This window comes from Porites lutea, chromosome 12 (assembly GCF_958299795.1).
Source record: "Porites lutea chromosome 12, jaPorLute2.1, whole genome shotgun sequence".
In the NCBI taxonomy this organism is placed as follows: Eukaryota; Metazoa; Cnidaria; class Anthozoa; order Scleractinia; family Poritidae; genus Porites; species Porites lutea.
The window spans coordinates 8292194-8364282 of record NC_133212.1 but is presented as its reverse complement, the minus strand read 5'-3'; the positions used below and the strand labels follow the sequence as shown (position 1 = coordinate 8364282).

The following is a 72089-nucleotide window of genomic DNA, read 5'->3' as shown; positions in this document are numbered from 1 at the left end:
ACTATATATGACGCGTGATGCGGCTCCCTAGCACAATATCTAGTTTGATATACCTCATTGAAAAAACGTTGGCGCTCAAAAAGTATAAACCATCAACGATGCGGCTCCAAGGATGTGCGTATTAGCAAAGCAAATTTAAAGTTCTTTCAACAAACGTTTACATTGTCCCGAGCTGCTCGTGCGGATGCAAATCCCTACAGTACTTTGTTTAAGGCAAGCCGTTGTCTTTCCACTTTATATAATTTTCAAGTGTACGTTAGCGATATGGCTACGCTCTGTAACTGTAGAGATCTCTGACGAGCCGTGCACAAATGAAGTTGTGAGCTTATCGCCAAGAAAGCTGGAAACCGCTTGACCTTTTTTGGAACGCATTGTCACGAAAGCTTCGTTAATGTAAACTTTTCTGAAAAGAAATTTAAATTTGCAGTTCTAATAAAGTTCTACCCATAAATCCACTAGGTCTCATCTTTCATGGTTTATAATTTTCAAGCGGTAACATTTTTACAATCAGAACAAAGCCGCCAGAAGCGGTCCGCATAGCAAGCAGTTAGATTTACCTCTTAACCAACTGAAGTTGTGAACAATAAAATGACTGTTAACATCACACAAATGAAAAAGATGAAATCAGTGGGAAGTGGGGGACTACACAATTTCTTCTTTCTATAGTGGTACACGCAAATCAAAGCAGGGTGTCTCCGAAGCCTGCAAAGTAAGGTCCAAAATTCTACCAGAATACACTTATATACCAAAACTTAAATTTTTAAGTGGAATTCACCAAGTCTCGACAAAAACGCAAGTATCAGAAAAATTCATCACTTCAGCATATTATACACAGAGTTAGCTGAGCTCCACTTACCCTCTTGAGAAAACGGAACAGCAATTAACAACAATAGTAGTCTTTTAACACTCATTGTGATACCCGTAGTGCTAATACTTTCTTTCCTTCATAAAAACACAGAAGTGTTGGGCTTGTAGCTAGCTAGAAGTTTTAATAGACGTATAGCTAAAGGAAAGAATGGAACAATTTTCTTGTAGGCGGCATGGGAAGTGTTACGAAATGATACTCAAGCTACACCAAGAATGTGGATACTAGAACACCGTAACCGGTAGCTCAAATGTACGTGAATACCTTCCGGGAACGTGACGAAAAATATTCCTCGATTTTTCTGCCTCGGCCACGATATGGGCCTGTGTCTCAAGTGCAACTATTGCGTAAATCAATTTAAGCCTAGTTATCAGCGTCAAATCTCAGTTCTCCTATCGTGGTAGCAATGCATGATCATATACTGATCACAAAGAAAGAAATGAACTGGGGAAAAGAGGGAAAATTGCATTATAGAGCTAACCACTACAAATCTTTCCCAGGGCTATGCATATTCGATATTGTTGCAACAGTTTTACAAACAAGCCATCCAATCGACCTTCTAGTACACACAAAATCTATTTTCTTTAGCTAGTATATTCACTCAAACAAGAGTCCACAATCCAATAAGCGCCCTCCCCTGAATGAGGGGCCACCCTCAATCAAACCAGCTGAAACAGGCAACCCAACCCGAAAAACCCTCCCCCCCCCGCTACCCCACCCCCATCCCCCTCACTTCCAAAAATAGTAAGGTAGTCACTAAGAAAATGATGCTTTGTTCTCACTATATAATTGTTTGTGACTACAATGGAATCAATGAAGGGAAACAGTTTAGCCTATGGCTGTCACTGTCCCTATGTTTTTGTGGAGTACAGTACTGTGCATTGTTCAGACGATAGACATAAACTTTTTATTCTTTGTTGGAAGCTACTTTGTAGCACCAACTCGATAAAGCGCCCTCCTTTGAATGAGTGCCTAGTGTCTGGGCGTTTCTTGGAGGAAATGTAGCAATTGAAAATTTACATATAGAGCGGTTTTCACTTGACTGTCGAAAGGGATTGGTTTTGGTTTTGGTTTTGGTTTTACTACGCCCTTTGGTTGGCTAGTGTATTTACTTTGGTTTTGGTTTTACGACAGTCAAGTGAAAACCGCTCTATGATATCGGTGATCAATATGTCAATACTGAGGCTTTTGTAATATACATACAGCGTTTTCACCGGTAAGCCACAATGACATTCCACGCGCATCACAAAATGGATTGACAACGTAACAGCTCAGGATTACGGCTCCATTCGTTCATTAAAACGCAACCCATACAATAGCATTATAAAAGCAAAATTAAGCAAGCCCTTCGACAGAATTAAAACACGGCACCTCTGAGATTGCGAAGTAATGTTCCTAAAACCAAAAAATTGATTAGAGAACCCGTATATTATGCGGCCCTTGTAACATAGAAAAGGGTAACACTAGTAAAAAGACTGGTGTTAGAAAGCTAGCTACTTTTTAAAAAGCGAAATTGAATAAAATTAGCTGATTATAGTATAAAGGAATCAGTATGCATTCCTTCTTTGGTGTCTTTTTTCAAAGGATCAGATCGAACTTTTCTTGAGAGAGAATATGAAACCCCAAAAATGCGAAACAAATAATAGATAGTAATAAACTAAGCGATAAATAAAGTAGCCACTGTTTAGCAAGTTAAGAATACGTGTTGATTTTTAAAATGTATTTCACGCAGCTACCCAAGCTTGACTTTATGACTTCACTGGCTAATGAGTAAAGTGTGAAGAGAATTTATCGGTGTTTTTTTGGTTTTACGTACAATATGTAGAAGTTCACAGTTGAAAAACGGTCTCATGGTCAATTGGATAATATGAGGCCAAAAACTGAAGAAACTCACTCAAGGTTTTGCTCTAAGTGCCTCTAAAGATGTGAGCAATCTTTGGTCCTGCTCTAACAGGTCTAAGACGTAGCCTGTTTAAATTTCATTTGCGCGTAAGAAATCGATTTGAAACTCAAATGGACAAACCAAAAGTTAACAGTTTTACCCCACGCCCTTAATTCTGAGAGTTTTCAAAAGCTTGAAGCTCAACCGGAAACGGTGAGCAAAGTTATTTAAAGGACAATCTCTCCACTGAGTAAATATTCATTGTTGACGCCTTTAAATCTACTTTTATGGTAAATAAAACAGCTGATGTAGTGCGGTCATATTTGGCCCATGACGTGCGACCAGTACCCAACTGACACTAACATTAGTGGCAAGAAGCGCTTTGAGAGGATTTAAATGAACGCTAGTATTGTTCGATGATTGCAAATAATGCTGAAATTTGTCCGAAATTGCAGACCTACATAACTACGTAACTGCGTAGGAAAAAATGCAGCATACGGGTTCTCTCATAGACGAAACATTCCTATGGACCCCGGAAGTTTTTTAAAAAAACTGTTAATCTTTGCAGCGCTCGAAGCAAATCAAATAACTTTACCCTATAATTCAGCTGATAATATTGTGATTGATTCATTTAAACAGGAAAAATATCGTTATCGTGAAAGAAATCGTAAATTTAGAAACTAGCATGTACTGGGTTTGACTCCCTCCGGCTGTCAATCTCAAAACATACAACAAAGCACTTACAAAATGCAGCTTACCTGAAGCCTTTATAAACGGTAAAGCGGTTAGTAAAAGCAGCAAACGCTTAAAGACCATCTTTTCATGCTAAAGGACAGATTTCGTCTCTCAAATGCTAAAAGGTTTTTCAACAAATTATCGTGATTGAAGAACGGAAACAAAAAGTGATTAATTTGAAACAGTGCATGAAATTCATGCAATTCAAATTCGGACATTTTCGGCAACCAATGATAAAAGGGTACAAAAGAAAGGTCAAGCATAAACTAAAGAAAATTATACCAACAGAAGACGTCATTTGTCGGTTCTTCATCCGTAGTACAAACTATCAAATAAGTTTAAACAGCAGAGAACAGAGGACACACTGACCGGGTTTTCGATGGATTTTAACACTGATGATAGATTTCAGGGGCACCCAACGACAATTTTCGGAAGAATATCTGTTCGGAAGACGATTTGAGATCTAGAATTTTCGAAACATCTGTTGTAAAATTTCTTGCTTGCCTGCTTCTCCTAGGATTTTCGAGCATCCAAAAAATGGTATATTTGCCTATTTTTAACGGATTTTTACCCTAAAAAGGTCATCTAGAATTTTCGGAAGCCTTTTTTCTGGCTGAAATTTTTGAAAAGGTAAAAAGTTTTGATCCCTATAATTTTCGGATCACTAAACTTTCAGCTAGGAAATCCGAACAGATGAAAAATTTTTAGGGGATAAAAATATGCCTATATCTACGGTTTAAATACTAAATACGTTTAACAATGCAATGTTTAAGTGGTTTTAGACTATATTTTCGTTGGGTGCCCCTGAGATTTACCATGTAGTATGTAGTTTGCGCAAGCTCAAAAGAGAAGCTTGAGTTTAAAAGCAAGGAGTTAAGAGCATTGAAACAGATCATAGAAGAAAGAGTCATGCAAACTGCAGTTTATAATGCTTATAAACTGTTATTAAATCCTTCTATGCTGTAAGATAAACCATAATAGACAAACTAAAAGGGAATTTTGAGAATAATACATTGACATCTTTATTTCAATTTGTTTATCTTGTTAAACGCTTAGTGAGGAAGCTATTTGAATGCACAATACCTTTCAGTTTTCAAAACAAAAATAGTAAAATATAAAAGACATAATTTATTTTTTGGTAAACTTTAGTACGAACATCCTGTTTTAGTTAATCCTCCAACACAACTCTAATTAACAGGAGCTCCGGTCATTTGCATTTACATGGCACAACGAGTAAGTCCTCTACTAAGAAAAAAGGGTAGCTTCACGCGTGGCAAAATTATTTGTTAATCAAAATATGAATAGAATTTTAATAAAACATTTAGGATGACAATTGTATTTGTCTTGCATTGCCAGCGAAAAGGATGGCCCTACATTTTACATGTTCGGCTGATGTGAAGTATGGCTTTTGATCCATACCTTACGTACTTTAGTCTTGTCTTTTTTCTTTATTGCAAACGTTCTCGATAACATGATACTTACAAAAGCGCTCTTTCCTCAAAAAAACGTCCTCGAGTAATTCGCCTCGATAATCACGACGAATGATCACCTTCCGCTCCACCCCTCCCCCTACCCCCCCCCCCCCCCTCCCCATCCCTTCAAAAAAAACGGAAGCAGGCGTGACAAATAAAGCCCAAGCCATGACGTGTTATCGATACTTTCGGGTAAGTTAAGTCGTTGTCGACAAACAAGGAAGTGGAGTAAGAATTCCCTTTTTTGTTCGAATGTTGAACAGTTGGCGATATCCACAAAAAATGAGTTCCTTTCTCAATAAAACCCCGACATGAATCCTTCACCAAAAATGGGAAAATCTTTCTGAAGGAGCCAAAATATGTCGAAAGGGACTGCGTCACGGCACTCAAGGAGATTACTTTATTACATTTTCATCAGTGAATAGAAAATAATATATTAAATGGCTCATATTTAGTCGGTCACTCGCTATGAAATGTAGCCTGCGAACAGCAGACGCATTTCCGGTCGTCGCTTCTCTCCCTCCAAAAAAAATAGCTACTTTTCGGAGGGAGAGAAGCGACGACCGGAAATGCGTCTGCTGTTCACAGGCTATATGAAATGTAACGCTGCCGAAAAAAAAAATTCTAAAAGAAAATACCATTTCATGACCCGAACATATTTGTCCCGATTTTAAAATGTAAAAATGATTAATTTCACAGACTTTTGAATCAAGCTCTTGGTTAACAACAACATAATTATATAATTTGCAATAATTCGCTTGCCATCACTCCAGGATTATTTTTCATGGACTTTCTAGCCAACGAGCCAGCTCTCCATAAGATCGGGTGAGCTAAACGAACCTTACCCGTGGACTAGTGCCTCTTCTAACTTTATAGACTGAAAGACTAGCAGTCTGAAGTAGGCTGAATTTTCATGCATTTTGAATAATATGAACCTTGGACTTGGTGTAAGAGTCCGGGAGTGGATTCTCCGTAGCAGTTAACACATAGATGCCGGTACAAAAAATGCTTTGATGGCACAGCACCTCAAAAAACGACGTGAGACTTGTGCAAAACTGCATCATTAGAAATACAACTATTATTTTAGTCAAAAACTTGCATTTGACTTTGCGAAAGTCCAAAATGATTTGTAGAGAATCAAGACATGTTAACAAGAAGAACAATCCTGACTCGGCAGCTTTTTAAACTTTTGCAACTAAATTAGGAAAGAAAGTGTACTTGCTTCGAAACTGGTCGTTCGAATTATCATTCGAAAGTGTATTCCACTCTGTTTACTAACATCACATGCAGAACTCCTTCCTTCAGGAGACAAAAAATGAAGGGTGACAAAGAGATGCAGCCAAGTGTCAGTATGACAGCGGATTTCCTATTATCACTGATAGAAGTTGTAAGGCTTTTGATATCTGTGGGACTTGCAAGGTTGTTCGTAAGAGGTTATAAAAGTAGAAAGAACCATGGCATGGAAGTGTCAGTATTTAATATGGGGCTATCGCAGGTATCGAAAGCGACCTTGTACGAAGTAAAAGCGTTGTGCCCACTGTGTGTTGGTGGCATGCAGTGCGGGGTTAAACCACTCTTTAGTATTAGGGAAGACTCATTCTCCCTTGCCTGCTATATACGATTTTCACGATCTTTGTTGTTTGGAAAAATTCATGCTTGATCAAATGAGACCTTATCAAAACAGAAGGTCAAAGGTATCTATTTACTCGTTACTAGTAAGGTTTGGCAATGAATTTTGCTCCAATGTTTTAGACAACGACATTGATTACTATGGCAAAGAATTTCAAACGTTTTTACTTTGATTACGAAATCCGTAAAAAATGCGAATGACAAATCGCTAATAGTTTCCGTGATGGCTAATCTAAGGTGTAGTCGCAGACTATGAGCCACAAGTTCCTTCCCCGAGGACCGCATGTAGTAGTTTCACAGCCAGGGACATCTGATTGTTTGAAAGGACCATTTTCTCATTGCATGATTGGTGTTCCATTTTTTGTTGTTATTTGAGCGATCGATTTTAAAACAACGCAAATAATAAGAATGCTTTAACTACAATAAGTACTATTTGCGAAACACTTACCCTGACACGAGACGCTGAATATACAAACAAAACAGAAGACAAGGAGGTGCTGCACAGACGACATAATTCACAGGGTGTATACAGTGCTATCGACACCAGTCTTTCTTGTTTAACAGTGTCTCATCGTCACTTTCTTGATATAAAATTAGTAAAATTTCACGCGAGCGATATGTTCGTTCGTCTCGACCTTCCGTTCAATGAATTGTAATCTGATGACAGGCCAAAAATCGTTTTTAGATGGTGTGCATGACGTATGCTGGTAAACATTGACTAAACATCAAGTCACGCACACGTAAGTGTGGTTCTAGCAAATCCTTAGAATGCAGCACTTATCTGTGGATTGTGGTTCATGAAATGAAAATATCAGCGTTGTAAAATGTTTACTGAAGTATGACTTACAGCTGAGCAGCTGCTTAAGGAACCAGGATTGTTTCACAAAACCGTAACGTTTTTCACAAAGATTAAAGGAGCTCTATACGACCGGGAAACTGATCATCCTTTCTGAATTTTCCCTTTTTTATCGTATTAATTGTAGTTGCAAAGAAATTTTAGAAAGTAATCTTAAACCGGTTGTATATAAATATTAAACTAATATGAAAAAAAAGTTCCTACTATTTTACTTACAGTGTACTGTTAACGTAGCTATCAAGGATGTCACGTTGTCAACTTTGTTGCTAGCTACGCATCTGTATTCTCCTCTGTCCGTCCTCTTCACATTTGTTACGGTCAGTTGTTGGCCGTCTGCTGTTGAACAGATTCTAGGATTGGCGGTCGAATTTATAGCAGTTCCATTCATGGTCCATGAGAGACTGGGCTCAGGAACACCACTTGCAATACACGAAAAGGTCACATTAGATCCTTCATTCGTCGTTTGACTCTTTGGATTTTTCAATAACTCAGGAGCATCTACGATAAGAAAAACTTACACTCTTTAGCCAAATATATCATTATTTAGGGGCTAGTAAAATATCATGCTGTACAGCTGTAGTTATGTTCTTTAGGTGTGTGTGTTTCTAAAGGAGTAATTGTTTTCATCGTAAGTTCTGTTTTAAATGTGTTGCGTTTAAGTAGATGGACCATTTGTTAGTATCCTTACATTGTACAGTTAACTTAACTGCCATGGACGTCACGTTGCCAACTTTGTTGCTAGCCACGCATCTGTATTCTCCACTGTCCGTCCTGTTCACATTTGTTACGGTCAGTTGCTGGCCGTCTCCTGTTAAATTGATTCTCGGATTGGTAGTCACATTTATAGCGGTCCCATTTATGGTCCATGAGATCCTGGGCACAGGAACACCACTTGCAACACACAAAAAGGTCACATTAGATCCTTCAATCGTCGTTTGATTCTTTGGATATTCCATTAACCCAGGGGCAACTGTGATATGAAAAAAAGTACACTCTTTAGCCAAATGATTATTTATTGCCGCTAGTAAAATGTGATATGCTGTTCAGTAGATTTCCTAGTTTCCTTGCATGTAAAACTGCTGTGGATGTCACGTTGTCAACGTTGTGTTGGCCACACATCTCCGGTATTCTCCACTGTCTCGACACTGTCCTTCATGTTCACTTGGATTCAAAGATGCAGTTAGGAGGTTTATTACGCGATTAGTAAGCTAGAGTCGCTCTCAGCTATCGACTCGAGCTACTTTTGCACTTCGCCAAGCTTAGCAGCCTTCCGGTGCAATTATAATTCGTTCAAAGTTTCAGAGTCACCGCTTTACTTGAGAGTGTTAAATGACCCAACGGTTATATTAACTTACCATCTTCATCGGTAATTACAACAATAGGCTTGCTAACATTTCCTTCTCCCTTCACAGTAGAGGCAAACACTTCAATGCTGTAGTTTGTGTATTCATTGAGTCCTGTCAGAGTTGCAAAAGTTGTTGGAGCATGCACTATCTTGGTCAGTGGACTGCCATCAGGAAGCGCTCGGTAGGTAACTGTGTAACTCCGTATAATGCCATTTTGAGCAGCTGCGGGAACATCACCCCACTGAACCAAAATAATAGTAGAACTTGTGTTGTGTCCTCGGACATTAGATGGAGGAGCATTTGGCCCTGTATAAAAGAAAGAAGAGAGAAAACGGAAAAAAATATGTTTAAGGATTCAAATTGATAGAGAGATTTAGAGTCCCGTTTACGGCAAACGGCAAACGTCAGATTCAAGTTTAGAATTTCTCGAAATAGAAAATAAGCAGGTAAAAACTGTCCACAACAATTCTTATGGATAAAACCGACGTGTAAATACTAATTTTGTTGTAGAAGAAATTACCAGTAAACGACAATTAAGGGTATGTCCCCATCGAGGGCAGTATCAATTACCACGTTCCAGACCCTAGTAACCATCATTGCGCAACAATTCAAAAAAATTATTGCAGGGCAACGTTAGGCATTTTTACCCGTTTAGTTTTTCCACCTTACATTTTTGCCCTGGGTGGTTTCTTCCAGAGTCAGTGCAAACCGTGTGGAGGTTTACTGGTTAGTCTCTGCTTCCTGGGAATCTCCGGTTATTAACGAATCTTTCTGACTGTGGAGTTTTTCTTTGACTGTAGCAGCCTCTCTACCACTGGTTTAAATAATGAAAGCTATATAAGCCCAAACCTTTGCCACTTGCTTTTGCCCTCTACGTCACTTCAAGAACTAAGAACTAAGATGTGTCACTTACTATCTTCATCAGTTCTAACAACAATAATAGAAGGCGGTCCATCTCCTTTCACTGTAGCTGCAACCACTGAAATATTGTAGTTAACAAACTCCTTCAGCCCTGTTAAGATGGCCTGACGATCATTAGGACCAGCTAGTACAAATCCATTGTCATTCTCTGTCTGTGACTTGTACGTTATATTGTAGCCAGTAATGATACCATTCCGCAGCTCAGCTTGCACTGCTTCCCACGATACTGAAACGCTGGTTGAACTGGTGTTTTGTCCTCTCACATTTTGTGGTGCACCATCTGGCTCTGATGAAAAAATTACGAGGTACTTATACTTATAATCAGTGATGTTCAACAAGTAAGCAAAGTTTTTCGTGGCTACAAACGATGCCTCTTGCGCATTCCTTGGATCTCATTTTGGTTCTATAAATTACAGTAAGTACCTCATTTTGCTGTTTTTTCCCTAAATACGATATGGCATTATCGTTCTAGCCTGCGAGCAAGCTCTCCTATTTGGGCAAGCCAAGCGAGCCTCGCGAGAACGCGCGAGCCGCTTCGCCGCTCGCTCGCGCGTTCTCGCGAGACTCGCTTGGCTTGCCCAAATAGGAGAGCTTGCTCGCAGGCTATTATCGTTCTTCCTGTTAGCCCAGCTGTTTTCCCGGGTTAGGAGTCATTCTGGTCACTCAGAATCATTAAAGAGAACCTTTGGCGATAAAGAAATAGGAACTAAGCTGACTAAAACGCTTCATGTTTTTACCTACACCTGTGGGCTAGTAACAGTCAACCAGTTTTGTGTCATACAGCCATCTATTTAGCGTGGTCTTGTTTTACGGGTTTGGAGCGGTATTCGGATATCATACCTCAACTGAAAAATGGCCCGTTGCTTCGCCTACGAGTCGCTTGTCCCGTTGGTTAAGAAACCAAACGAGCGCTTCACTGCATGTACATGCCTCGTTAGTCTTTCAGTCGCAGATCAGACACTGTACACAGCTACTTTGTTCTCCTACTTAAGTAAACGTCAAGGTAAATGCCTTATAGTGTGAAATAAAGCCAGATTGGAAAGATTGGATTGGAAATGACTTAAGACGTAAATGAACAGGACGTTGGCGAAAAAACTCGGAGAAGAAACGACCGTAAATGAAATGAAAGACTCCATTGCTTAACGCCAGATTAATTTTACCATCAATAGATGAATTTTTTTTCTCTCCATGTCTGTTTCAATTTGGGTAATTTTGCATTTCATAACTAATTAGCTGCGGCAGTAACCTGTGCAATGGTATACTTACTGTCTTCGTCCGTTTTTACAGTGACAGGTTCGCTCTCACTTCCTCCTCCTTTTGAGGTATTAGCAAACAGCGTAATTTTATATTCTGTATTTTTATCGAGTCCTGTCAGCGTTACTTCCCTTGTTGAAGCATTCACTACCTGGCTTTGTTGTAGACTGACTTCAGGATTTGCTTCGTAATTAACAGTGTAACTCAGTATAATGCCGTTTTTATCAGCATCCGGCACTTCACCCCATTGTACCAAAATGCTGGTAGAACTCAGGTTGCGTGCCCGAACGTTGATTGGAGCAGCGCTTGGCTCTGAAAAAGTTTTTTAAAAAATAATAAAGGAATAATTTGCATCACTGAGACAACCACTGAACTGTCTTTGACTGAAAGATCTTGGGACAAAGACAACCTGGCATCCCCCAGATTTTGCATAGAAATGAGGTCAAAGACTTTGACCAATTTCAAGTTGACCTCATTTTAATTGATCGGTACTACCGGGTGAAAAATTGTCAGTGACTAGTCTAGAGCAAACAAAGTGAACTTTAATGAGGTCGCGAAGCGAGCCAAGAAGACGACGCAGTCGTTTGGTACATGAAAAAACAAAAAACAAAACTAGCCTCCGCTACCAAGACTTTGTGAAAGTCTGTTAAAATCGTGGCAAACTTGCCAAAGGATTATTGAAATAGTTTGTTATGCAATACATACAATTGAGCTAAAACATTTCAGTCCTGTGGAGTAAGAACTGAGTAGAAGAAGCTTTCAGGCCTCAGTTGTAGGAAAGCTAAATAGCGCTATCCTCCAAAAATATCACCAACCAGTGGATACATGTTACAAGTGCAGTTGGGGAAACCAATTGCGCTATCCAGTAGATAGAGATTTATCCGGTGAATACCGTTAACAACCATTTGAACAACTAGGGACAGGTCTAAAATCGGCAATTGTCAGCTTATTATAGAATGAGCAATAATACTAAAACGAAGCATCCCACAAAAAAGGGTAAGAAGAATCGATATGACTAAAAGCCCCTTAGTAATAGATAAGTGGGAGTTGAAAGATGATCAGGTCTCTAGCTAGTGTACCAAGTAATTAACTATGTAAGTACTGTGAAAGTAGTATTTTAGAGGACAGGTTTCTTCTAACGTAACTAGTTGAATGGGACAGACAAAAGGCAAACATCCCAAACTGGTATTGCAGGTCTACCAGTTTTGCATGTCATTGTACAGGTTTGGGAGACTAGTGTTATCCACTTCAAGATAAAGTGTTTCCCACCTCATAATTTAAAAGAACTTTTAATGCCGATAAAATATGTAAAATAAGGAAGCTATATACAGTACAAATTAATGACGACCAGAATTGTACTTACTATCTTCGTCTGTAATGACAATAGTGGGATCACTTCTGCTGCCACCTCCTTCAGCAGTAGATGCAAACACTGTGATGCTGTAGTTGGTAAATTTTTTCAATCCTGTCAATGTCGCATTTCTTTTTGGAGCAATTACCACCTCAGCTGTTGGACTACCATTAGGTAACTCTGTGTAGGTGACTGTATAGCTCACTATAGTGCCATTTTGATTGTGTGTTGGAACTTCATCCCACTGAACAAAAATGCTGGTAGAGGTTACATTTTTTCCTATGACATTAGGTGGTGGAGCATTCGGTACTACAACAACAAAAACACCAATAAAACTTCGCAAAAAAAAATCATAGCAAATACACTGAAATGGAAAAGAATGTGTAAGTAAAGAGAAAGTCCCTGTATATAACCCACGGGAAGTGTCCATACAGTTAAGTGGGGCTACATGTACAATTAGGGACAAGTGTAGTTGGCACACTTTTTACCTGTCTAACACGCCCGCTTTTATCAACCATTTCATTCATTTATCATTTAGTTCTGTTTAAACGCCGTAAACTAAATCCCACCATCTCCCACTCAATGTTGTTTGTTCTTAGCAAAAGAAAGACTTAAAGGTCTAAATACAACATTGATTCTGGGGGAGGGCGGGGATACACAAGGGGAGGGGATAGGTATGTCCACTGTGGAAAAAAAGGAGACGAGCCATTTTATTGAAGTGTCTCAACACTATAATTTGTCCCTTATTTGTAGCTGCTGAAATGGTTTTGTAAGAGGAGAAGCCTCGATATGGCGAACCAAGAACATATTTTGTAAGTCGCCATGCTCTTCGTTATATCTAGATTCCACTGTATCGCAGTTTTTTGTTCATCGTAATTGTGTTGATACATGCCAAAAACAGTTTTTATGCAGTTATTAGGGAACCGAAACAAAAGGAGGGAATCGTTTTATACTCCCCTAAGGTCACGCTGTTTCCGATTACAAACCGAGCGCCACTGGTTCTAATTTATTTGGACGATGACTCATTTCTATAACTGAGTAAAGCAAGAGAAAATGTATTTCTAGTTACTTGCTTGCCAGTGACCGAAGGTCTCAGTTAAAGATGCATTCGAGCAATTAGACTGAGTCCTTAAAAATGCGGAAGTTAAATTTTATTCAAAAATGAATAGATTAAATAAGTGTTATCTAGCTAATGGTTCCTATTTCAGTACTGCTGATCATTAACATACTTGACAGAAATTCAAAATTATGATGTAAAACTACTCTATTATACCCCTTTACATTATACACTTAATTATTATTTATTTCGAGAATTTGATGGTAGGTTAAGACCTTATCAAAACATCCGAAAAGCCTCTCCTGAATTCTGAAGCAACAATTAACTGCACAAAATGCGCAAAAAGTCAACAATTCCCTCTGTAAAAATGCCCAAAAGAGCTACAGAATAAACCGAAATTAAAGGAACGTTACGTTTTAGTAGCGATAATGATATAGATGATATGAAGGAGGAAACAGACGTCATGTTGGCGTAAAGACTATACTTATCCCAAATTCTCGGCCTTCCAAATATTTTCACAAGCACGCCCGTTTGGCTAAGCCGACAATTTCAATGAGTTATTAGTTTCGTTATTGACGCATGCATGTTGATGCTTTAACAATATACAACGAAAAAGAGTAAATTAGGAGCTTATTTTGGAGAAAGCATGATTTTGCAGTTCTTACCTTGACATGATGGGGTGAATAAACATACAATAATAAGAAGAAAGAATTTCTGTACATTTGACATTACTCAAAGCGTATTTGGTAAACTTTCCGTACAAGTGGTCCTTGCTTAACACTGCTTCATCCCCGGTTTTTGACTATAAAACGACTGAACTTGAGAACAAATGTGCGACATGATTCTAGACACCCTAGTTCATTCCAATGTAATTTGATGAGTAAGAAATGAATACTGGTTATTTAAGTCACACTCAGGAAATACCGAGCCTGAATATTTCAGAAAACCACTTGTAGAAAACCGGAGGGTACTCCTAAAATAAGGGTGGGGTGCTAGAAATTTAACAACGAAATTTATTCCAGGCAGGATCTAAAAAGCAATTCAAGTCAACTGGTCAATAATCATATTATGTTCAATTCTCTGGCTTATGATGGGCTCCCAAACTACAAAATCTATCTGCTTAATCTATGATCGAAGTATTCATTTGTTTTCGAAGCAATAAATACCGCTGCAACCAAGCAAAACTATCTTGCACTAGCCTGCGAGCAAGCTCACCATTTGTCTCCCCTCGCGCGCTACTTGCGTGTGTACTTTTCACGATAACACCTAAATGTAGAGCTTGCTCGCAGGCTAATCTTGACCTGGAGTTGTCGTAGGCTATCACTTGCTACAAGCTACAATCAGACATAGTTCAGAAAAAAATGCCAGCAGTTATTTTTCGGTATTATTTAGGAAGAGCTGGGCTTAAAATTACTCACAAATCCTACGGGGAGAAGCATTTGTTGTTACAATACAACGCACTAAGTTACAGTCTTTTTTGACTCCCGTATAGTTTTGAAGGGATCCCCCAAGCCTTCCTCCATTGCTGAGACGAACTCAGTGATAAGTGCTCCGGAAGTCCTTGGCTCGAAACCTTTTCGGCCTCGTGTCGAGTCGTAACTCGCGAAAAAAGCAACGTAACTGAATACCTCTTCTCGCACCTGAGGGGTTGTAACCATTTATATTGTTTTATATTTTTCATTGAAAAATGGGGAGCTCGCTGCTGTGTAACTCTTGTTTACAGTAGTCTCTTAGATGTTTAGACGTTTGCTAATCGATGCGTCGACGTCTTCTTGCCAGACTTTAGAACGGATACTTCAAGTAAAATGAATCAATGCGATACGCACTGTTTACTTTAAGAACATTAATTAACTTTTTTATTGGGGACTGAGACTGAGGGGACTAACTGTTCTCATTTTCGCGTTGGTTTGAATGAATGGTCCCCAACTGACGTCCAAAAATAACAGATGACTTCCCCCCGCCCCCCTTTCGAATAGTAATTTCTTTAATCCTCACTGGCACCGCGCGTGATCATTTGACTATCGCCTTGACACGTGTAGTCGGTTAACCATTTCCTGTCAGGAGCCCATAAGCCCGCACCCGGAGCGAGCAACTCCCGTACTAGGCCTATGTCACCGCGTTTTTAGGGACCAGTTTATTTTTAGACTCACTTTTTCCCGCGAACATAGAATCTCCACCATGTCTATGAGTGCATTCGAAGAATAGGATATCAAAGAGGAAAACTAAACGTTGTTAAAAGGAAAAAAATATATATCATTTTAAGTCTGAAGATTTTGATGACTGGTTTGTGATATTTAAAAGATATTCAAAATTCGCTCTAAAAAATTAAAACCGTTCTAAAAGTAAACTGCTCTGTAAAAACACCGTGACACGAGCGCATGGAAGTTGCTCGCTCCGGGTTATGGGCTCCTGTTGCTGTCTTTTTGTTATTTTCTCTTCGCAGCCTCAACGTGCTTATAAAACAACACTATAAGCCAAATCAATCACCAGTTCTTTTATTTGGAAAAAAAAAAAGTTTTTAAAGTGCCATAAATGTGTGAATTAATTATAGTGAAATCGAACAATTCAGATCATTTAAATCACAATTAATATCATGAAGTTTTATCATTAAAATGTTTGCTGTATGCTAGGCTTTATTTATTATTATTATTATTATTATTATTATTATTATTATTATTATTTCATACATTAAGCGTCCTTTCTTTATCGCGACGTTTCGACTGTGCAAGAGATGATCCCTCTGCGGTCGGCTGTTGTCCTCAGTTGGGACCTTACGATCCGACAACGGCGACGTCCATGAAAACGTCGCTGAAAAGTGGACTTCGCATCCTTTTAGACGTTTTCGCAATTATCCGAATTCGCCCTGTTACTTAAAAGAAGGGAATTTTGGTTGGAGCTGAAGAGTGGGGGCCGCACCTGAGTTCAGACAGAGATGGTAGAAATTATCGCCTTGTCGTTCCCGTACTCAAGTAAACTTAAAGTGTGGTCATTTCACATCGTTGTTGTGCAGGGACAGCAAAGAAATGTACAAAAAAGCGTGATGCACGTGCAGAGTTGTTGTTTTGCTCATTAATTTAAACCTATTGTTTTTTTGACGTTCTCCCTGCCGTCGCCGTCGTAGTTTCGTAAGGTCCCTAATGATTCACTGCATGCTCCCTGCTGTGTTGTCTGACCCCATATGGAAATGGCACAAGCGATAGAAAGGCTCATGCAAGGATAAACAGATCGTCACATCGAGATGAGTGTCATTATATTAGCCTCAGTGCCTCTCCCCAATCCCCCTCCCCTCTTTCCCTTCCTCCCTATCCCCTATCCCCTACCCTTTTCGACGTCTGCTACGCAGGCTACATTATATGGACGGCTTCGTTTACCCTTCGAGAGCACCAGTGTCTTAGCCTCATTGCCTCATCCGGCATCCTGAAGCAGAGGTGATTAGAGACTGGGAAAGAGTTGTCTTGATATTTTGAGCAGGAGATCTGGGTACTAGTTTTAAAAATTTTTTAAAATGGCGGATGCATCATGACAGTTGGCAATGAGACTTACAGTATCGTAATTTTTCCTCATTTCTTTCGGGTTCGTCGATGAACTTTATTGTTCTAAGATTTTATCCATGTTTCCTACAAATTCAATATTCACGATGGACTGAGGTGTGGCTCTTGCTGGACAAAATATGAGGCACAATACGGTCGGACATCATGTACTCTCATTCCTGTCTTCAAACTGTCACTGCAACAGGTCTTTACGGCCGGACACTTTCCAAACGGAGATCACTTTATGATGTCCTGGATGTGCCGCACTCCGCCACACAGGCTGTAATTAAAGCCGCGTATCATGAATTGTCGCTGAAATATCATCCAGACGTGAACAAGAGCGAAGAAGCACAGTATATGTTCACAGGTTTGTTAGCATGCAAAATATCTTTATAGTCGATACGGTCAGTGTAAAACGCAGACTGCCGGACTGCGGACTGCAGACTGCAGACTGCGGACCAGGGGTAAACTGCAGACTGAGTGTAAAATGCAGACTGCACACTGAGAGTAAAACGCTGGCTGGGTGCAAAATGCAGAATAGAGACTGTAGACTTTTTTAAACATTTGTGCTCCTTCTTCTCCAAATCGGTGAAATAGCTAGCCGGTATCAGTTACACACTTCGCTTCCTAGTCGAAGTGCATTGCACATTCGCCAGAAGTTTCAATGAACATCCGAACAGCTTAAATCTGTGCACCTTGATTTGCAATACTTTCATAGAAGGTCATCCAAATTTCCTGCAGAACATCTTTCTTTGTTGTTGGAATGATTTACTCCCTTTTTTATCGCCATAATTCTTCCTGTACAGTATTTTGGGTCAGCAGCTTCCATTTAAGCGTAAACATCGTGGTGTTGTACCAATTCACGGTCCCTGGTCACGTATATCGAAAACTTCGCGTCTAAACTTGAAGTGTGAGGTCTCTCGGACGGAAAAAAAGGTTCAAGATTGTGATTATACGTTTTTGGGTCGTCGACAACGTTCTAGAGAAGAAAGTCCTGAATGGATTTGTGAAAGCAGATGTCGTCAAGTAAGTGTTCGTTTACATGTATTTGCAGGACTTTTTTACCCTTAAACCTTTCCACAACAGTCTGCATTTTACCCCAGCCTGCGTTTTACTCTCAGTCTGCAGTCTGCGTTTTGCACTCGGTCTGCATTTTACCCCTAGTCCGCAGTCTGCAGTCCGCAGTCTGCAGTCCGCAGTCTGCGTCTTACACTGATCGATAGTCGATATGTTGTCATGGAGAGCTAATGTAAATAATAAGCTTCTGGAGTTTTCCAGTCACGCGATGTTTGTACTAGAATTTTCTACTGTCACGTAGTAGAACTGTCTAGAACATTCTGCGGGATGATGTAATGTTACAAAAATAGTAGTCTTGTAAGCTCTTAGAACTATCTAGAACATGAAATGACTGTATATAAGGGCTTAGTGAGCTTTGAGTTAGTTGTTGTTGTTACAGCTGAGATTGATAGGAGAAGCTATGCTGGGAGAGCTATAGCAGTTTGCTGAGGAGTACTTTGAAGTTAAGTCATTCCAAGTGGCTCCAGGACGTTTGGTGATAGCAGTGTCTACTGTGAGTTTGTATCAGTGGCAACTGAAGGTGAATAATGGGCTCTAAGTAGTTTATAGTAAGGTTGTATCGTGTGAGAGTCGCTCCCAAGTTGTAGTTATCACTTGAAGTATAGTTAATTAAATTAGTTGATTTAAAGGAGAGTTTTTTGTATTTTTCTGTCTGTTGAATTATACCGTCACAATGTAAAGGTGCAGACAAGCTAATGAGGCCCATGTGGTAGGAGCTCTTTGTAGCATGACGCTCCTTGTAGTCTTTTGGACCATTACAGTGAATATCTGCACCCCTCTTTCTCTCGGTGGTGGACAAAACACTGACCCCCAGTCCATGGACTACCCATATCGATTACGCTAAAATCGACTACCCCACTGAAGTCTAGTGATTTAAGGTTAGGAAACTGAGTGAATCAGGTTTCATTTGGGGAAACTGACATGAAGCTTGATTCCCTCAGTTTTTTTGTATTTTTCTGTCGGTTGAATTATACCGTCACAATGTAAAGGTGCAGACAAGCTAATGAGGCCCATGTGGTAGGAGCTCTTTGTAGCGTGACGCTCCTTGTAGTCTTTTGGACCATTACGGTGAATATCTGCACCCCTCTTTCTCTCGGTGGTGGACAAAACACTGACCCCCAGTCCATGGACTACCCATATCGATTACGCTAAAATCGACTACCCCACTGAAGTCTAGTGATTTAAGGTTAGGAAACTGAGTGAATCAGGTTTCATTTGGGGAAACTGATGTGAAGCTTGATTCCCTCAGTTTCCTAACCCATATCATTAATCTTCATTGGTATAGTTCATTTTAGATTAGTCCATATGGGTAGTCGATGGGTCAGTACATGGACTGGGGGTCAGTGTTTTTCCCACCACCCTCTCTCCCATGTATAGAGTCATAGATCATGTATAGATGTATAACGAGTCATTCCTGAAGTTGTAGCTATTTCAATACCTTTGGTCAAAAGAAACATCCCCCTTTCTCTGAATGAGGGACTGTGTCCTTTTGGGACTTTGACTCTTTTATTTCGTATAAGGGGAAAAACTCCAAGAGGGTTTAATATACAGGTGTGAAGCTGCCAGACCAGGGTTTTTCTTCACATTTCTGCACTTTTAGTTTAATAGAAAGCATTTTTAACCCTTTCAGCCCAATAATGCTTTGATTCAAGGGTCGACCTAAACTTACGGTAATTTATTCAAATGTCGATCTCCTCATGTATTTAGTTGAAGGGATTAGGTTCGGTACATGAAAAGTTCAACCCTTGAACTGGGCCTAAAGTTATGCATATATGATAATAATGTAGAAAAAAATCACTTTAGCAAAAGTACATGTATTCAACGTTTTGTTTTTGTTTTCTCTTTTTCATACTAGAGTGGAATATTTCTTAGGACCATTGCAACTCTTAGCACCGTAATGGGTGTCCCAGTAAGACTGACCAATGTATCTGTTCCTAACGGTGGTCTCCAGTCACATGACATGAGAATGCTTCAGCTTCTGCACATGATCTGCAATGGAACACTGGCTGCAAATACAGGACTGTCCACCGTAACATACATCCGCAAAGAGTTGCTGAGTGGGCACTTCTCAGCTGAAGCTGGGAGATTAGGGTATGTTGCAATATCCATATACAAATTTTCTTGTCTGATACCATACATTTCCTTAACAGAAGTAGTTGAGAGAATGTGTTTAATGATCACCACATTTTTCCTTGAGTGATCATCCGGTTTGTTATCTCTCATAACCTTCTTGCTTGATTATGTATTGATTTGGTTAGGAGAAAATTAATGTTGGTCACTATAAAATAACAGTAGCAGCTACAGTGACATGATGTTTAAACTCAGGTGTTACAGGCACCGAGGGAAAGGGGTACAGAGTGTGTAAAGCAGATCAATCTGTACCTGTATCAAATTGCAAAGAAAATGAATTTTGCAGGTCATTCTTTGTCGGCAAGGATGTGCTAAACATTCCCACTGGCATGATAAATGAACTGACAATAATTATTATCAATTACATCCCTCAAAACTAAATATTTAAAAATGTAGTCCTGACCAGAACAGCTACAAAATTTGCCAGCCTGTGACTACAGTGCAAATGTGCACATGTATTTTGTAGCGAGGCCTTATATTATAAAAATTTTATCTTTTCACATTTTTACACCGGCAGTGTGGGGCAAAATTGAAGAGGACACACGGACAAAACATCGCAATTTGCTCAAAACATTTTGAACAGAAACATTTCCTGCAATAACTTTGGTTCGGTCGAGTCCGTCTTGTTTTAATGAAAAATGTACATTCAACAAATCAACTTGCGTGATCGTCGTCGCCTCGCGTTACATCCAATTTTGAGGCGACTCGACTACTGACGATGTCGATAATTTGTTTGTTGTTTGTCTTCCTGTGACAAAAAGGGGGATCTTTTAATGTTTGGTTACCAGCGTTAATATACATAACGCTTCACATGGGCCCATCATAGTCAAGTCTTACTGGTCGACGGACTTCAACGTATTTTTCATAGAGTTTGCGTGAAGATAATCACGATCCAGGTCACGAACATTGCTGTGTACAGATTAAAACAATCAACAACGATGGCGTCTGATTCAGAAAAGAAAGCTAGCGTGAGAGAAGACCGGTTGCTCGCTATGCGAGGTGTTGTAGCAGGCAGCGTGTTTTTGTTGCTGGTAGCTCTTCTAGCAGTCTACGGTCCTATACCAAGACCCAAGAGCCATGTGTTTTCAGGTTAAAACCGGAGGTTGCTTTTCACGAGATTCTCAGCGTATCACTCAGAAATGGGTAGTTTCGAAAACGAAGCACTCGAAAACGAAGACCGAAGCACGAAGCACCCAAATCTCGAAAACGAAGCACCCAAATCTCGAAAACGAAGCACCCAAAACTCGAAAACGAAGCCCCCTAGATCGAAAACGAAGCACCCAAAACTCGAAAACGAAGCACCCTAGATCGAAAACGAAGCACCCAAAACTCGAAAACGAAGACCCCTAAATCTCGAAAACCAAGCACCCAAAACTCGAAAACGAAGAACGTCCAAACTATTTCTAGAATGTTACTGTATTGCCAGTGAAAGCCAGTTAAATTTGCAGGCTTGAGTCGATGATAGAGAGCTTTAGATTCTAAGACGAGTACGAGATTTTCTTAGTATTAAGTGGTGCTCGCGCGCGAACCAGCGTCATTTTTGCGGGAAAACGTGGTAGCCGTCGTCATCACGAGTCTTAACGATAATATCGAAGCGGCGAAAACAAGAGAACAAATGTCAGAAGTTTGATAATTTTGCGATCGGGAGGGGGCGTAACCTCCTGCATATCCAATATTTTAGACTGCAAAACAATCGGTTTTTTTTCTCAAAATCGGTAAAGAAGTCGGTAAAGCGTGGCGCGAGCCTCACACTCCGTTTTCAGCCTCGTTTCAGAGCTTTTGTGTTACTGCTCACGCGTACTTGAATACGCCAAAATCTGCTGACGGACAGTTTTGAAGTCTACATAAACATTTATGTGTACCGACAAAATGCATATTAAGGTAAGATGTATCAAGTATAGCGAGACTAATAATAAAATTAATACAGTATATCCTATCTAGAAAAGTTCAGTTAAACAGTTGGCAGGCTCTTATAAAACCTTGGGATGGATTTTGTGGACCTTTGGAGGTGCGGACACATCCGCTTCCTCCACCTGATTCAGGTGCTTCGTTTTCGAGTTTTAAGGTCTTCGTTTTCGAGATTTGGGTGCTTCGTTTTCGATCTATGGTGCTTCGTTTTCGAGATTTAGGGATCTTCGTTTTCGATCTAGGGTGCTTCGTTTTCGAGATTTGGGTGCTTCGTTTTCGATCTAGGGTGCTTCGTTTTCGAGTTTTGGGTGCTTCGTTTTCGAGATTTGGGTGCTTCGTGCTTCGGTCTTCGTTTTCGAGTGCTTCGTTTTCGAAACTACCCTCAGAAATGACCACAAACACAGATCAAGTTTAAAGGCCTTTAATTTATTTTAAAGAATGACATCAAATATATAGAAACTGACAAAAGCTGGACATTTGTTTATGAAATAGGCCACTGTCGATATATCCATTGACGTCATGTCCTGAGAACACGAAGAAGAAGAGTGATGACTTTCGTTTCTTCTGGTTTTCTTGGCCTGGCCATGAATTTGGATAATAGCACGATATATCAAAATGACCCCTTTCATACCGAAGCCCCTACAATATTTTATCTTACCCATGCCATTCAAAAATTTATTATTATCATTATAAAATGAAGCAATATTGTTAAGTCAATACGTAATATGTGTTATGTTCTTGCTACAACCATTGAAACGTTCTTGCTGGTGCTGACTTCGTTCCTGGTGTATGATCCATTAAGTGAAAGAATTATATAAATGATGCAGATCGAGGAAAGATATCGGATGAACGCCGAGGCGGATACCTTCCTCCGCGTTGCTGAGCCTGACTGTGTGTGTCTTTAGAGAATAGTGTGTTATATATACTAACTTCCAAACCAGACCTTAGTTGCAGAAATTGTCACAAAGGTTCCTGCATTACTTATTGTATTGGCACCATGGAGAGGAGAAGAGTGATGTCACGTTACCATGGTAGCACTATTTCTGGAAGACAACAAAACCAACGACGACGGCGACGGCAAGGAGAACGGCAAAAGAATATGTTTATATTAACAAACAACAACTTTGCACGTGCATCACGCTATTTTCTACATTTCTTTGCCGTCTTTGCACCACTACGACATAAAAATTCCTAATTTCACGAGCCTGCTGTATCGAGTAGGTGACCACAACACAAAAATTGTCGCTTCCTTTTTCTAAACTTAGATAACGATAGATACGGTCCCAAAGAAAATTTCGCCAAGATTTGCCAAATTAAATGAAAATGAATAAGATCAGGGAAGTTTGAAATAGTGCGAATAGACTTTCAAGTGACTTAATCGGTTTTTTGTCATCCAAACATTTTGCTACCATGGCAACGTGACTAACGACTTCTCCTTTCTATTGGTCGGAAATTGAATGTTATTTTTTCCGAACTGCCCTGATAAACCGAATCTTCACGTGGGTTTAAAGAGATCTGCTAATGACACCATTTGAAAAAACACAAAAATCTAAACTATAATCACTATAATTATTATTCAACACCAGCAAAGGTCTCTACAATACTTTGGCTTTATTTTCTTCTACTGGCAATATTGTTATGGTGAACCCAGGTGCCTTTTATCACCTTACTCCTGATCACACCTTTTTGAGTCAATAGTTCGTTTCTCCAACATGGCATGACATGTTTATAAGTGGCAATGTTGTAATCTAACCTAGCCAATTGAAACGTTCGTAACATTGAATTGTAGCCACGGAATTATGTGTTAGGTTATCTGGCGTCTGAGGAACTCTGAAGGCAATGATCAGCCACACTATACCGGACAGCCCTTGTACCGACACGAAAAAAATACCGGATTTTGCTTCTGTCAGTTCATAAAAGGGAACGGTGATTTTCCGGCCATTTTTGTTATGGAGCGAAACTGCGCCGCCGCCGATCTTGAAAAGTGGATCATCATATATCGGATAGGTTTCTGCAAGAGCCATAATGGGACAGAGAGGGAATCTTAGGGCGTTGGCCGGGATATGTGAATTTCACTAAAGTTGTTTTTAGAGGTTGTAATTAAACGGAAGTCTAATTCCTGGGACGTCCGCTCATTTTAATCGATTGTTTGAAACGTCATGAAGTTCACGCGCGACTGCCTCAAAGCAAACAAGGCAGAAAGTTGTAATGACAACTGTTGAATATTGAACACGACCTTTTCGAGTCAGATTTACAGGCGTCTAGATTTCGGCATCAATATTTAGATGAGCCTGATGAGCACATTTCAGTTCAAGAAATTGAAGTTAGCGTTCCTACTCGCAAGCGTAGGATAAGCGATAATTTGTCCGAAGAGGACTAAAATTCTGTTTCCCTCGTCAGAAAGCCGTGAGTAGAAGTCCGCTTACTTGCGCCAATTTTTTTCGCGGTCTTTGACTCTCGTTCCTCGTTCTTTTCTCCGAAACCGCACAGAAAGGCTTGCTACGCAGGCTAGTCGGCAGGATTGGCCCTCTGATCCAAACTTAACGCTCTTTGTTGCGGCTAAATAAGGGTTTTAGGTCGTTTAATTTTCTCCAAAGTGCCTCCTGGATCTGAATAACTAAAAGCGATTTTCTTTTGTCCGCGAATGTGATGGTTTCCTGCAATGTTTAGACACGCTGGGCCCACAACCTCGAATGTCAAATGAACTTGACGGGTTTTGTTTGCGTCCTCTGCCACTGGAGAAACAATTTTTAGATATAATGTTCTGAGCGTCGTGTATTTCTTCGATTAGCCATTAGCTTTCGATTGGTTTCCAAATTTTTCATGACTTGTTGTTAGAGCTGTTCTGATACGAAGTTCTGACACATGGGACGAGGTTTCCTTTCTAGTCTTTTTTTTTTTTCAGCACCTCTGCTGCTTGCCTGTTTTGATTTTTGCTGTGATTTGCTTGCATTTTAGCGTTTTCGTTCGAATTGCGCGTCGAGATCGCTTCCCTGGAATTGACGTTTGGCTTCTTTGAGAGTTTTGTAGGACGATTACTCCCACTCCTCTGTTTGCATTTTGCTGTTGTTTATTTCTTCCTGCCGAGGTTCCAGTACCGAAATTGAAATTTCCTGATTAAGATCGCTGTCCGCGGACCGATTCCTCCTAATAAACTGATATATCATCTAGCAAATCAGTCATTTCCAACGAAATCGTGGAATCTAGCTCCCAATCGGGAGAACCTTTCAAGAGAAAACCATTTCCTTTTGTTTACAAAATCACTTTGGTCGATAAAACGCACCTCCATGCGGGACGCCATTATTTCTTCACAGAACCGAATATAAGTTTGAGGGACCTCTCGGGAAACCAATTTCCGATTAATTCAAGCGTTTAATTGGTCTAAAAATAACTTTGGTGAAATTCCCATATCCTAAGGGCTAGACTGGGCGTTTCCGTCTCTGTCCCATTATGGCTCTTGGTTTCTGCCACTTTTCGTCGCAGTGTGAAAGGGGTTTCAAGTAAAATGAGTAGGAGCGAGCATCGGCTGGGACCCACTGATATGAAAGTATATTTTCAGGAGAGAGGACTGTGATTTAGTACACCAAACTGGCCTCTCGGCAAACCGGCCGCTCAGGTGCAATGTTCGATGTGTGTGGACGACTTGTTCCAGTTCTATACGGATACATTTTCATGTCGACAAGAAAATCTATTTCGAGTATAGTGTGGACAGGTTAAAAAAGTAAAAGAAGCAATCCGAACTACTAACAACTTAATAGTCATTTGTAGAGAATGAACCGATTTTAGTCACTACAATTGTTATATTACCAGTGCTATTCATTATTTTCTCGATGTCTTTCAAATGAAATGAAATATTATTAGGTATCTTATTGTAATAACCCGATAAACATTTGTGCTCGTCATCTCAGTCCTGTTCCTTGCTGGGCGAGGAAACTCCCATATGAAAATGACGCGGTTGCTTGTCTCTCTTAGACGTAGACATTGCAGATTTTGGTCTCACTTTAGCTGTGCATGACAAAAAGCCAATATTTTAAACCATAAATGTATCGCTTAGCCCCCTGCAAACGGACGTAACTTTGTTGACCAACAACTCGCGACGTTGTTCAACATTGTTGGAAGTTGTTGCGTCCTTTTGTGCGTAGCTTTAGGGTTGTGTGGAAAGAAATATCTATATAGAACAAGACGGCGTTTAGAGAGTGTTCTACTGTGGCTGTCATTTGTGATCGTAACAGGGGGGACTGGTTATGAATACTGGCAAACAGTGAAGATGAAAACAACGGTTTCAGTTTATGGGTATAGTTTCTTGGTGTTGCGGACGGTGCAACTGCAACTATTAATCTACTTATCCGTCAAGTATTCCCCTATGCTTTCATATTGGAGCCCCACACCTTCCCCCCGAGACCCCTATAACAATCTAAAGAAGAAAAGGATGCTTTGACAAAAATTAAACCATAGAGACCCTACAGAAATTACAGCTTCGTTTCAAGAGTACTAGTTTTACTGGTGTTAGTAGCGGATGCCTCGCGGTAACATGGCTGGTTCTGATCCAATAGTCTGAAATAATAGTAAGGGGTATCTTCCGTCATCATCTCTTCTAGTATCGGTATTAGTTGAACAAATGAGGGTCGTTCATTTGGATCCTCCTTCCAGCAGTCCATCATCAATTTGTAACTGTTGGGAAAGGAAGCCATAGTTTAAAATACTACTACACAAAGATGTCTCCATTTACTTTGAATATTGAAGACACTTATGTTCTATAGGCTCTTTTTAGAATGGGGTAACGTAAAGGAAAGATGCGCGCTGTAGTTTCCACTCCTTGGAAAAGGCTGACAATTTTAGAAGAAAAAACTGTTTGAAGAACTGTGTAAATATTTCTTCATCATGCCCTCTTTTCGGACGTCTTTTTTTATTTCTATTCTGACTTACATTTCGTCACTGCACGTGTTGGGTTTCTCCATCCGATATCCAGATTTAAGTAAACTGCATAGCCTCATAGGGGTTATCCTAGGGTAAGGAGTACCCCCTAAAATAACAAAATAAAGATCAATGCTGTCTCATCAATGATTATCAGGCTTTTCTAATTTTATATTTTGAAATCGTTGGTGATCCCTGCAACCCGATTGGCCCTCAGCAGTGTGATTTATTCACAAATTACACTATATTTTGTTCTAAATCGCGTTATTTATGTTCTAAACCACGTTGCACCGTTTTGCTTTATATCGCAACATTTCTGTTTCGAATACAAAATGAGATGTAAAAGCCCTTTTGTTTCCGCTTTTCAAAAGGCTACTTGATCTGCCCACAGGCGGGTCCTTCCTTCCGCCTCTTGACCCCTACGTAAGAGTTGCCACCCTTCACTCTATCCAACATTTCCGCTCGAGGTCTTCCAGGTGGTTTCTTTCCTGATATTCTTCCCTCAGTAACTAATGGGACATGATCACCATGTCGTAGGGTATAACCAAGCCAGACTCTCTGTCTTCTGTTGATAACAGATATGATGGCCCTCTCCTCATCGTCACGCCTCAATACGTCTTCGTTACAGACCTTGTCAGACCAAGTAATGTTTAAGACCTTTCTCCAAAGCCACATCCCACAGCTCTCCAGCCTTCGCACGTCCACTTTCTTGAAGGTCCATGATTCGGCTCCATACAGAAGAGTAATCAAGTCAACAGGACAGTCTTTATAATTCTCTTCTTCAGACAAAGGCTGAAGGCTTTTGTCAGCAGTTCTTTTCTCTTAGTAAACGCGTTCTCGGGCTATTTTCGATGAAATTTCTTTCGCTCCTCCCCGGTGATTGCTATCCTAAAACTGAACAGTCAGTTTTTCCCTAACTACTTTCTTGGGGGATTCCTCTCAATTTCCTCGGGTATAGGAAAATGATTAGAGTATTACTCTACCAGCATCAGTATACAAAGATTTATAAATCTAGCTTACCCATGGTGGCTAGTTCCCACAAAACGACTCCAAAAGACCATCTGCAATAAAAGGAAGCAGATAAAGAAATAGCAAGAATTAAATTCATAGAAATATCAATTTTGTTTATCTCGCCCCATGGATGGTAATCCAGGAAATTTTTGCTCGGAGTCATGGACTTTGGAATCCGGAATCCTGCTAACTATGAAATTCTGGAATCTAAGCCTTTTGAAATCGGGAATACACTGAGTTGGAATCCAGAATCCAGTATCTGGAATGCGGGATGTGGAGCGTGGAATCTAGGATCCAAGATGGTCTCAGATTAACTTGATCGGCTCAAAGTTTCTATTTATATATCTTATTTTCTAGTTTCACGCCTGGAACAGGCTAATGTTTTCCAAACACTTTAGTGTTTCCTTAGAGATAGAGTGATAACCGCTACTGTAGACAGTGTCATGATCAAAATTGTGGTCTTTTTTTTTTTCAGACAGTTCTAACAGTACATTGCACTTCAACGTCACACTACATCACAGGAAGCCTAAGCTTGGCCTAACTGTGACCTCATTAACTATACTTACACGTCAGTCTTGAAAGTAAAAATGCCGCTCTCCAACGCTTCAGGTGCCATCCATTTCATTGGTAGCTTGTTTACGCTCGTAACTTCGTATATCCCACTCTCATTTGCGTGGCGTACCAAACCAAAATCAGAAATCTTCACCACTCTGTCCTCACCAAGTAGGATATTACGGGCTGCCAGATCACGATGAATGAATCCTTTGCTGGCTAAGTATTCCTGGCAGAGAATTAATGAAAATGAATTCTCAAACAATTTTTAGTTACCAGATACCTTTAGATCAACACAAATTTCCATTTGATTGGTCAATATGAAAGTAAAATGGAACCTCGATTTTACAATACGGCAGGGGGATAGCAGTTTAATCGGGATATTGTTGTAAACGAACTCCCGATTTAACGATTTGGTGGGAAAAGCAACCAAGTGCAATGAAACGTCTGTTCCAGGCTCAAAGATAGCCCGCCACCGCCCCCTTTTTCCTAGATCACACGTTTATATTTTTGCCGGTGCCTTACGATTACGCGACATCCCTACTAACGAGAGCCTGGAACAGGCTACTGCAAGCTGTGCCGGACAAATGGTCCAGAAAGCGGGAGGAAGTGATCGTCGGTCCATTCATGAAGAATGGAGGGAGGATTTCCGTCACAGCTGTTGGAAAACGAAGAAACAAATTAAGGAATTGACCAAGAAATCCCCGCGACGTATACTTTTCAGCACAAAAAGCCGTCGAAGTTGAACAAGCTAAGTGAACTACAGTCGACTCACGATAATTCGAACCCTCGCTAACTCGAACCAAAATGGATTTCCCCTGGATTTCTTTCATACATTTACTGTAATTTTACCCTCGGTAACTCGAATCCTAGATAACTCGAAACTCCCGCCTACTACAAGTAGTTTTTATTTCCCCTCAGATCACTTCCATACAATTTTACCCTCGATAACTCAAAGGAAGACCGTTGACACCTGTTGACTTTTAATTAAATGTTGTTTTTCAGAGACACTTGGGGTGAGTGGAATCAAGCCTTCCTGGGACTGCCAGGCCCGAAAAAGAAAAAAAACCCTATTGGTTCTTACTATACTGCTGATTTCTATTTCAAAGTCACCCAAAACGGCATACTAAGTGAACATTATTCATTTAGAGATTTGATTTTTTAAATTAAAGATGTTCATTCATACGAATGAATAAACAGCAGTTATTGGATGAGGCAGAGTTATGCGGATCGAGGAGGGTGATATTTGCGAAACCCAAAAGCCAAATATACAGCTGAGCCACCAGATATATCAATTTAGCTTACAATAGTTAGCAAATACCATCATAGTGGCCGTTCCCTTAGCTTTAGCCATCAGTTCCACTTGCAGACCGTTTATTGTACTTTCCAAGATTCCGATTCCTTGCTGCTTAGTTATCCAGTCCCGAAAACAAATTTAACCATTGCTTTTATCTTTTCTCTACTACCCTTTTCTTTTCCTCTCCTTTTTGCTTTCTATTTCCTGTTCTTCCGTGAATGTGAGGGGCGTAGCCAGCCCATAGCCCTGTAGGCCCGGGCCTTCGAATTTTTGGTTTGACCACTCTACCACTTCTAATAAATTATGAGTTGTTGGGATGAGCTAAAAAAGCGCAAGAGCTCAAAGTGTTGGTGACGTCAGTGCGTACTGTTCATGCGTGCAGTTTTCAGGATATGTGGAAATGAAAGTCAGCCAGGTCTACAACTAGTCGAAAAGCTGGCTACGTCCCTGTATGTCAGGCTTGTATGATTCAAATGAAATAACTGATAGTTTAGCCTTATTCCGGTCATTTGGCTTTACACACCTTTTCGAATAGCCTGTTCCAAGCGTTGAGATAGTGGAGAGCGGTGCGAAGTAAAGAAAGCTCCTTCACTTTTATTTTTTCGCGCTCCTTTTTACTTCGCACCGCTCCCCACTATCTGAACGCCTGGAACAGGCTACTTTTCGAAAATACGAACAGACCTGATTTTTCAATAGGTACCTTCACAACGGCTCCATGTGATTTTTAGGCTTCTCGGGCTATAAAAAAGTCGTTGTTGACTTTTTTTTAAATCAAACGGCTCAATTTTATATGAGTTGTGTTTCAAGAAAAATTCAGCAAGATAGTAGTTAGCCCTATTATGGTCTGTTATAATTAACGCAGCAATTTGAATGCTTGAAAAATCTGCCGTCTGCCAGATTTTTGTGCTTTGCAAACGATGTCGAAAAGTTCTTACCATCCCTTTAGCAATCTGCCACGCATAACTTAGAACTTCTTCCCCAGAAATGTCTTCTTCATCATGTTCCTTGCTCTCACAGCTGCCTTCTTCTTTCTCGATGGTTATCTTTTCTTCAACGTTTCTTAAAGGCTCAGCAAGAGTGAGCTCTTTTTCTTTGGAGAAATGGGCAATACTGATCGAAGGTAACACCATCACCGACGTAACCGGTCCCTCTCCCCCTTCATTTTGTAGAAATGACGTGTTGACGTAGCCACTTTCTTCTTCCCCCTTGTCATCGTCTTCCTTGTTTGAGCAGAGAGGTCCCATCTCAGATCGAGGAGCATCGTTAATTACAATTCCTCTTTCAACGTCGTCCAGGTCGATTTTAATTTCCTTCGTCTCGCTGGAATGATCACCACCGTCTTTTCCACTTTCTCCATTATTTATTTTCCTGTTCTCCTCTTTCAGGTTTTCATCTAGGAAATCTTTTGTTTGCAGGTTACTGGACACCAATTTCGGCCTCTCAGGAACAGGAGGCTTAAGTCTTTCAACGACATCGCTTTGACGACTCTTTTTTATTGTAAGCTGCAAAAAAATATTGAAATGAATTCCGTCTGATCATGGAACAGTTTTGTCAGCAGAAATAATTTCAACACTATCAGTTGGTTAGCCGAAATATTTTTATGTGAATTGAAAGATTACTTGACCGACGTTAAAATGAAAATCTAGCCAGGAATACCTTATAGGCCAACCTTCTTTAAATCATCCACGGAAAATTCAAATGGATTAAACTGCAATAGAAACAAAGCTTTTCTTCTGCTTTGTTACAATTTTCTATGACATTTTAAGATACACAGTCCCAAAAACAAGATGTGTGCTTCTTGATATTTGGTTTGACCTAATGCCACTTGTGACGTCATATCTCGTACAGAGCTTTCGGGACGGACAATCATTATCTCCACCAAAATGTTTTGAAGGGTTTTTTAAAAAGAAACTTTTCCACTACGTCGGTCGGAGGGTGGAAAGCAAAACTCTGGTGTTATCCGCTGATTTGAAAAACTCATCTTGCCACCATTGAAAGACCGTGGATTGAAAAGCTGACGGGCATTTTGAGTGGAAACCCTTTGCCTGCTCGAACCAAGGACGGTTTATCAAATGACCGGAGCTCAACTACGGTGAACACATGGCAAAATGAGAGAAAAATAGGTAAATTACTAGAATGAAAAGCGTTTGTTGAAATAAGCCATTCTTGTCTTGTTACCATGTTCAAACAATAGCGTAGCTCCCCCATTAGTAATCCCGTGATTCATTCTGACCAGAAAAGGTTAACGGCGGAGGGGGGTACTCTAAAAAATTTCGAATAGTTGAGACAAGCGAAAACCAATATAATATTAAAGACCCAAACATGGAAAATGAGGCCCAGTTCGAAAAACAAAACCTGAGAATTAATGGAAACAGAAAAAAACCTCCTTAAATCGCGCTCCTAATCAGCTCTAGGGTAAAGTTCAGTTTTAACGGATCTATGATTTGCTTCTCGTGTGTTGGGCATTAACGCACGTGAATTTTATCTGATAGAATCAGGGGCGGATCTAGGGGAGGGTGCAGAGGGTGCGCACCCCTCTCCTCCCCTGAGATGACCTGCGGTTTTCTAACACTACTGGAATTCTGCCAAAAAACAAACTATGTGGTTTATTGGTGTTGAAGTAGGGCAAGAGACGAGTGCACCCTCTCCTAAAAAAAATCCTGGATCCGCCCCTGAGAATAACGGTACCCTATCTAAGGATCCCATCGGCAACACTGCGCCAATAAGGGCAACAAGGAAACCAATTTAAGGATGGAGATCCTCATCCTATTTGGCGGGAGTACGCCATTGGGGAAACGCTCAAAACGTCAATTTTTTTTTTCTTTTCTGACCACCTACAACTTCCCTGAGAAGAAATTAACACTACCTTCTCACTTAGGGAAAAATGTAGCTTAGGGGAGGGATAGGTGGGAAGTTTCCCGGGAACCTTAACTGATCCTACCGGGGCAAGCTTGACTTTATTAACTCAGTGTTGAACACAAATTTTTGTGTATTTACCGATCTTTGTTTTCAGAATACATGAATAGCATCTAAACAGTCTAGCTGTATAAACCGCGTTTGGAAAAATACGAATATCCGGTTGCATTGACATCTACATATTTAAGTTCACCTCTGTCTTTGAGAACTTAAATTGCACGTAACATGTACAAATTCACACATCAAGTTGTTTAGCATCTTATTATTTTTACTGAAGACGATGGTTTTTAGACGTGTGTCTGCCTTAAGAGACCAAACAATGTAAGAAAAAGAACATATACACGCAGCAGGATGTTCATTAGAAAATTAAAGTACAGCACAGAATACTAATGACGTCAGATGACTAATTTGCAATGTTTGGCTGACTTCTGCCATTTTTCATGGTTAAAGTCAGACAAATTGACATTTTAAAGACAAACAACATTAAGGAATTTGTTTGTCCGAGTTTGAGTTCTATAAATGATACCCGTGCGCAGCGCTATTGCGAATGGAGAGCAGGTATTTTTAAACAAAAGGCACAAAAGAGGGCAGCAAATTCGTATTGGTACAGCTGATAAAGTAATGATACCTGTTGCCTTTTGTTTCTGAGCCATTGAAGAAGATCTCCGTTTGGAACATATTCCATGATTAACATAATGGGAGGTGATTGGATCCAGTAGCCGAGCATGCTCACAATATTAGGGTGTGTCCCAACTTCCTTCATCAGCTCAATTTCCTGAACTAACTGCCTTTTGTCCTGCTCCGTGGCATTTTCTGAAGAAAAAGAAAGACATCTACAAAAAATCTATAGTAACCGTGAGCTACGTAAATACTACAGGATATCAGCTAGTACTAAACAACTAAAACCAGATGTAAAGAAAAAAAAAGCAATTAATAAAATGAAAGTATATTTAACCAGTGAAAGTAAAACACAGTCTATAGTTAAGGTCCTAATTTCTGCTTGAGAAAAAAATCTATTTATTAAAAAAAATGGTTCCCTAAGTTAAGTGACTTAGATAAAACAATGTCACAAAGAAAAGAGCCGTCAGTTCTCTTCATTTAGCGATCACCAGGTACGACATGTAGCATGATGTAAGACTGGATGATCTTTTAGTCCGGAAACTTGTCTCTAATTCTAGACGCCACGTTTGGTGTTCTTTAATTGCTTCCCTATTCTCGACCCATGGGCACTTCATCTCCAGTAATATGACTTTCCTTGAGGACCGTTGAGTGTACATTTGTAATTCTAACGCATCTATCCAATTGGCTCACTTTCATTGACTCTGCATAGATAGGGACGTCCCAGTATGCTTTTGTAGGTGGGTTTCATAAAGGGTTTTCGGCTTACCGTCATCGTCATCACTATCATCATCATCATTACCATCATCATCATTATCATCATCAAGCTCTAAGGCGCTTTACAATAAACTTAAACGACTACAAAGCAACAACTCGTTAGATTACAAAAAAAAATGTTAAAACTACGAAATAAAAATAACGCTAGGAAGTTTTTAAAGCTTTAAGATTGCTGTTGGAAGAACGAATATTCATATATATTTTACACTGTAAGTACTCTGGAGAATCATTCTAAAGTTAGGGCCACATGATCGTCCGATAAAATTTTAACCTTGATCTGGGTGTCACTAACAAGTTCATGGTTGATGATCGTAAACTCCTAACAGGTTTGTAAGTTTGAAACAAATGATGATTATAAGTCGGACTTGGATAATTTAAAATCCACCACTCATGCTCCAAGGGAAGCCAATGTAATTCTCTAGGTAAAGCAGTAAAGTGGTCATATTTACAACGACACATGCGATCAGAGAAAGTTCTCAACTGACTGAAACCTGTGAATAACGTATTTCGGAAGACCAAAGAAGAGAATTCGAACGACCAATCTACACATTACGAAGGCATGCACTAACATTAAATTTTTGGTTTAATAATTTGATATCGTGTCACAGCCCTCACAACCCATTCATCGTCAGAATAGTCAAAGATAGGCTAGATTAAAGCGCTATATACTTTTCAATACATTTAATGACACATAATCTCGAGCCTGCCTAAGACCATTTATAACACGACTAACCTTGGAGCACACCTTATCAATGTGCTGGTCTCACTGAAGGTTTTTATGTCTACATTGATATATTCATTACAAAACGTCTATCCGACAGTCGATTTAGCGGAGGCCCGCGGTGACACTTTGGTTTGGTAAATTGCAAACACTCAGGGAGGTCATTGATATACATAGGAAAAAATAAAGGACCTAAAATGGACCCCTGAGGTACATCACCCTGTTACTGATTGGGGTATTGAGATGCTGTTTTACACAATATAATATTTGCTGCCTACCGGATTAAATAATTGAAACCTGTTGAGAGTCACTCCCGTAAATCAGTTTAGCATTAAGACGTCTGCTGAAAGAATAAGTCATCTTTTTGCCATATTCTGAATTCACGCACCTCGTAGAACTTTTGTAGCAACAATACGTCCCTCATGCAAATCCAAACTGTGATCCTTGCGTTTCGAGGATGTCATCTTTTCAGGTAGCCCCTTCATCACGCTCTTATAAACTCTTCCAAAAGCACCTCGTCCCAGTTCCTCAATGGTAGTAACCCGTTCGGGTGGCACTTCTAGCAACATAAGCTCAGTTATGACCGACTCACTGGATGAAAGTGCACATTAAATGTAAATGAAATTTCTCGTCATAAATCATGGGCTTGTGGTAGTGCTTAAATCAGGGAGAGCTTCCTAGTTGATACAATTTAGTCAAAAGTTACACTGCCTTAACCTGTAAGAAAGGTCACTTGTGGCTTTCATCATTAATTTTTAAGGGAAGGGTTTGGTACGTGTGCAATTATTATTTCAAACTTCAGGGGCGTTTATTTTAGATTCATGACCATTGTGACCTTTATGATGGACATCACAAACAGCCCTCTATTACAAATATCCAAAAAAAAAAATACAATTAATTTTGTCAAACATGAAGTCTTCTACACAACCAGCCGTCACTTGGGCCGTCACAGAAACATTCTCTCCAAAATTACATTACTTAAATTTACGTAAGGAGGGGCTTTGCATGACGACCCCCAAAAAACACAGTACACCTGTACACAACAGTGTGAACGTTTGGTACAATGTAAGTTAGTTCCTGTTCGTTCACCTTCGCCCCACTGCACATTTTTTAGAGAATAACCTTATTAACGTATTCCTAAAAAAGCAGTTGTAAAAAAAGGAATATTTCATGCCACCAATCTAACAAACGAGATTGGAATAACCACGTCCTGGCTTAGACTTTAACAAAACTCTATGTGGTTGCGCGGTTTTGTTTTGTCAAGTATAAAAAGACTTTTCTCTTTTAAAGCGCGCATATTTCAGCGACCCAAAAGCTGGTGGCTGTATAAATTATAGCAAAAATCACGCGATCAATTAACACAGCCCCCTAACTTTGGCTTTTGGCGGGAAGCTAGATTTAAATTCCTTCAAGCGGGACAAGTCAACCACTCTCGCGACTTCGTCCCTCACCTCTTCGCGAACTGATTAACCTCGCTTCGCTTGCTTTAGAATTAGTGACAAATGTTTACCCCGTATTAGTGACAAAAAGAGGTCGATTTGGTGCGAGTCTAATAATAATCGTAATCCCGATGGTTATTCAGTTTCGACATCCCACCTCCGGTGTATAATTTCAATCTCAAATCTCGCCCGATTTCGCTTAAAATCAGAATCCGGTCCGGGATCCCGTTCTTTAAATAAGGAAAATCTCGGATCCCGAAAAACGTTTTGGCGACCTTTCTAAAGAACAACTTACCAATTCCTGATGGCTTGGAATTCATAGGCACGTGTTCACCCTCAGCAGCTTTGTCCCTGTTTCTTCGACGAATATAGAGGACGACTACCACTACAATAACAGCAACCACAATGAGCGGAACAACCACCCCTGCTACAACAGCGACCGTGTTGTCCTTGTTGGTGGTGAATATGATAAACCCTTCGTTCTCGTAATCATCAACAGTATGAAAAGAACGCTGAAATACAGCGTACTTGGTATCATCGTCAAGCTTTCCGTTTAGATACTTCACAACTAGTGAAGCAAAACAAAGAAAACGTCACAGTTAGAGAACCATTGTTCTGTGTTTTAACTCTTACCATGAGAATATCTCGCAGATGGGCTCTAAGCATACCCACCGAGCACTTTTTATTTAGCCGGAATTTTAGGGAGATTTTTTTAGTAGCAAAGTTGAGATTGTAAAGGCAATGAGTCGACAGTTTCACAGTGGGAATACAGTAACGGTTGATCAATGCAGAAATCAATTCACAAAATGCAGGTATTGCTAATTGCCTGTAACTGCGTTATCCCAGCCAAGCCTTTTGTTTTGAGCCCGGAGGAGGAGTGGGTAGGGAACTAAAAAAAGAAGATTGGTTCGGGGATGTGTCGACGAGGCCTTCAAACCTTGATCCTGGTTAAAACAAAACCAGCTTATTTCGCTTCCTTGTTGGACAAGAGACTTTTTTGCATAGCCCAAATATACTTTATTTATAAAAAAAAATCTCCTTGGTTTCTTCAATTTCGAGTGTGAATGCATTTTGGACTTGTAAAAACAGATATCACCATGCATATAGATCGCTCCCTATCGTATTCCCTATCATATTCAACCTTGTTCAAGGCATTCGTTACAGAACGATACCTTATTCACGACACTAAGGTTATGGTCACACTATACCGGGGGTCCATTGAATAAAATTTTACACGTGTAATTACAAGTGTAGCTATTGTTTTCAGACTCTAAAATAATGGATACACTTGTAAATTATACGTGTAAAAGTTTTATTAAAGCTATCCAGCATAGTGTAAACACCTATCCGATATGTGACTCTCCCTTTTAGAGATCTTCGCGACGCAGCTTCGCAGCGTCACATAAATCGCACCGCCATAATCGTTCTTATGTGTGAAAAGAAGCTTTATCAGGTAGAGTGTGAACGTAGCCTAAAAGTGAAATTTTAGACGCTGTTCAAGACACAATAGCGAGCTTAAGCAACAACGACGAAAACGGGAGTGAAAACATCACTAAAAAATGAATTTGAGCCCTTTTATACTTATGCGTCTATTTCGAACCGTTCAATTCGTCAAATGTAATGCTTTATCCATGTTCAAATAGAGAAATAAAAATCTGTCGCCGTATGTCCACATCCTCCACAAAACTTCGCATTGGGAGGTTTCACGTCGTAGTCGTGCAGCAGACGTCAAAGAAATGTACTAAAAAGCGTGATGCACGTGCAGAGCTGTTGTTTTGCTCATAAATTCGATATTTTATTTGACGTTGTCGTTGTCGTCGTCGTTGCGTAAACTCCCTATAAACACGAAAACCATGCCCTGTTTCGTTCGTGTCACATACCCCTCTACGCCAAATAAGAGAGTGACCCCAAGGTTTAGAGCCAACTTACCGACAGCTCTGCGTTTCCTTTTAGAGTCGGTTACACCATTTCGAGAGTAGTACTTCCCGTCTCCAACTGGGAATTCTGTTGTGAACAGACCCTTTAGAAACTCGGCTGTAATGTAAGGCTTTCCTTCCTCTCGATCTTTGTAAGTCAGGCCGACTGTTTCGTATTTTGCATCCGCAGTGTTTCCCGGATCATCTTTTTCTTTTAATGGTGTGACAATTATCTGAAAATAGCTATAGAAAAGTAATAGAGTGTTTAAGCTTCACGTATACGGCAAACGGCAAACGTCAGATTCAAGTTGAGAATTTCTCAAAATAGAAAATGACCAGATAAAAACAGCTCAGAAAATTGTCATGGATAAAAAATTGCGTGAAACTACTATTTATTTGTAGAAATATAAACGGTAGGCCACAAACAAAGGGGAAACTCGGTCTCGTGGTACAAATTCTCGTTTGGCGTTTGACGTAAACGTGATGCTTAACCTCTCTAATATCATGTACAGTTAGATATCGATGGAATTATTCCCCCGAAAGCGGTTCCTTCGGGATCACATGAAAGTTAGCTCTGAAACTGTTTAACGACAAAGTTTCTAAGTAGGCAACATCGCAAAAGCTACGTCATAGTGCACTGTGACTCGCGAATTATTAGCACGACAAAACAGCCCACACTTTGCGACGCCACTTCTATGGTTTCTCTACGAAATGACGTCTGAGGAATGACTGCAGAAATCTTTTTAACGGCTCATAAATTTGCACAAATAGACGTTTTCCCTTTTGGGCTTCTCAAAGATATAAAAAAACCACTTCATTCACTTCATTTATTTAATAAAATGAAACTGGATGGATCAGTTCTAGAGTAAAGCAAAGTACATAGCGGACTTACTTAACTTTTTTGCCACTGCTTAAAGTTTCCTTGTTTACGAACGGCACTTTAACTTCATTTGTTCCGATGGCATCATCTTGAGGCGGTGGTTCGGTCGGCACGGCTAAAAAAAACAAACAAAATAAATTTACTTACTTAGAAGTGTAGAATTAATCCATTTTTCTTCATTCATAAGCACTCAAGTTGAGAACATCAACAAGAGCAGTTAATGACCAAAAAACACGCTTCACTGGATAGTCATGGTTATTTCATGATTTCTATATACTTGACTAAATTCATATTGACAATGCGGCGTGAGAAATACAACAAATAAGCCACTTCTGAGTTCTCCCAAGTTCATTTTTCTAAAGGAAGGCCGGGAAGTCGATGTCTCCCAAAAGAGAAAAAATATATATGAAAAGAAAAGAAAAGAAACAGCAACAACGACAGAACCAAGACCAACACCTTTTTTTTTTCACTTAACTAAAAGTTATTGATATTTTGACTGTTGTAAAGTGAGCCTCATGTTGGGAGTGAGAGTTCTCGCATTATTTTTTCTTATCATAACGATTAATTTCTACAAACATATTTCAGAACTATTTTTTGTGGACGATGTGTTATAGAAAACAATCAGTGGATCGATCCAAATCCTTTAAAAGGCTTAAAAGGAGCACCTGGAAGGCGTTTTAAAAGTGACACTACCAAGGCGTTCTAGCTCTATAAAAACACCTTTCGCCACTTAGCAGCAAGGAAAGGTAGAGCAGTAGTGACAGCAGTGCCGACGCCGAAGACACAAGTGCATGATACGACCTTGTTTTTGGTTCTCGCCTTTGCTCCAAAAGGTTTTCAAGACTTCAAAATGCCTTTTCCTTTTCTTAAAACCGAACAGTTCAGAATAATATGGAAGTTTGAGCAAAGGTTTTTATGAGCCACTCACGTCAACCAGAAGTGAGGAACTTCTTTTAATATGCCTTGACGCTTACCAAATTTGTATCGCCGGGTGTCTTATTCTTATAGAGACGATCTTGCCAATTATTTTGGGCAAAAACACTGCCCATGAATGCAAAAAGTCGACTTTCGGTTGACGTGCGTCGCTCAGAAACGTCTTTGCTTAAGCTCGCAATAATTCGATCTGCAACGTGCGCTCCCAAGTGCGTCTTGAAGAAAAAATAAATAAATATATAAAATGATAATAATAATAATTTCCAAAAATCTTTCCAAGTATAGAGATCTGGGAATCGAAATTACCAGAATGTGGCAGATGAAGAGAGAAATAATTCCAGTGGTTGTAGGTGTGTTAGAGGTGATTAATAAAGGTTCAGAGAAGCTTGTCAGAGAAATTCCAGGAAACATCAACAATAATAATAATAATAATAATAATAATAATAATAATAATAGTGGTAGTGGTAGTAGTAGTAATCTGGTGCGCAATACCAATAAACGTATTGTTTTGTTTACCGTCAGTTGTAGCCGTTTTAGTTGCACTAGGTCGTCGTCCATCACCCTTTGAAGTTCCAGCCACCATCCAAAACTTATATTTTGCCTTCTGCCTCAACCCATTAACAGTTGCACTTTCAGCTGGTGCTTTGACTTCCACTGAGTTATTTTTTGTTTTCTCCACGTCCCTGAAGTGTATGGTGTAATGCGTAATAATGCCATTCCTGGACTCGGGAGGAACAGGTTGCCATTTCAGAAGAACGCTGGTGCTGTTTATTGCTTCTGCACTAAACAATCCAGGAGCAGCTGAAGGTACTGTAAACAGATTACGTGGTTTTAGGGGCCTGTTAATGAGTGGTGGGCTAGACCGGTCGAACCGGGATCTCAGCACTGAGCAAGGCAGCCCGCCTTCTTATATAAATACCACGACAACATATTACAAGAAAACAAGGCATGAGTCAGCCCGGTAAAGCAGGCCAGCCGAGCTAACACAGCTGGTTTACCTCATACAGTGGAACCTCAATATAACGAACCTCTACAAAACGAAGTCCTCGGTCCAACGAACGATTTTCTTCAGCCCGGCCAAAATTGCAATAAAATGTAAGGAACAGAACCTCGATTTAACGAAATCCTCGTTATAACGAACACAATCCAGAAACGCAAACGTAAATATACCTCGATATAAGGAATAAATGTCAACATGTGACCGAAAGATAGCTTAATATGAATGCCAAACAGATCAACGTGGGTAAAATTTATGTCTATGGTAGTTTTAAGCAGTTTTGTTTGCCTGCCCTTGTGTTTCTGGTGCCGTAGCTATGTACAGCTCTTAACTGAGATAATAGCTTCGTATACAAATGTTTACTACAGAAACTGTTTATATCCAGAAATGCTGGGCGTTTGAAATAATGATTGACTATTTAACAATTAGTCGCCGAAAGCGACATGAATATCGGCGAATAGTCATTGTTGATTATTCGAGAAAATAAAATTATTGATCAATTTCCGACTCAGAAACATCAACAAATCTGGCCGCTATTTTGAAAACTGCTAGTCTAGCGCTCTATTTTCGATAATCATCAATGTAATTATACTAAAACTCAATATAACGAACATTTTGCTTTCTTCCCCAAAAATTCGTTAAATCGAGATTTACGATATAAGGAAGCCTAGATATAACGTACAAATTTCCACAGTCCCTTGGCACTTCGTTAAATCGAGGTTCCACCGTATAAACATCTAAATGCAATAAGTGCCACCTCTGTAGTTTTACTTATATGAGGTAAAGGTAATAGCGCACACGAGCCAAAGGCCCAAACGACCGAAGCTTATCCCGGTTTCCTTAGCATGAAGCATTTGTAGAAGTACTGCTACCCCCCTGGACGGGATGCTAGTCCATCTAAGGGCTACCCCACCTTCCTGAAGCAGTATGTCGCCAGTACCCATTTTTACAACTAGGTGAAGAAAGACAAAGTGGAGTAAAGTTTCTTGTCTAATAAAAATATCTTTACACGTAACTATTCAAATGTCATTTTCTGACACTGGCAGTAATTATGCAGTTATAATTAACGATTTAACGAAATGAGGCCGTAGAAAGACAGTTAAACTCGACACCTTGTTGCTAACTTAGTAGAACTAAAACTAATGAAGATAGTATAAAGTACTTGTCTAGTAATAACCAAAGGTTACGGAGTGCAGGCGACAACGATCGAAAGTCAAAACGCTTTTGCTCCCGGGCTGTGCTTTGCGTACGTTTCACGTGACAAATGGTCAAAACACGCGTGATCAGATTACGAGTGACAGTAGTCCAAACGCAAGTGATCAAAGAGCGTCCTGTGCATTCCATACATTCTTAGTGGGAGTCCAAACAAATGCTGGCTACGTACATGCGACGCATGCGTAATAACAACTTGGATTGCAGGCTCCTCTTGCCGCCCGCAATAAAAATTTTTAATGGGAGGTTAGGTGTTCACCAATCTCTCCCGCTTAAAAATAAAATAAAATAAAATAAAATTACTTCTTGCTTGGTTATATGGCTGAATCCGCAAGCGAGCAAGATAAAGCGAATCCTGCGTTCTGATTGGCTACCCGAGCGTTCTTTTTTGGCGTTTTTATTGGCCGAGACCAAGTAGAGGTCAATAAAAACGCAATAAAAAACTTGGCCAATATCCAGCCATCTTGACCAATTTCTTGGTCAATAACGCACTGATTTCTTTATCCTATTTACTTACTGTCTTCATCTGTTCTTTCAACAATTGCGATGCTGGCTGGTCCTTTGCCTATTCTCGTAGCAGCTAATACTTGTATACTGTAATTAGTATACTTAAGAAGATTTGTCAACCCAAATTGCTGCCTGGAAGCAGCAACATCTTCTGTTTCCTGTGAACTTCCCCCTTGTACCTTCTTCCAGATAACAGTGTAGTACTGTATTGTGCCATGCTGCTTGTCTTCAGGAACTTCATCCCACTCCACTAAAATTGAAGTTGAGTTTACGAAGTTCGCTCTGACATTGGAAGGAGCGGCTCCAGGAACTAAGAAAGTAAAGATAAACATAAATTAACTAAGGTGATGAGTTGTTCTTGCCACTTAGGTAGAAAAGAAAGTAAATAAATGGAGAGATTTATCCTTAAAAAAAAAAATGAAATGCTAATAGACTGAGGAAAAAAAATCAATTACAAGGAGTTGACAGGAGTTGACCACGACCGTTTATCACATTGGAAAGCTGATGTTTCGAGGGCGTTACGGAGGACAGCGCTTAAAACATAAGCTTTTTAACCTTTTAAAGAGGAATATTGACTTATCGACTCACTTGATAAAACTGTTTTTATACAATAAGGAAGTATAACAGCAGGCCCCAGTTGTTCAGAAGGGTGGATAACGCTATCCAGTGGATGGCGCAATTAGTTTTCCAAAAACTTCCCCTCGACGAAGGGCTTAGAAAGAAGAAAGCCGCGATAGTATTTATCTTGCTGTAGATCCTACCACTTTCTTTTTCAAGTTTTGATAAAGACCAGTGAGCGAATATTTATTTACAAAGCTGGAAAGAGCGGCTTAAAATGAGGAAACAAACCAAGTTTAAAAGTGATACGTTAAAAGCGAGCGAAGATATTGCTCACATAGTTGAAAACAGGCTCTTGGTTTAAAACTAGGCGTGTTTACTAATATTGACAGGAGAGTTCTTTTTAGCCGTGTTGACGGATTTTCGGTGGTCCCAGTCAAACGTAGAAAGAAAAAACCGTGGAATGGTCATTTCCTGCTGGTAAATACTTACTAAGTTGGTTGAGTATGATTATCCGGGTGAACGTAGTCCTGAATAGGACTGTTGTTGTTGACAGTGACTGACGTTTCGACAACCTGTGCGGTAGTCATCTCGACTCTGAAGATGACTACCACACAGGTTGTCGAAACGTCAGTCACTGTCAGCAACAACAGTCCTATTCAGGACTACGTTCACCCGGACGATCAGACTCAAACAAATTATGAAATGACTCCTGGGTTCAAACCTTTCACAGAAGATACTTACGGTCTTTATTTGTAGCAAATATTTTCGGATCGCTGTAAGGTCCATCCCCTTTGCTAGTAGTCGCCAAAACACTGATATTGTAAGACTCATCCTTTATAAGGCCTGTTAGGTTCGCCTCTTTTGGAATAACTGTCGTAGTATTAAAAGGTCCTTCCGCACCGACTGCCCGATACCTGACCGTATAGCTTATTATAATACCATTTTGGTCCTCGGAAGCAACATCATTCCATTTTACAAAGATACTGGTGGAAGTTGTGTTGTTTTCTGATACATTTTGAGGGGGAGAATGGGGTCCTAAGGATATAATAAATTGATAAGTGTACGATTCACTATTTTATCATTTTATATTACGTATTTTATGTAGCTGTTCTTGTTCAACTTAATTAAACTGTGTTGTAATGCTATTAAGGTATCTTGTACTGTAAGTATGATTAGCAGGAATCACGATAAATTTATCTCAAACTGAATGTACTCGCCTTTTTCTAGTTTAGTATTAGAAATATGGTCTTTCACTGTATACTTCTCGGGAAAAAGGCGATCATTATTACATCAAAACATTGCACAAGGATCTTTTTTCCCATTACAATCTTATTCTAAGAAAACGTTACGAAAAAATGTCCCGAAAAGCGCTCGAAAATACAAACGAAATATGCTTATGCCCCCTGGGCATCCTATAATACTCCTTAAATCGAGTTAATTCAATATGGCCGCCGTATCGGTAAGAAGGTCTATTGGCTTTTATTCGAAGGAAGGGTCATCCAAAAAATTTTCGGGCTAGTTAAAATTAATCTTGGGCTAGCAGATGCTGGTTACAGCTTGTCCGAATGAGGTAAGTTGTAAAACTGACTTGACTTACTATCTTGGTCTGTTGTAACAATAGTAAGAGAAGGCGGCCCATATCCTTTGAGAAAAGATTGATTACTCTTCTGACATTCCCCACAAGGAACAAGATTTAAAAATCGCCCCAAATAAGGTAATCTAAGATAGTGTTAAATTTTGGATTCTAGGCCATGGATTCCGGATTCCAGGCACTGGCATGGATTCCAGATTCCTTCACAACGGAACTTGGATTTTCAAACTCCCCATGCAAATATTTGCTGTATTCTGGAATCCGAAGTATGTTACATGCAGCAAAAAAAAAAAAAAAACGAAAGACAAAACTGGTAATGGGATCACCGGGTTGATATGGAAACGCAGATAAAATTATAGTTTCTAGTCAGTCAAATGGCGAAACGACAAATCCCTAAACGATGATGTTGATGGACAGTACAATTTGATATGGAAAATCGCCATTGAAAAGCCCATCAAATTTTGTTTTACACTCAACTGTACAACACTAACTCTTCGTTAATGGAAAAAAGGAAAAATAAATTAAGCCACTTACTATCTTGGTCTGTTCTAACAACAAGAACAGAAGGCGGTCCTCTTCCTTTTACTGTAAATGCAAACACGAAAATAGTGTAATTAACAAACTCCTGCAGTCCTGTCAGGTTGGCCTGACGATCATTAGGACCAGCTTCTACAATTCCATTGTCATTTTCTGTCTGTGACTGGTACGTTATAGTGTAACCAGTAATGATACCATTCCGCAGCTCAGCTTGCACTTCTTCCCACGATACTGAAATGCTGGTTGAACTGGTGTTACGTCCACTAGCGTTTTGTGGCTTTCCATCCGGTTCTGATAAACAAGTATAAAGTTAATCTTGGTACTAAAGTAAAGAACAAGCAAGCAGGAGGCACACTATAATATTGGCGGGATTTTACTTTTCTTTTTTTCTATTTTGTTTACTGAACAAACTGGTGTTATGTCCTCTTACATTTTGGGGTGCACAGCAGGCTCTGATAAAAAAAAACTTAAACGTTACTGCTTTAACTGCAAGATAAAGATACATTATGTATTAATTTTTCGAAATTCTGCACTTAATTTAAGGGGTAAAGATCTATTTGGGTGCAAGTATAAAAAGCACAAGTATTTAGAAAATTTCGTTGACAGGCTTAACGAAATTGGTCCGTGAATATCATGGTGATTGATGATGTTGATGATGATGAAGATGATGATGATAATGATGTTGATGACGATTATGATTATTTAGTTTCAGGTAATCTCTTTCTCTTTCTATTCCTTTATTTAATAGAAAATTGTTTAGTTTTCCCGGGATTTCAACACTTTGTGACGTAATTTTTAGGCACTAAGTCAAAAATAGCACTTTCATTGGACACTACTATTTATTCATTTATGGTATGGCTCTTAATTTTGAGGTCAGTAGAGCACTGACCAAGACGCGCGCATTAGGTAATTCGAATGCACTCACATGATTGTAATGTACAAATCATCATTTTTATTTATGAATAGCGGTTTCTGCCTGTCATGCTGTTCAAATATACAGCCACTAAATTTGATACTTTTAAGTTTTTAAGACCGGTTGCAAATAAGCTATTGTAACTAAGCTGAGAACAGGCCTTATTTTCGCTTCACGTGGTACATACAATCCTGGGCCCGGTTGCATAAAACATCCGTAACAACTACGGGTACACGTACGTGCACTCGTAACTTGAGTCAGTTACATGAAATCACTTAAGTGGTCCACTCAGGGAATTCACTTAAGTGGTTGCACTTACGATTTTCGTAAGTGTTCACTTAAGTGTCGTTTATGCAACAGAAATTGCGGGTGTTGCATAAAACTTTTTTACGGGAAAAATAGCACGTAAATTTACGGGACCTATGAAGGTCCCGTATCGTCACTGTTTTTACTAAATTTAACGAGATCTTTTACTGAGAAGTGAAAAAAAAAAAAAAAAAAGTATTTGTTGATTTGCGTCATCAGTATGGAATTTGTCGCTGAGTCGCAGACGTTCCTCCTCGCGAAACGTCCCCAGCGGCGAAGAGCGAGGAGAAACGGATGTTTTCGCAGGCTATGCTTTCGGGAGGGTTCAGGTTTCCTCCTTAGTTAAGGGGGTTTTTTCCTGACGGGCAGCAGATGCGATATCATCTTTATTACATTATCGACCAAAGAACTTTACTTGGAACTTGTTACATTTTTCTGCTTCACTGTCTTTGCAGTACCTAAGTGTGTGCATTTGTAATATATAGATTTAGCCAGGGCTAAAAGCGAGGCTCCCATTAATAAATTTATAATTTAAATCAAACAATAAACTTGTATTCCACAATTCAGTTAACTTTAGAGCACATTCATGTGACTTTTCAGGGAAAGGCTGAGTGATTTTACAAAAAATAATTTGCAAACAGCCCAAGAGTGAACCAAATCTCACATCAAGTTGATAGCCTCATAAGTACACCCAAAAACTGGCAATCATCTTCGATCACATTTATTAAAAGCCATAATGGCTCTTGATCACCGCAGATTAATTAGGCCTGGAAAAAAATTCCGGCCGAATTTTTTGCGTTCGACAAGTTTACTTTACAAAATCATCCCAACAAATCTGGGTGCGTGTAAACCAACCTTTTATATTATTTATACATCACCTCTGAGGTGAAACATTACTATGAGGCACTGTTTTTATCATACAGACCTCGGACGACAGAATGCAGTATTTCACAATACTGCGATACAAATTGCTATCATGAAATATTCAGGACGATCGAAGCACGCGTGGGCTTTATCTAAACCGTTAAAAAAAATTATCAAAATCATCTATACGACCAGCCGGTTCTGACTTTTGCAGTGCTATCAGTGGCGAGTGTTTGAATGAACATTAACAGAGTTACGCTCCAAGCCACCGAGCCCACTGCAGAAAGCTATGTAAAGAGGACATGTATGTTTGTCCTCTCAATCGCGACATTTACATTTACTTACATGATAAAGAATTTATTATGTTTATTTTTTATTTTAAAACGGTTTAACGCGCGGCATTTTGAGTACTTCGGGAAGCGTTGTTCACGAACGACTGAAAACAATCGGCACAGCGATTAAAATTACAAGAGAGACTATTAACAATCAATAAAAGAAATATAATTCGGTGAAACATATACAGAGACGACAATTTTCATTCAGGAAGACAAGTATTGAAGTGTCTCTAAAAATCCTGAGTCTTCGAACTTAAAGCTGAAGTTTATGTTTTAAGCCGGCTTCCCGGTGTTTGCTTTTTTCAAAGACGAACTCGAGGCAAGAAAATCGCTCAAACCTTTCTTTTACAGCCAGAATTATAACTAAATATTCTTTGAAACGTTTTCTTTCTATTTGCGGTGAGAAAATGTCTAAAGGCTTTTTAAAGATCTGTAAGCTTATAACAAACCTGAAACTCGGTCAGATCATTGTCTCAAATCTTACAAACGTGCGTAAACAAAATAGCCGCATAAACTACGTTCGACTTCATTAAATTAGGAATAAAAAACAAACATCAAATACAATAATTACTCAGGCTTACCACTCGAGATGCAGCTCCTGAAAGGTATCAAGTAAGGCCAGTATCGCGTCAGACTTTGCAACCCTCTTACGCATTAAACGAGGTGAAAACGAAAACGATGCCATCCGAAATCGGATTTCCGACTTTGACTCAACCAAAAACCCAATAAACAAACTAGCCGTGAATAACAGAAGACTCCTGATAGCAGCTGAATTTCATTTTGTACATCCAGTGGAAAAAGAAAGTTAAAAACATCACAATTTGACACAAAACTCTGTCAGCTTCAGCTGTCAAAGTAAACAAGATTCAAGATGCTGCATAAATTTTCCGCATGAACTCACCTGTCAAATTTTGACCAATCAGAGCATAAAAATTGGACGTAGGGCGTGACCAACGCGTGAACATGGAGAGAAAAGTCAAAAGCAGCTGTCTTCCCTGCCTGTGGCAGCTGGCTGAATTTTCGCGTCCGAGGTCAGTTTGAAATCAAAGTTTTAATTGTGCGGCACATAAACACAACATATTTCATATGAATTTTAAAAAAAATTAAACTTGAACCTGCGATCATTTGAAAATCAGTACCTTGTCAACGGATAACTTCAAAAAATACTTGACCTCGATGGGTCGACACCTGAGCCCGCGATAGATTCAAGTGATACTGGTCAGCGGATACGTTGTTTTGACAGCTGTCAATTGATCACAACATTGATGTCCAATATGTGTATCAGTTTTCCTGTGCTCCGATCCCAAACTAGCTAGAAAGTATGAGACTGAACATTGATCGCGATCTAGTAAAATAATTAACTGGTCAGCGGACAGCTTCCAAATAAATCACGTCACCTCAATGAGTTGACACATGAGCCCGCGATATGGTCATGGGATACTGGTTAGTGGCTATCCTGTTTTGACAGCTGTCAATTGACCATCAAGACACGCCTGAGACACCCCTCCCTTCCTTTTGATTGTCTCCCTGAATATTGAAGCGAAATGAGTCGGCGCTCACCTGGGAAAAAGGAATCGCTGGACTCTTTGACAACCCGTGAAATCAGTTTAACTCGAAGTTGTCGTAACCTCAGTGCTTTAATAAAATGAGAAATTTCGCCGGTCTATTGAAACCGGTCGTTTGTACAATTTAGGGAGTTTAAGATCCAACGACGCGGACGACAACTAGAACGTCAAAAAAACAATAGGTTTAATTAGCAAAACAACAACTTCGCACGTGCAACACACTTTTTTGCTCATTTCTTTCCCGTTTTTGCACGACTACGACGTGAAAATGCCTAATTTCGCGTTTTATGGAGGACGTAAATAAGCAACGACGAAATTTTATTTCTCTTTCTGAGCTTGAATATGGTCCCTTGAAATTCAGCTTTAGGGGGGTTCGCCTGCAATTGACAAAGTAAGTGGGTAGGAATAATCGCTATAAAGACTGAAAAAAATAAACATAAAACCAGAAATTGCTCTCTTCAAACTGTAAATTATAAAAGATCCTGAGAGAATATTCAGTGTGTTAAGGATTTCCCTTCTTTACTGTTAGCTCTATACAAGAGAGGAAGGGCGATTCTTTTTTAATTTCGGTTTCGCTGACACAGCTTTCGCAGAAATCTCGCTGTAGTCGTTTTCGTCGACAAAAGGAATAGCTAAATCGCTCTCCACGTCTTCCCCCACTTTGTTCTGCGTCATTTCGTGAAGGACGCGTGGCTCTCAGCGTGGGTCATCCACGCGGAACACATTCGCGCTATGTGATTGGCTGTTGTCTAATCCCCCTTGAGATCTGTGGTGTTAAAAACAACTCGAGACGAATTACCTATGAAATAGGGTGTATATGGGGGATGCCCTCTCTGTCCCCTTTATAGTGTCTTGGCTGGGCTTCTATCCGGTGCAGCAGTCAGTTTTCCTATTTAACACGGAATGATTTCATTGTTTCACTGTTCACCGTTTCAACAATAGGGAACAGGGAAAACCTACACTGGAAGGAGCGGCTCCAGAAACTAAGAAAGTAAAGATAAACATACATTAACTAAGGTGATGAGTTGTTCTTGCCACTTAGGTAGAAAAGAAAGTAAATAAATGGATAGATTTATTCATAAAAAAATGAAGTGCTAATAGACCGAGAAAAAAAAATCAATTACAAGGAGTTGACAGGAGTTGACTACGACAGTTTATCACTGTAAAAACATTGAATAGCTGATGTTTCGAGGGCGTTACGGAGGACAGCGCTTAAAACATAAGCTTAATAATCTTTTAAAGAGGAATATTGACTTATCAAAAAACTTGATAAAACCATTCTACACCAGAAAGAAGTATAACAGCAGTTCAGAAGGGTGGGTAACACTATCCAGTGGATGACCCAATTAGTTTTTCAAATACTTCCCCCTGACGAAGGGCTAGTGCTTAGAAAGGAGAAAGCCGCGACGGTATCTATTTTGCTATAAATCCTACCACGTTTTTTTTTTAAGTTTTGATAAAGACCAGTCAGCGAATATTCATTGACAACGCTGGAAAGAGCGCCTTAAAATTCGGACACTAACTTAAAAATTCGGACACTTCTTCCCACGATACCGAAATGCTGGTTGAACTGGTGTTATGTCCTCTCACATTTTGGGGTGCACTAGCAGGTCCTGATAAACAAATTTTAACGTTACTGCTTTAACTGCAGGATTAAGATACATTATATCTTAATTTTTCGACATTCTGCACTTAATTTCAGGGGTGAAGATCTATTTGGGTGTAAGGATAAAGGACACAAGTACTTAGAAAATTTCGTAGACAGGCTTAACAAAACTGGTCTGTGAATATCATGGTGATTGATGATGATGATGATGAAGATGATGATGATGATGATGATGACGATTATGATTATTTAAAAAGGTTTAAGGTGACTCGACCCAGTTACTTTGTGAGGGTACCATCCTAGTTTAAAGCTCTCTGCACCTTTACTTTGATCGTAAGTCTAACATATAGCATAGATAACATATTATAGATCAATCTACAATATAGCATAAAATTTTTGGCGATCGGAGTAAATGTCACGTGGTTATAGTGCCACGCCTGTTTGAGGTCTGAATCGAAATTCTGCTGTTGCCGGCATTTTTTCGTGAAAATCTCTCGGCTACATATAATGCGTATTAGTGCCTTGCGTTGAACAGAGTTTCACCAAAATCGCAAAGACCCAATGCGAGAAATTAAGCGGTTTCCAAATTTAGGTCATAATTTATGCGAAAATGAGAAGCAAACTTTACATGATTATATCTAATAAAGTATGAGATTTATCCCTTTATTTTGGGGATATATAAAAGATAGGTCTTTGCAAGTCAGCAAAAAGCTTTAGAGCCTTGTAAATGCGCGCGATTTCGAGCAATGCATTAATATACAAATTATAGTTTTAGCTATTTGTTGACGTTTGTCAGCGTTTAAGAGTCCTTCTCACGAAAAGAGCATTTTCTTAAAAATTCGTAGTTTTTTTTTTCGTTCAAATTTTTTCAGGGCCACAATTGATTAACAATATAGACCTTTCTCAAATTCTCAAATGAAGCAAAGCAGATGATTGGGTGGAGACGTTCATAAAATCACATCATTATTTCAGCTCGATATTATAATGCGATAGAAATCTACTGGAATAATAATTGTACGCTAACATAACATAGAGGAAAAATACAGGTAAATTATTTCACTTACTATCTTGGTCAGTTCTAACAACAATAACAGAAGGCGGTCCATCTCCTTTCACTGTAAACGCAACCACTGAAATATTGTAGTCAACAAACTCCTTCAGTCCTGTTAAGTTGGCCTGACGATCTTTAGGACCAGCTTGTACAGATCCATTGTCATTCTCTGTCAGTGACTGGTACTTTATAGTGTAACCAGTAATGATACCATTCCGTAGCTCAGCTTGCAGTTCTTCCCACGATACTGAAATACTGGTTGAACTGGTGTTACGTCCACTAACGCTTCGTGGTGCACCCTCCGGTTCTGATAAACAGGTATAAAGTTAATCTTGGTACTGAAGTAAAGAACAAGCAAGCAAGAGGCACATTATAACAAGTTTACCATCAGTAGATGTAATTTTCTCGCTCCATATCAGTATAAACTTGGGTGATATTGTAAACCTACAAAAAGCGTCTGCGGCTGGCCCGATAAAAGCTGCAGCAGCAACCTGTGCAATGGTATACTTACTGTGTTCGTCCGTTTGCACCGTGATTGGAGGTTCGTTTGTATTTCCATCCCCTAAAACGGTTGTTATATAGATCAAATTTTTTTCTCTAGATAACAGTATAAATTTGGGTAATATTGCAAACCTACAAAGAGCGTCTGTGGCTTTTCCCATAACTAAAGCAGCGGCAGTAACCTGTGGAATGATATACAGCTGTACTTACTGTCTTCATCCGTTTTCACCGTGATTGGTTCGCTCTTCTTTCCACCTCCTTTTGAAGTATTAGCGAACATCTCAATTTCATATGCTGTATTTTTATCGAGTCCTGTCAGCGTTACTTCCCTTGTTGAAGCATTCACTACTTGGCTTTGTTGTAGACTGCCTTCAGGACTTGCTTGGTAATTAACAGTGTAACTCAGTATAATGCCGTTTTTATGAGTATCCAGCACTTCGCCCCATTGTACCAAGATGCTGGTAGAACTCAGGTTACGTGCCGAGACGAAGACTGGAGGAGCGCTTGGCCCTGAAAAAGGTTTTAAGGAAATAACAAAGGAATTATTTGCATCACTGGGACAACCGCTCAACCGTCTTTGATTATAAGATCTTGGGACAAAAACCTGGCATCCCCCCAGATCTTGCATTGAAGAAAAGGGCATAGACTTGCACCAAGTCGACTCCTTTTTTATTGATCAGGGCCTGGATATAAATCTCTATCCAGTGGATAGTGCAATCGGTTTTCCTAATGACTTATCCCCCGGATAGTAATTTATCCGATGGATAGCGCTATTTACCTTTTGAACAACTGGGCCAAGTACTACAGGGTAAAAATTTGTTAGTGACACTGAAGCAAGCAAAGTGAGCTTTTATAAGGTTGGGAAGCGACCCAACCAGGCGACGAAGACGCGCGTTTTGTGAAAGTCTTACAATGTCGTCGCAAACTTTCCATAGGAGAGAGTGCCTTTCTTTGATTATTACTGGTTTGTTATGTAACATATTTCACTGAGCCAAGACATTTCAGTTCTGTGGAGTAAGAACTGAGTAGAAGAAGCGTTCAGGCCTCAGTTGTTCAAAAGCTGAATGGTACTATCCTCCAAAAAGATCACTACTCAGTGGATAAGAATTAGGGAAACAAATGTGCTATTTAGTGGATAGAGATTTATCTGGTGAATAGTGAATATTAAGAAAGAAAGGACAAGCAGAATCCATATTAAGCAAAGCGTTGGAAATGCATAAGCGGGGGGAGGGGGGGGGGGGGTTGAAAGATGAGGTTGTTGTTGCCCCCGCAGGGATTTCGCCCAAAAGGCGAAATCCCGAGGAGGCACTCTAGTAACTCGCGCGTATATTAAGGAAAGTACTTACAGTTGAAATATACAGTCATACAGTCAATATAGAAAAAATCTCTATTTGCTTGAACAGGGGCCACGAAGAATCGGTAGGTAATGATGACGTTTCTATTGTTTGCGCCCGCAAGTACGAAATGGTTAGGATGACGTCAAACACAAAAAATCCCGAAGGAACAGCTTTCACTAGGTAGATTTTTTGACATTAATTGTGTAGTCACACTTCCATACTCCTTTGCGTTACTTGTTATCAGTGACATTCTGTGGAGCAGTTGTTATGAAAGTTATGGACCAAAAGACACTCGTTAAGCGCAGATGAAGTTATATAAGGTGCGTAGAACAGTGTATATTTTAACGCTAAGTGAGTTTGCCAGACACGAGTTCACAAATCTTTGATTGGAAACCTTTAACTGAACCTTGCCAGACACCTTTCTCTCTCTTTGACCGGAATAAGACTCGGCCCAAAACAAGCAAGACGAGTGAATGATTCAACAGTTAGCTTATCACTAGCAGAACGATAGACGATTACAGAAATTCGCCGACCATCAAATTCTGTGCAGACTTATTCCCTGCTCACAGATGTCCTTCCGCCTTAAAGTTTAAAACAGGACTAGAATGCGCGAGCGTGAATTGATCAAACGTCCTTTTAATTTCTAAGGCTTACTTTCCCGCAAATAAAATGAACTAAATGTAAAAAGTGAAATAGAAATAGCGAAAAATTAAACTTCCAATTAAATCTTTTCTTATGGTTTAGAATAAACTATTCTTAAAACTGAGAATGATTATTTTTTGACCAAAGCTGTGTAAATCGAACCGAAACTGTGCATGGAACCTTGCTTTTATTTCCTGTTTTTATCTCACCTATTGTATGGAGTATGTGTGAACATCTTCATTATGAATCGGTACATTTCAAAGAGCTATAGCTACACAAGGAGCAAGAATACTATATACAGAGCGGGGGCAGCCGTAGTGTCAACTATTACTAGTTATAGGGAGTATTCTTTTGCCACACAGATTGTTATCTCGGGAATCAGAATTGTAAGTTGCACAAGTGAACGGCATGTGCTGTACATCTACCTGACCTGTAAATAAACAAGGTTTGGCCTTTACGTTATTTGTTCGCAACTCTTCTAGTCATGTGTACGATGATTGTTCGATGAGGAAACAGCCTATCAGCACAGCTGTTGTTTTAGCTGTTTTAGCTGTTTTTTAGCTGTTGTTTTAGAATTTAGTGAATTATTAAAATTATTAAATGAATTACAAAATCATATTGAAACTTTAACGTGTTATCTGAATGTTAGCATACTTGTCATTTTGATCGGTTCATTTTTTATATTTCGCTCTGAGTGTTTCATAATTCCAACATGTCTAAGTTATAAGCGTTAATAACAAAAATTAATATGTTCAACTGTTCTACATACTCTCTTTGTCCTATTATTCGCATCGCAACTAACGGCAGCACTTCCCTCAATGAGAACTTCTAGTCCTACTGAAATACGATATGGCATTAGCGCTCTTCCTGTTACCCTAACTTTTTCCCAGGAGTAGGAGACATTCTGATCACTCAGAATCATTAAAGAAAAACTTTGGGCTAAAGAAATAAGAACTACAATACCTCTCAAAAGTAAGTTACCATCCTCTCGCGCGACGCGAATCGCGTCACCAGCTACGCGGTTTTCGTCGAGCGCTACGCGATTCCTGTAGCGTAGGACACGATTCTCGTAGCGCGTGATGGCCTAAAGACGCGACTGGTAACTTACTTTTGAGCGGTACTGTATGTTGACTAAAGCCCTCTACGTTTTTATCTGAAGCTGTGGGCTAGCAACAGTTAACCAGTCTTGTCTCATATTGCCATCTATGTAAGCATGGTCTTGTTTTATAGGCTTCGTGCGGTTAATCGGATATCATACTTCAACTGAAAGGTGACCGGTCGTTTCGCTAAGAAACGAAACCAACGTTTCACAAGCATATGCCTCGTTCTTTTAGCCACAGATCAGACGAAAGAAGTAAGAGAACCGACCTAACACGTAAGTGAAATGACTTATATTAAGGCGTTAGCGAACAGGACGTTGGCGAAACGACTGTGAATCAGTTGAAAGACTGCATTGTTCAACGCCATTAATAGATGAACTTTTTTTCTCTCCATAACAGTATAAACTTGGGCAATATTGCAAACCTGCAAAGAGCGTCTGTGAAGCTGCAGCAGTAACCTGACAGTAACCACTGCAATATTATGGTATACTTACTGTCTTCATCCGTTTTCACCGTGATTGGAGGTTCGCTCTTCTTTCCACCTCCTTTTGAAGTATTAGCGAAAACCTCAATTTTATATGCTGTATTCTTTTTGAGTCTTGTCAGCGTTATTTCCCTCGTTGAAGCGTTCACTACCTGGTTTTGTTGTGGATTGCCTTCAGGAGTTGCTTGGTAATTAATAGTGTAACTCAGTATAATTCCGTTTTTATCAGTATCCGGCACTTCGCCCCATTGTACCAAAATGCTAGTAGAACTCAGGCTGCGTGCCAAGAGGTTGACTGGAGGAGCGCTTGGCCCTGAAAAAGTTTAAAAATAATAATAATAAAATAATTATTTGCATCACTGGGACAACCGCTGAACCATCTTTGATTAAAAGATCTTGGGGCAAAAACCTGGCATCCCCCTAGATTTTGCATTGAAAAGAGGGCATAGACTTGCACCAAGTCGACTCCTTTTTTATTGATCAGGGCCTAGTTGTTCAAAAGGTAGATAACGCTATCCAGTAAATATAAATCTCTATCTAGTGGATAGTGCAATCGGTTTTCCTAATGACTTATCCGCTGGATAGTGATTTATCCGATGGATAGCGCTATTTACCTTTTGAATAAATGGGCCCAGTACTACAGGGTAAAAATTCGTTAGTGACACTAAAGCGAGCAAAGTGAGCCTTTTAATTAATAAGGTTGCGGAGCGACCCAACCAGGTGACGAAGACGCGCGCCTTGTGAAAGTCTTACAATGTTGTCGCAAACTTGGCAGAGGAGAGAGAGCCTTTCTTTGATTATTACTGGTTTGTTATGTAACATATTTCACTGAGCCACGACATTTCAGTCCTGTGGAGTAAGAACTGAGTAGAAGAAACGTTCAGGCCTCAGTTGTTCAAAAGCTGAATATTACTAACCTCCAAAAAGATCACTATTGAGTGGATAAGTATTAGGGAAACAAATACGCTATCCAGTGGATAGAGATTTATCTGGTGAATAGTGTTAACAAACCTTTTGAACATCTAAGGGACAGGTCTATGGTCGGCAATTGTCAGCTTATTATAGAATGAGCAATAATAAAACCTAGCATCACAGAACGAAAGGGTAAGCAGAATCCATATTAAGCAAAGCGTTGGCAACGTGTATTAAAGTGGGGGTTGAAAGATGAGGTTTCTCTGGCTTATATACTAAGTAATTATGTAAGTACATGTACCATGTAAGTAGTATTTAAGTGGACGTGTTTCTTCTAATTAGTTTATTTGATCAACTCAATACATAGTGCACGGATAGAGGACAGTATTGGAAACACCTCTGTATTAAGCAGCAAGGTATAAAAAGATTGAGATTGTAATATTTTTTGCGCCATTAAAAATATAACTGAAACGGACATACAAGTAGGATTATCCTGGAGAAAGAGAACAATGGGACAGACAGTTTTGCCTGGTACATGTAATTTTCAGGGTTCTCATTACGTTTGAAGTAGGCATCTAGGATAGTAAAGAAGGTGGCTTGGCAGTCGATTGCTGAAGCCAGAAGGCATTTTAAGGCTCTTGCTCTCTCACCATACCCTTTTTCCCTAAAGAGTAGGTGGCTCGAAATCAAAAGTGTCCAGTTTTTAGCTGGTTGCTGGCACTTACTGAGAACCTTGCACTATACAATTTCAGTGGGCTAGAGTTACACACACTATATCCACCTCAAGTTCCACAAGATAATGTCAGTGTTTCCCACCTCATAGAGTGAATTCATGTAACCCGTTTTTTATATGCTAATGAAAATCACTAAATGCTAATGAGATGAACAATTGAGAAGGCAAGCCCCAAACTGAAACCACTGCTACAAATTCCTAATTAATGTTGGAATCGTGTTAGATGCTAATTTTACACTGGACGCCAGAGTTTCACCCACGTTTCTCCCCAACGAATGTGCATGTCGCGATAATTTTTCCTGACTAACTGAAAATTGTCAAACAACCGATGCTGCCATTTCAGTCTGGCTGTGGCAACTGAAAAGCTACAAAAATCAGTTAAACTCATCACCAATAGATGAGCTTGGGCGTTGGTGCCTACAAAGTTGGTGGAGCTGGGCAATGCTTTAGCATGAGGAGGAGGTATCCATGGCAACCCTGCGAGCGGCGCCCACCAGGCACTGTCACACTGAACAATTCAGTGGAATACTTACTGACCAATACTTATCTGGCCCATAACTCAAGAGGGAGGGAGGGATGGGAAAAAACCAAAGCACAAAATGGCAAGCAAACAGCAAGCTATTGCAACAACACTTTGCGAAGAACTGCAAGCAAGCAACTGTGTATATAAGTCAGGAGGTGCCCCTGCTAGAGGCATCGGGCCACCCCTAGTGTAGCTGGGGAAACTGTTGACCAGCATTGCTTCGAGGTTAACTTTGTCTAAATTGCATTTAGCCACATCTAAAAGACAAGCTGAATATATTTCAAAGTACTACATATGCCTCGTACGGAAAATTCTTGGTTGAGATAACTTACAAATGTACCATTTGTCTTGGAAAAGTGCAGTACATTTCAACGTGAATCACCCGTGAGTACTAAAGCCGGTCAAAACAATATTACGTGCCTCATTAGCATATAAGAAACAGGTTATACGAATTCACTCCGTTAATTAAAAAAGAACAAATAAAAGTGCTGATACATGATGTAAAATAAGGAACTCAAATGGCTACAGTAAAATTTAATGAACACAAGAATTGTACTCACTATCTTCGTCTGTAATGACAAAAATGGGATCACTTCTGCTGCCACCTCCTTTAGAAGTAGACGCAAACACTGTGATGCCGTAGTTGGTAAATTTGTTCAACTGAACCAATGTAATATTTCTTTTTGGAGCAATCACCACCTCATCTAATAAACTACCACTAGGTAACTCTGTGTAGGCGACTGTATAGTTCACTATAATGCCATTTTGATTGTTTGCTGGAACTTCATCCCACTGTACAAAAATGCTGGTAGAGGTTTTATTGTTTCCCATGACATAAGCTGGGGGAGCATTTGGTACTACAATAACAAAAACACCAATATACAAAAAATTATAACAAATATTCTGAAATAATGGAAAACAACTACATTGCAATTAAAAACCCTGTAAAGGACAGCAGCAGAAAAAGTATCCATACAGTTCACTGGACTTGGCTGCTGGAATGCATGGGTTCTTTTGAACAGAAATTTTATACAGGGTTTTGTCAAGAGTGTCTATTACAAGAGCTTTAATTGTAGTATAAATCAAAGCCGCAAATAGCAGCTGGACATCCATCAGACAATATCCAACTTAAATTAGCTCCTGTTTGGCCAATTCCCTTAAACGTTGAAGACAATTACCGGACAGATTGATCAACTTCCAGAGACTGTACACTGTACACTGTATTACAATGAAACATTAGCCGCACAGCTGTTTCTTTAAATTAAGGAACTATAACATTCTCAGGTGGTGACCATAACAAAATCTATGGGCGCTTCAATCTAAATTTCAAACCGGAATTTTTGTTCAATAGAAAGCACCCTATGTGTGTTCCTTAAAGTAAAATGTACTTTACATTATTTTTAAGCAAAAGACCAACAAATTTACACGTACACTGTAAAACAAGAAAACATCAATATAAACAGTAACCTGAAAAAAAACAACTTTCTGAGGGTTGTCAAGATTTCAAGTAGCAGGAGAATAAGAAAAAGTAGTCGGCACTGGCGGCCAGAGGCTCCCTACAAGCTGTGGAGTCTGTGAGCCGCCCGGGCCCCCAGCGGGGAGCAGGGGTGGCACCCTGTTGGGGGTCCGGGAGGCGAAACCCCCCTGAGCAAAACGGACTTGAGGTTTTTGCGCTAGCTAAAATTGGCTCTCCTGAGCCGGAGAGCAATGCTAACAAGAGAAGTATCTGTTTTTGAATGAAAATCATTAACCCATTTTTTTTTTTAATTTTCCATTTCATTATTCTCTAAGATGTCATTTCCTGGTACATGTTACGTCCATATATTTTTATTTACACAAAACACATTAAAAGTCATGAAATAGAACTTTCAGTGCGTGATTAAAACAATTTCTTTTTCTTTTTCTATTTTGCATCTTTTTTAATATTTGATTTTATGCTTTTCTCCAACAATTTACAGCCAGCGAAAACCTCAAGGTAGCGGCGAAAGCGACGATCACCAGCGCATTTTGACAACCCTGTGCCACACCTACCACTGTTTTCTCTGCGGAATGCTGTTTGAGGAACAAGCACAGAAACTCCATACTAGTGACCTGTCACTATCCAGATCTGGGTTAAGTGCTTCAGTGCTTGGCTGAAGCAAATTCCCTCAGGACACAGCCAATCAGAAGTACTACCCAGATCTGGGTAGTGACCTGCAATCATTATAGAATTTCTGGAGTAATTTTGGGGGAAACCAGTGGTTGTGGCTTCGCAGAATGCTGGGTGATTTTCAGGCTAAAGAAGCAACAAAAATTTTATGTAACATTATACCTTCTTCATCTGTGGTTGTGGTGATTACTGAGCTAGCAGTACTGGAACCAACAACGTTAGTACCAAACACCCTAATATAATATGTTCTTCCAGGATGAAGGCCTAGAAGAGAAGCATTTGTGATGGAGCTTGATACCACACAGCCACTACTTGATAGCCCTGGACATGTAGCTAGTGCAAATGTCTGATTATCTGTACTGATCTCTACAGTGTAGTTAAGAATATCACTGTTGCCATTGAAGCCAGGTGTCCAGGAGATGTTCACAACTCGTGAGGTCTTAGCAATAACTTCAACTTTCTGAGGTGGACTTGGCACCACTACAAAAAGAAAATAGTGCTGCTGTTACTGATGATTAATTTTTACTTTAAAGAGACTCCTATCATGTCTATACAACACCTATTTAAGTGCTCAGCCAATAGTAGAACTTATCTGGAGGTCAATACTTTTAACAGACCTTCCTTATTTGCAACTTGTATATGCAACATGGCTTAATTACTACAACAAAGTGACAAAAAAATGTAAGGGGGTCATGGGAGTATACAATGCAGTGACAAAATATGTCTAATCAATAATAAGAATATAACTGCTATTCTTTTTTAGTACCGTAAAGTAAAAGTGATTTTGATAGATGGTAATATAAAAGCTCTCACCAGCATTTTATGACCACAATAGTCATCAAATTTTTCGTAGAAACAATTGACTGAAACGGATGATTTCTAATGTCACGCCGTCGCAACCAACTTATCTCACTTTGGTGAAATAAAGAATGAGTCGCAGTTGTCGCTGAGCATTTCTTCTCTCCTCACCCAAAGTTGAGATTCACATTTATTTGCAAATGGTGAATGCGTGAATCAACATTGGGGAGGGCGCAGATGACAAGCCTTTTGCAACAAATGTGGATGAGTATCGCAGCGACTTTGATACCTCACATTTGGGTGGTATCTTTATTTCATACCAATAAAATAGTGAGGTTATAACTCAACCTCATTCCGTGACATTGCTGATGAAGTTTGAGCGATTCAAAGGAAATATTCTTGAATATTTGTTTGAAATTGTCGTCAGGTAGAATTCCCGGTCCATTGAGGTCAACAAAAATTTTCCCGTCCAGGTGGGGGTTAGTATTTTGCTATTTTTATCCGTGACACTTCTAAATGAAGCATACATGAGGTAAAAACAACAAAACGGTCAAGGAGAACTGGAAACAAGTTGAAAAAATAAAGAAGATGGCGGCCGAAACGCGGAGAATTTTTTTGGCTTTTAAAGACGTTTTCTGGAAATTTTCTTCGCGCCGGCTACCCCTCACGGGTTTAGGTGAAATTCAAAGGAAAACAAAAAAAACACTTTTTATCACATTTTCTTTGGTTTAAAAGACTGTGGTGGTTTTAATGTCACGATATCAGGTGGTACCGTTCGCGATTTCTGCAAACTTTGGTTGTAATCTTTCCGCGAAAGTCTACGCAAGTGAAAATCCATACAAAAATGGCGATTTTTTGGTTGGTTTTTAGCGCGAAAAACCCAGTGAAATCCAATAAGCTGGCATTAATCGAAGGTAAGATCTTGAATTTGATGTTTTTTTATATTAATATTCCGCTGGTACCCATTGAGATTTGGTTACGAGTAACTCACAATTAGAGACAAAAAACTCTCAAAGTCGCTTCAGTCTTATTATTCCGCTATATTTTAAAGACCAAATCGTGGCTCGAATGCGGCTTTAGCCTGTTAAATCCCCGGATGTGACCGGGTATTCTGCGCGATGTTCTCTGTGTTCTGGAATTTGTTTGCTAAATGTCTTTGCAAGAGCAGATAAAAACTCTTTTTGGAAAATAAATAAATTGTTCTGACTAACCTTGTATTATAACTGATGCAGTAGCGGATGAGTTTTCAATTCTGTTTGTAACAACACAGGTATAATTCCCAGAATCACTCAATATACTTTGGATAAGTGTTAACTGTACTGTGCTGTCATTGAAATGAGTAATATTCCTTCTTGCTCCAACCACTACAGAACCATTCCTGGATATCACAATTCCATCTTTTTCCCAACTCACTTCTGATGCTGGAAGCGATGTGTTATAATGACAAGTCAGTTGCATTTTATTTCCCACCACCACAAACTGTTGTACCCCACCATCAATTGTTACTTCCGGAGCAACTGTGATAAAAAAAAATGTTGGACTCGGTAACATGTTCCATCATATTAATACAATTAGGAATGCTAAAATGTTAACTTTTAATTTTTAGCTCTGAAATTCAAAGCCTCGGAAAACTGTTTCAACAAAAAACAGCTTCATTTCAGTGACGTGATAAATATACATGTATGCCCTCAATATACTTTCTTGAATTTTAGTTTCAGTTTCAATTAATTTTATACTTGGTCGAGGTGTTCTTACAAAAAGATCCACAAAACCAACGAGTACATGTAGCTCATATATTTCCATCATTACATGTAAGGTCCACGGTTGTGCTCTAGCAGAGCTCAGTGGCCCCTGGCGCCTTATAACTTTTGCCCTCAGGCAACTAGAAAATGTTAGATTTTTCATACAAGTCATACGCTGGGCACCCTAGATTTTACAGTTTCAGCACAGCTTTGAAGGCCTAATTGTGATATTGATAATGCATGTAATAGATATTCACAGCATGAATTCAACAAAGGCCTGCCAATGTTTTAATGCTTTATAGTCAAGAACAGACCAACAAGTTAGAGTATAAAACTTTATCGAAAATGTTAGCAAAAAAGTGAAGTACAGGGAATACCATTTAAATATACATAAGCTTATCGTTATATGTAAGCAAAATAAGACTTATATGAACAAAATATCAATACTATCAAAGTTAGAGAATTAAAATGGGTGGGTAGAAAGCGAAGACCCTGGTCGAAATTTTGTATAATTGAAGATATTGTTGTTTCTTACACATCTAAGGTCGAGATACCCGTTTCTAGATATTTATTAGTGATTTTGAGGGGGCTCTTCGTTTTTGGGTCTTAGGTCCTAGGTCTTCGTTTTCTACCCACCCGAATTAAAATATATGAAGGATTAACTACTGTTGCAAAAATTCAACTGAACAAAGTTTCCTTTTCAGCTTTATAACCGAATAAAAGGCCAAAAGAAAGAAAATTTAATGACAAGTGCTAAATAGTATTAAAATACTCAGAATACTTTGATTTATAATTAAAACATTAATTGATCCTACATTCTGGAAGCTTTAATACATGCATGACAGTGCACCTGTGTACAACGAAGGCAAAGTTGACTTGTACGAAACTCGATTATCTTTTTATAAGCAATAAAATTATTATATAAGAAATGCAGTTTTTTTATAACGAAAATTTGGTAAAGATATGGTGTAGCGCGGTCTTGAAAGCGCTTACCTCCAACAACGATATCAGAATAGAGTTACACGGTGAGAATTCTTATAATAGACCGACAAAGAGTCGTTTCAGCTTGCCTATGCGTTGCATTTTTCGGTATGAAATTTGCGGATAATTTTTAGAATAAACATCTACAACAAAAGAGATTAGACTTTAAGGTATAAACGACGGATGTTACTAAAACGAAGACCCCATGGACTAAAACGAAGACCCCATGGACTAAAACGAAGACCCCATGGACTAAAACGAAGACCCCTTGGACTAAAACGAAGACCCCATGGACTAAAACGAAGACCCCTTGGACTAAAACGAAGACCCCTTGGACTAAAACGAAGACCCCATGGACTAAAACGAAGACCCCTTGGACTAAAACGAAGACCCCTTGGACTAAAACGACTGATGCTAACCTCTGAGGGCAAAACCCGCTCTCGTAATTTGTTACGGCGATTTCGGAATGTTGTGGAATTTCCTCTGCAGTATTTAGTTGTGATAATCAAGTCTATCACTTACCTTTCTTTCAGGTTTCTTTGAAAATATTTTGCATGTTTTGGAAGTGTTTACGATGATGTGGCTATATGGCCGGTAACCGGTCAAGGTGTTAAAAACACTGAATGACCGGCAGTCCCATATTCCATAAATTTCACAAAATCGAACGACTCTAGCTAATCTAAACTATCATATGTCGATTAAGACAAGTCAAGCGATCCTGAAATGCTTTAGATCTCAAGTCTAGTGTTTGGTTTACGCTGGGCTCAGAAGACGAAACCGTGTTTTGTGACACTTGGAACTTTTTTCAGCTAGACTGCCGGTCAAGGTTTTCAAAACACTTAATGGCCGGCAGTCTTATATTCTCAGTAAATTTCACATATCATATGTCGATTAAGACAGGTCAAGCGATCCTGAAATGCTTTATAGATCTCATTTTTATTTTTGGCAAAATGGAACGGGAAGCTCCCTATTTCTGAAGCCTTCGACAGACGCCAACAGCTGTGCATAATTTTCCTTTCTTGACCCTTTAAATAACATTAACAAAAACAGTAACAGCAACTAGCAGCACACAAAATCACAGTGGTGGTTAATGTGTTATTGAAAGTCGATTGCCATCATTATATTCAAATGTACAAAAAATGAATGCGGGCACCTCGCACAAACAAAACTGTAACTGTAACAAGGACGATGTTTTCTGATTGTTAGACCTAAAAAGTCACGTATTCTGAGCTTTAACTACTTGTAAGTAACCATTCTTCAGTTGGCTCTCGGCGTTCCTGGTTCTTGCACCTTAAAGTGGGGTGGTGATAGAATGAGTGCAATTTTTGAAAAACGCTACTGAAGTAACGACAAACACGCGTGACAATAATCTAAATCTGGGCGTTCTCGGTTTTCTGATCACGTCCAAAACATAGCCTCCCACCGGGCCTCCCATGCACCGGCGGAAATGCATCTACAACTTGAGTAGATTTGAACTGCATTCGATTCGTTATCGTGCTTGATTCCTGCTGTATTAGCATTGCTCTCGTGTTTATAAAGGACAGACCGGTTTCGAGTTTTTGGGTGCTTCGTTTTCGAGATAGGGTGCTTCGTTTTCGAGTTTTGGATGCTTCGTTTTCTAGATTTGGGTGCTTCGTTTTCGAGATTTGGGTGCTTCGTGCTTCGGTCTTCGTTTTCGAGTGCTTCGTTTTCGAAACTACCGAAGACGAAACCGTGTTTTGTGACAGAACTTTTTTCAGCTAGACTGCCGGTCAAGGTTTTCAAAACACTAAATGGCCGGCAGTCCCATATTCTCAGTAAATTTCACAAAATCGAAAGATTCTAGCCAATCTAAACTATCATATGTCGATTAAGACAGGTCAAGCGATCCTGAAATGCTTTATAGATCTCAAGTCTAGTGTTTGGTTTACGCTGGGCTCAGAAGACGAAACCGTGTTTTGTGACACTGGGAACTTTTTTCAGCTCGACTGCCGGTCAAAGTTTTCAAAACACTAAATGGCCGGCAGTCCCATATTCTCAGTAAATTTCACGAATCAAAAAAATTCAGCTGTTCTGAACTATCATAAGTCGTGATCCTGATCAAGCCAGCCGGCTTTGTGGGATTTCTATATCATGTTTTTGTTGGTCTCGAGTCTTTGGATGTTCGTTACTATTTTCTGTCCAAAGCATGGCGTGACAGGTGAAGTTGACGTCATAACATCTTGACCTTTCATGCGGCCTCCGCGGAAAACCGGCGGGAAAAGTCTCTACGCGTTAAGTTCCCTTCTGGAGCTGAAATACACTTCAACATTATCTTGTCGACGTTATGATGAAACAAAAAAGCTTTTTAGCACAAGGTAATCTTAACTTTGCGTTGATGTATAGAAATAATATAGAGTTTTCAGTATTCGTTCTTTGCCATTGAGTGGACTGCGAAATTTACTGAGAATAAGGGACTGCCGGCCATTAAGTGTTTTGAAAACGTTGACCGGCAGTCGAGCTGAAAAAAGTTCTAAGTGTCACAAAACACGGTTTCGTCTTCTGAGCCCAGCGTAAACCAAACACTAGACTTGAGATCTATAAAGCATTTCAGGATCGCTTGACTTGTCTTAATCGGCATATGATAGTTTAGATTAGCTAGAGTCGTTCGATTTTGTGAAATTTACTGATAATATAGGACTGCCGGCCATTTAGTGTTTTGAAAACCTTGACCGGTTACCGGCCATATAGCCACATCATTATTTAAATTAAAGCTTTTTGCAGGGTCATGGTGAGAGAGCCCTCGTCAGTGGCCTAGTGGTAAAACCGTGATGTTGGGATAAAAGTCCCGGGTTCGTAACCTGAGATCAGGCATTATTTATTTATTTATTCATTGATTTATTTATTTTTTTGCTTCTTTGCTCCTTCCAAAACAGATTACAGAGATAAAGGGAAAGGGCATGATCGCAGGCCACAGGTTCGAGTGTCGTCGAACATGCTTTTTTTTTTCCTTGTCTTTTTCCTTCTTTTTCTTTTATTATTATTATTTTTTATCACAGTTATCATAAAAACAACTGTTTAAGCCGTAAAGATGAGTAATTTTTTAATAAAGGACAGAATATCGTATGAAACAGCGTATGCAGGGATATAAATAAAACAAATAAAACCCGGCATAAAGACAAATGAACCTCGCTTAAATGAAACTCGAAATGTTCACCTTTACTCGAGTAATGTTCTCGATCGAAGACTTTTTTCCCCCTATTGATGAGGTAAAAAGTAATAAATAGAGCGCGAGGTTCCTTGAATTCGTCAATGAGAAACGTGTCCTTGTTATTTCCTCCCTCTACTACGTGTTGTCACTGTTTTGTTTTTCCGAGCGGAGCTCGGCGCGGCGCGAAGCGCCGAGCGTAGCGACTTTATAATCTCTTCAGTCTGCTAACCGCGCGTGGTCTTAGCCAGCTGCAAAATTCAATGCGCCATAAATCTATGAATATATGCTTGGTGTCCTCCAATGACGTCATGTGGCGTTTCGTCATGGCGCATTTTGCGTTTCCAAGCAACATAGACTTTGCCGCCGATGACACACAGGGATTGTACAGTCAGAAGAGAGAAAGTACTTCAGGCTATTGTTGGTTTTCACATGACGTCACTAAAACTCAAACTACAAAACTATCGATCCTACTGGGATTTTACTTTCATAATGTATTAGAGCAGCTGAAAACTAATTTTCAAACAAAGTTTCGTTTCAAAAGGGTTCTTGGTTTTGTAATACAGTACGCTTGAATTTCTAAGCTTTTGCGTGACGAAGCATTTACATGACGGCCGAGAGAGCTGTCATTTAGGTCAAAAAAGTGAACTTTTGCGGGGAATTTTGCTATCTAAACGGTTTAAGTATTAGAAAAAGTGTTACTTTAATGTTTATGAGTTCCTCTAGGAGTAAATTCACGCTTTTGTAGCGAAACTCGGTAACAGATGTTTCTGTTGGTTTCCGTCCGCCATGTTGGAGCTCATCCGGGTGAGCGCCAGTATTGCGTCTCCATACAAAGCTCTATAAATTTGGGTAAAACGTTTCCTCGGATTTCTCGTATACGAATTATTCTTTCGACCCAAATCTTGGCGGGGTTTTTGTATATTTACCTCCTCTCACTTCCCAGATTCTGGACTTTATCTGTCGAATGGTTTTGATTTTTATTTTGATCTATTTTGAATGGCGTGATACTGAAAACCAGCAATAATGTGGCTTCAAGCAAACAATCCTTTTCATGCTGATGTTGCTATAGTAGCGCAGATATGTGCTTGAATTGTTCACTTTCTGTTAAAAGCACGAAAATTGGCGTGATTACAGTTTTTAAGGCGCTTAAAAAGATAGGATATGGTGCAACCGCCAAAACCACCGTTAAGGGTCATTTTAAGGGGAGTTTCAAAACGGCGGCCATTTTGAACCGGAAGTAAAAATGACACTTTCTAGAAAATGTCCGTATATTAGCAACTTGGCCAAAAAATGACAGGAAATGCACAAGGTAACTGTATTTTCACATAAAAAGACACTATATTAACTTAATTTGTACAAAAAATGATAAATTACAGTTTAAAAGATACAAATTTAAAATGACCGCGAGTAGACCGGAAGTAAAAATACCATAGTCAGAACTATCGAAGAAATGGTCCATACTTCATTTTTACTAGCTGGTGTTCTTTAACTTTATCTTTACTCTGACGGTATACACATAATTTTCTGTTTCTATGGTCCAGATTCATTTCTAAACTTCAATCCTTTTGGACTATAATGCTGTATACGAATATAAAGAATAAACCTTCTGACAGCCACTGCCTCCTCTACAACCCTTCTTACAGCCGCACCTTACTAGCTCTTGACATGACTTTGTAATTTCTGACAGTGTTGTCCAGAAAGGCCGTCACTCGCCAATTTCCGATATCCGTCCCCAATCTTGTGGGCTGGGAATAGGTGGGTTTGGCACGAGGGCTTGTCCGCAGATGTGGCCAGCCTGGTATGCAGTACGCTTGACATGTTCTAGTAATGAATCTTGCGTTGGAGGAAGGGCGTCGAAATTTCGAGCCTTACGGGTAAACAACTGTTTTCTTGCTTCGTTTACAGATGAAGAACTGCTTGTTCTATCATATCGTAAGACGACGAAGCGTTCAAGGGTTGACATCCACTCTTCGGCTATTTCTGTTTGAGCTCTGGACAAGGCGATAAACACAGGGGTGACTTCTGGAAAACTCTTCCAGGTGTCCAGCGCAGTCTTCTTGCTTTTCCCATAGAAACAGGACACCGTATCGGATCCCGTGAATGCGTGGAATGCAGGTAGGGAAAGTGCAGCGTTGTTAGTAAATATGTTGGCAGGTAGCGAAGATGTTCCCCAGTGCCAAATGCCACCCAGAGTTGGATGCTTTCTGAAGCAAGCGCCTGTAACTTTTGTAGCAGAGCCACGACCACTACTAAGACATCAGTATCCACACTACGAACAATGATCTTGGTGAAGCCGGATTGGATAGCATCAGCAACATGGAGAAACATTCTTGTGTCAGCTTCTTCATGTGAGGATGGTGCCAGGCTGGAGGTCTCATCTCGTGGAAAGCTCGTCAGTACGCCTCTTGCATACGTAGAGATGATCTGTCTCTGACCCGAGTTAACAGAAATAGCGCATTGCGCAAGGAATCTAAAGAGCTCCTGCTTGTTCCGATCATCACGAAGGAATTCTTCCCAGTTTCTTGGAAGCCTATTATAAGCTGCGACTAGTTGTCGTACTCCAGGTCCACGTTTGCTCCGAGTTGTTGCTTTCAAGCTGTTCTCCACGTATTCGTCCCAGACAATATCAATGCGTTTCACATGTTGAAGCTGAACGGTGACATAAGGAATAAACTTATTTGAGGCATATTCGGAAAATGTTTTCTCTTTCCCCGTGGGCTTAAGCATGTTTACCAGTGCTGCTCCGTCCATAATAATGACTTCACAATTGGCTGGAACTGCATTCTTGGGAGTAGTTAGAGCTTGAAGACAAGAGGCTAACTCATGCTTTTGTCGAGGGAGGCGCAAATTTCCTTGGTCGGATATCGATGGGGGGCATGCTTGATTTTCATGTTTAAAAAATTCATCCAAGTTATTATTTGTGCCCTGGCATGCAATAAACAGTCGTGAAATAAGAGAACAGTCGCTTTTCATAGAGGACAGCTGCTGTTGAGCCTTTGAAACTTTCTTCTTGGAAGGAGTTTCAAAGAAGGAGAGCTTTTTTCTACTAATAGGGTCATCGACAGGCTTCGTCTGCTGTAGTAGGCGCTCTGAAATGAACGTGTCACACTCCTTTACGCCAAGATCCTCTATTTGCTGCATTCTTGATACCCCTCCTTCGTCTGCCACCACCTTTGTATCTAACACGATCAGGTCTTTGCCCTCTTCTTCAAAAGGGTTCCCAAGGTCGTCAAGTACATCCACGAGTGACCTTACATCTGTGTGGTACGCTGCTTGATAACCCCTGTCAGCTTCATGATGGCTGTTTGTTTCAGGTCTAACTTCAGGTGCCATGCATGCCTTGAACTCGTTGACTAGCCGTGCAATCTAAGGACCGGATAGCATCCACCTGCGAAGTGCGCTGGCATTCTCTGTCAGACCCACAGCCCCTCCGTTATCCTTGACCATCGCATTGTTCTGCTCGTGGGCCTGATCAATAGCTATACAAGAAAATCTTCGACGGTTTTTTGTGACGGTGAACAAACCCTGCTTGAATGCCTCTGCTACTGCTGGTGTCTTACCGTCGAGTTTGCGCATGTCGCGTACATGTATGATAACATTTATAATAACATTTATTTATTTTATTTGTATAGGGAGCTAACGGGCATAGTTGGTATGGTTTAAAGCAAAGAACCACGGAAGCATCTTGTAAGCTGCATCTACGTACATGCCAAAGTCAGCAAGGCGAAGCGACTTCAGAAAATTAAGGAGAAGAAGGTCCAGTTGAACGGCTGTATGCCAGTACTGAAACTGGGGTACTTTACGTCTCTGATGGTTACACCACCCCTCAAAGGAAAGGGCATCATTATCCATTCCATCTACGTACCTATCACAAGCGAAACATTTTACTAATAAGTTTTACAATGTAACAATCCATTGATAACATATTTATCCTTATTTTAAAGCCTTAAACGGCAATACCCGGATAAAAAAATCTACCCCTTTTTATTTCCATCAGCCATGCATGTACAGGGCCGCAAGGGGGTTGCTTATCGCGCTCATATCAAAACTCGGTATTAAATGATGTATCTGTTTGCTGTTTTCGGAGCTTCTTTTGTAGAGTCTCGGAGACAGAATGCAGTTGTTCCACGCTCTACCTTAAGCCACCTGGATTAAGTCCCCGAAAGTTACGAACCTTAACCTTATTGAGATTTGAGTGAAGTATTTGTAAAACTAGTTAAAGCAGCAAAGTGCAGCTCACCTATAACTAAAAACATTAAGATTTTGCCACCAGTTTTAGCATTGAAATGATATATTTACCTCTGATACGCTCTCTTTAGAAGAATAAACAAGGAGCATGCTGTCACCTGATGAGCCCTTCTAGTGCGCGTTACATTTGTGGCCTTGAGAAACGAATTAGCAGTTCCTGGCGTGGCAACGTTTGCATCTGAAAGGACCACTGTCCACCCACTTCCCTCAAGCCAATCTCCTAGCACCTTCAGAAACGCCATCTCGATGTGGAGTCCACCAAATATAACAACGAGTTTATCCTCACCGTAATGACTAGCCCATCTCCACTGGATTTCTTTCGCTACAGCATATAATGGCTGACCTACGGCAATGACCGGGACTTGACCTGGATTCAGATTATCTACGGACAGTTTTATCACGTTCATGGCATGTCTTATCATTGCAACCGATTTTTCCTGATCAGGAAAAAGGGGCAACAGAGCAGAAACAGCAACCGACGAAGGAGGCACACAGGATGGTTGGTGAGAGTGAAATGCAGCCCAAGAGACTTGAGTTTTCTCTTCCAAATTTTTTTGGTTAACCACAATAGTGCTAGCCTTCTCTAACCATGTGGATTCATCTTCAAAGCCGCGATTAAATGAGCTTTTATCCGACTTCATCTCTGATACGTTGGCTGGAGGCTGGGCTTTACTTGTATTTTCTTGTACCGGAATGACTTCTGTATATGACGCTGGCAGTTCTTTTACCGATTTCTCG

The 72089-nt window shown here is 39.8% G+C and overlaps 3 protein-coding genes and 1 long non-coding RNA gene across 4 annotated transcripts in view; all 4 read right to left on the bottom strand.

The window, feature by feature from the left end:
- Window positions 1–3648, bottom strand: part of LOC140953666 (muscle, skeletal receptor tyrosine-protein kinase-like) — a 7056-nt gene extending 3408 nt beyond the window's left edge. Inside the window, exon 1 of the mRNA XM_073403078.1 lies at window positions 3506–3648. Within this exon, the coding sequence (XP_073259179.1) occupies window positions 3506–3563 (58 nt within the window). The 5' untranslated portion in view covers window positions 3564–3648. The remainder of the gene's footprint in view (window positions 1–3505) is intronic.
- Window positions 3649–26696: 23048 nt separating this feature from the next.
- LOC140922006 (fibroblast growth factor receptor 4-like) lies at window positions 26697–35937 on the bottom strand. The gene is made up of 6 exons (XM_073372028.1): window positions 35208–35937; window positions 33332–33516; window positions 30723–31289; window positions 28505–28719; window positions 27948–27988; window positions 26697–27036 (listed from the first exon to the last, which is right to left on the bottom strand). The coding sequence occupies exons 1-6, from the start codon at window positions 35386–35388 to the stop codon at window positions 26936–26938; spliced, it is 1290 nt and encodes a 429-aa protein (XP_073228129.1). The 5' UTR covers window positions 35389–35937; the 3' UTR covers window positions 26697–26935.
- Window positions 35938–36559: 622 nt separating this feature from the next.
- LOC140922010 (uncharacterized) lies at window positions 36560–39182 on the bottom strand. Its single transcript, XR_012164053.1, has 3 exons — window positions 39067–39182; window positions 38188–38417; window positions 36560–36826 (listed from the first exon to the last, which is right to left on the bottom strand). It is a non-coding gene; the product is annotated as an uncharacterized lncRNA (long non-coding RNA).
- Window positions 39183–39899: 717 nt separating this feature from the next.
- Window positions 39900–62762, bottom strand: LOC140953665 (protein sidekick-2-like). The gene is made up of 11 exons (XM_073403077.1): window positions 62423–62762; window positions 60576–60893; window positions 58825–59121; window positions 56107–56409; window positions 52744–53043; window positions 52046–52339; window positions 45390–45683; window positions 44006–44299; window positions 42714–43013; window positions 40504–40797; window positions 39900–39919 (listed from the first exon to the last, which is right to left on the bottom strand). Exons 1-11 carry the CDS (start codon window positions 62760–62762, stop codon window positions 39900–39902), a joined length of 3054 nt encoding a protein of 1017 aa, XP_073259178.1.
- Window positions 62763–72089: the final 9327 nt, after the last annotated feature.

Excerpts from the sequence above, each read along its gene's own strand:
- LOC140922006 (XM_073372028.1), bottom strand. The coding sequence starts at position 35,388 with ATGTTGCTAGAAGTGCCACCCGAACGGGTTACTACCATTGAGGAACTG. Across the intron at positions 33,517-35,207 it reads TGCTACAAAAGTTCTACGAG|AAAATGCCACGGAGCAGGAC; the intron begins GTGCGTGAATTC and ends CTTTTTCTTCAG. Across the intron at positions 27,037-27,947 it reads GTGGGAACTAGCCACCATGG|GGGGTACTCCTTACCCTAGG; the intron begins GTAAGCTAGATT and ends TTGTTATTTTAG.
- LOC140953665 (XM_073403077.1), bottom strand. The coding sequence starts at position 62,762 with ATGTTACCGAGTCCAACATTTTTTTTTATCACAGTTGCTCCGGAAGTA. Across the intron at positions 45,684-52,045 it reads TGTTAGAACTGACCAAGATA|AACCGGATGGAAAGCCACAA; the intron begins GTAAGTGAAATA and ends CTTGTTTATCAG. Across the intron at positions 43,014-44,005 it reads ATTTGCTACAAATAAAGACC|TTCCTGGAGCCGCTCCTTCC; the intron begins GTAAGTATCTTC and ends TTACTTTCTTAG.